The 72,089-nt window shown below is 33.2% G+C and overlaps 1 protein-coding gene and 1 long non-coding RNA gene across 2 annotated transcripts in view; both read right to left on the bottom strand.

The window, feature by feature from the left end:
* Positions 1-33,578: 33,578 nt before the first annotated feature.
* On the bottom strand, positions 33,579-48,905 carry LOC134689657 (uncharacterized). Its single transcript, XR_010101892.1, has 4 exons — positions 48,748-48,905; positions 47,478-47,616; positions 36,302-36,489; positions 33,579-33,946 (listed from the first exon to the last, which is right to left on the bottom strand). It is a non-coding gene; the product is annotated as an uncharacterized LOC134689657 (long non-coding RNA).
* Positions 48,906-67,393: 18,488 nt separating this feature from the next.
* The window catches only part of LOC134689942 (uncharacterized), a 19,253-nt gene continuing 14,557 nt past the window's right edge, over positions 67,394-72,089 (bottom strand). Inside the window, exons 4-5 of the mRNA XM_063549909.1 lie at positions 67,780-68,150; positions 67,394-67,617 (exon numbers count right to left, since the gene is read on the bottom strand). Coding sequence (XP_063405979.1) covers positions 67,394-67,617; positions 67,780-68,150 — 595 coding nt within the window. The remainder of the gene's footprint in view (positions 67,618-67,779; positions 68,151-72,089) is intronic.

Raw genomic sequence — 72,089 nt, forward strand, 5'->3', positions numbered from 1 at the left:
AATAGCAATCGGGTTGTTACTATTATAGTTCTGGAAACACTCTGCTGCCAAATTTGGTAAATGACGGAACTGGTACTATCTGGTTGGCTGGCCTTCTTTGTTCTGGTATTGAAAGCAGATTAGCGAACTGTCGACAACTTGATTCCGTTATTCAGAACTGCAGATCATACCATGATGTCGGAGTCAGTTGCTCTTTAAATTGTCCATCTGCAGGCAAGTTTTTACATGAACGTTTATGATGAGGTTAACCTATAGACATAATTTATTTCAAACAAAGACAAGACCCTTTCGATATTGATTCAAAAGAAACAAGTATCTAAGGTTTAATTCGACTTAGTAATGGATATCGCTTGATATCAATTTAAGTTTATAAATTTAATATTATTATACACAACCCTTCTGTGGGTTTATTCTTTCTATTTAAATTAATTAACGAGATAGACTTTAAACAGATATTGCAACAGTAATACAATCAATGGATGTCCATAAAGCTTCAAATTCAAATAAGTCTCTATTGTAATTTAAAATAAACAACTCATATTGTAGTCTTTTTTCGACTAGTTTCAATAAAATTATACTCCACTAAATGATATTGTTTTCTTTGTCAACTAAAATAGGTATCCTCTAACTTAAAAACCGTGATCTGTTTTCCGTCTTGTTCGTCTCGGAATAAAGCAATAAAAAGGAAATGTTTAGGTGCAAAATGTGAGTGTTTTCCCTTTTCATTTGAAAAATAACCTGTCAATATACATGATATATTTCGTAATCCAGACTAAGGACTCCCTTTGACAGGTAGATAGAGAAGTATAAACTGGTGGTCATCAAAACCTTTGATATAACCTTTACAGTCCTATAAGTGGCTTGAACAGATACTACAATTATCATGTATTTAAATTTTAAGGTATATTTAAATTAAATATAAACCTTCTGAAAATGAAATATTCAATTTTTCATTAACACTTATTTCATCACTTTCAGCGTCTTCCTTCCCACGGCCGACACTAGGCTAACCGAGAGATAGGTCGGTTAATCTATATTGAGTATGCGGCTATTTTGGCGGTTGGTGTGTTAATCGTGTTGGTTATATGTCTGTTAAGAGTAAAACGCACAATTTAAATGTTAAAATCTATTAAATATACAGATTTTAGGTACATTAAAGAATCAAATAAAAAAAAGAAAAGTGTCTGACAAAATGGTATCTATGAAACAAAATTTTCCAACTGTAAAAACAATTCATAGTCTACACAGTTTTCAATAAAACTAAAAGGCGTCGCGCAAGTATGTAGAAATTTTTGTAATAAAAGGCGAAACAAACAATTTTAGATATCATTTACAGGACACAAAATCGTACTTTGGTTCTAAAATATAAATTGACATTAGTAAATATATATATAATTGTAATATAACGTGAGTAATACCACGTTTTTGTGCACATTATGGTTATAAAGTCTGTTAATGCGTTGGACAATTGAAATTGTGCCAGTTAAGAGTTATTTAGCCACGACAATAGTTGTGCTTGCTTTATATTTTCCCTTTGAAAAAATTAAGAATTAGATGCTCTTGAGTAAAAAAAAATGACAATACGCTGCAAAAGTATTCTTCTAGTAAGGGCATTTTTTTTTACTTCCTTTGTATTTTATTAAAGGGTGTGTCACTTCAATATAGCGTGATATAGATTGCATGCTGGAATATGCATGAATCTATTATTAACGTTTTCTTCACCCTTAATGTTTGTGTCTGTTCAAAGAAGAACGTTCTCAAATCCGTCCGGAAGTGTCTTTCAAATACAACACAGGGTACATATAACGTGTTGTCGTTCTTATATGCACATGATATTTGTCACTGAACGTTTAACTCTAAATCGTCAGCATCATCCAATTGATTCTGTTCTTCTATTACTAAATCATCTGTTGTTTACAAATCAGTCTAAAGAAGTAAATGGAAAGGAGCGAATGCAGCTACATTTGGTTATCTTAAGTTTTAATTCATTTTATTCCGTTTAGTTCCTTTCTACATAAGTGCAGAGGGAAACTGCAGTTGTCCACATGTTAACTTTTAGCATTTATTACCAATATGAGTACATAGCAATCCGTTACTGTTTCAACACCCAGGGTTTTTCATGTCTTTATTCTTAAACAGTTATTATTTTTTCTATCTTTTTTAGTAATGCATCACCTCCTACTGTCCTTATCTATTATTCTATATTCTGTGTCTCCATCCAGATTTTCGTGTATACCATGAGGGCCCCGATTGGGGTGTTGTTTATTTCTGTATTCTTTAAATTGTCTGTTACTTTTCTCTACATTTTATTTATCTTACTCATTATTCTTTCTTTATTCTTTAAATTCTAGCATCCCAATATATTTCACTTACTGATGTTTAGTTACATTACGACGTTTATCTCTGATGTATATACTGCTTACCATTGTAGATACAAATTAGTGTCATTCATGACAACCTAAACAGAATCCACATGATATATGAGACCATTCTTTGATGAAATCAATATGTATAGATTATAACATGCCCTTTTCTATATTAGCCCTGGTATCATCCCGAGGGTCGATATGGGTCGAGGGATGATACCAGGGCCAATAAGAAAAAACATGTTATAATTTTAAGCTATTTATCACTTATTTAAGTTTTGCAGAAAAGAGGAAAAAAAAGTTCAATTATAACAATTTAATGAAACATGAGAGGTAAATTTTCAAAATTTTCCAAAAAGTCATATCACATTTTTAAATTTAGATTTTATCATTTACTCCATAGAAATTTATTGTCACGTTTCAAATTATTTCGGAATATGGCATTTGTTAACAAAGTATGCCTTATCGTCCTCCTCAAATGCGATGCACCGTCATTGTTCGCCATTGTCGTTAAGGACGCAATGACGTCACGTTATTTTGAATCAGGGCACAATAGACGATAGACCTTATCGCTATTTGTCCGCCATTACTGGATATCACACATGTTCCCGTAAAATGTTGACGTAATAATGGAAAAGTGATTGTTGTATGCGTCAAAAGTTCAAGCGGCCGGTTCAGCTGGGATTAGCGATAAGGTGTATATATAACCAATATACTCTTTTTTGCCCCAGGCAATTTTGAGGTTATTGCGTATCCGTAACAAATATGTGATAATATATAAATAACACATAGCTGAGAGGGTGATAGAGCAGATTGTTAACCGCGGTGAAGCCAATGTTTTTTCAAGGGTTACAGATCAGCTCAATCACTATCAGCTATGTGATATTTAATGTATTATACTGAATGTCCTATCATCATTTTCTTTAACAGATGAGTTGTATTCTAAAGTATTTTCTATGTAGTCCAGGGGCGTATCTAGAAAGAAACGATGTGCAAGGAACTGCCGCCGTGCGGAGCGAGGCGAAACATTTTTTGGACCCTTTTATGCAAACAAATGTATTTTGTTTTCGGTTTTCGGTCATAGGACGGTTAAAAGAGGAGATATATGTAGATAGGACTTATAAAAAAATTATGAATGTAAAACTATTAATAAATATTCTGAATAGAGTAATACTTAAACAACCCATTTTTGTGATACAGAATTTACTCAAAATCGTCCAAAATCTGCTTTTCGGGTCTAGGCAGAAACAAACTTCTCTATTACTTTAATTGTCAATATTCACACTGAAATCCAGATGAATATGCAATAATGCTAGTACCTGCCGTTGTTCATTGTTGGTCGTACATTTGTTTTCAACTTACGTAGTACACTGATAGATTTCCATGGTAGCACTCGCGAACTGTTATAAACCAGCGTACGTGTTCGGCATCGAGCGACCTCCCGATTGGAAATCGTCAAAATTACATGCCAGGTCAGTTTCGTATGTCTCAGACAATGTTGAGATTTGTTCGTTTGTGATATTTCTTACAACACGATGAAGCAGATATTGCGGAAAGAAGCGATTTTCTGATAATACTAGACGCGACTCCACTCTCCAGTTCCCTTATCATATGGTCTATGAACGCTAAAAATAATGAGACTTTCCAATACTGTTTTGGCGTGTTTGCAGTGTGATTGTCGACCACATCGCCTCGGCATATTTTCAACGATATCGAAAGGTTCTAATAATTATAATACCGATTGGTACATCACATTCCAAACTGATGAACCGTACACTGTAAAATATGCTCCAAAAACTACATGTCTTAGACTGAGTATTACAAATTCAAATCTTGTAAAAGATACAAGTTACTGTCCGATTTTGTCATAATCTCCAATACAACTTTTATTTTCAAACCAAATGCCATTATTTGATGATATTTCATTTATTAAGAAAGTGACAACATAAGTGTTTCCTTTAATATTTAATCTATAAATTGTTTGCCTGCCGAATCGATGTGCACGCAACTGCGTGTTAGCGTATAGGGAGCTACGCGTCTGTTAAGTCACGTACTTAACAGCGTAACGGGTATTTGAAAAATCATTAGAAGTGAAGTAAATAGACAATAGTAGTGCATTGACTTGATATATCAACGATACAAGGATTCGGACGGAAACGGGAAAAAAGCTCTGCTATCAAGAAAAAAGTTATTTTCAATTGTTGTTATTTTGTTATTGTTATTTATTTTATTTAAATTTTGGGTAAATATCCCTTTCAAAAGGCCTCCTATCTGGCTGAGAAATATACATCACAATGAACATGATGAAATAAACATCTTCTGTTGAAACCAATAGATGGTGAACGAATGCGTTTAATATCAACAATAAGCATAACACATAATGATTTATAGGTTTTAAAGTAAAAATATTAACAAGTGAAATACGTTTTTCCAACAATTGTAAAAGAAATAAGTTCGAGTCGTTCCACGCTTCGTTGTATAGAACTTTAAACATTGTCTATAAAATAACTTGATGTAGATTCAATTCATTGTCGTTTAAACTGCCAATTTTTGATAGGTCTAGCCGAGAGGTTGACATTCCAAAAAATTGTCACCCGCTCAGCCATGTGATAGAGTAAATTAACACCTCGTATTAGCCAATCAAAGTATGGCATTTTAACATGAAGTATAATAATACTTTAATATTACACTTTTTTTATATCAGTTTCCAGAATTCATTGCATAAATTGTTCATTGTTCATGTCAGTGTTTTCTTATATATTATGTTTCATTGCTCATGTGTTGTTTCCGAATATTTTAGCCACTCGTCTTGAGCCTACCCATTTGATCCGATAACACTCCATACAACAATAAAATTATACTTTTATTGCCATTCATAACTCTTAACAGACCAATTAACAGACCGGGTTTTATACATCCGACCCATTTACAGACCAGGATTTAAATAAAGATTGATTTATGTCACCAAAATACAGATTTTTGGTGTAGATTTTTCACACAATGATATCAATTTGGTTGACAAACATAATGCCTGTCTTTGTGCGATGTTCAAAATATCGCATGCAAGTTAATTCAACCAACGTGTCTTTTTGTGTACATTTTGTGTGTGTAAAGTGTGTCTAAATTTATTGATGAGTAACACGCCTTTTCATTTTATAGATCGTACATCGAAGCTTGAAAAATAATAATTACACCACTGGATTCAGTACATTGCATTGTTTTGTTAGACATGAATAATTTTTATGATAAACATATATTTAAAAAGTTATACAATGAAACATGCAGAATTTTCAATGCTTTCCTCGATAACACCTGATTAGCCAACACGATTAACAGACCAACCGCCGATATAGCCACATACTCAAGATAAATTAACCGACCAATATCTCAGTTAGCCGAGTGTCGGCCGTGCTTCCGTTCATATTAATATAATAGCTAATGGTAAAACATGGAGTTTGGTGTTAACATTTTACCCGAATACCACGGTAGTTAACAATTGAGCTCTTAAACTTCAAAACTCCGAAAATTTGATTGAACATACAAGTCAGCAAGCAATGAGAGCATTTCGCCAATTGAAATATCGTGGCCAAAAAGAATTGTATTTTAAATATCTGATATTTCTTTAACACCGTCACCTTCAAATTACTTACTAATTAAACTGTGTCACCATCAATCAAAGATTGAAACGCTTCAAGCTCCAGTCGTGAACTGTTTCATTTAAAGGAGTGTCAATTATAAAGTATTTAATGTCACTGCATTATATTGACATATGATGTAAAGCCTGACCCCATGAATTACTCAATGTAATATTTCCAGGTTAACACATCCGTACAGGGACGTCTTTTTTAATCGAATATAGGTTCACGATGGAAAAAAAATCAAAATATGTTCTGAGCATCATACAAATGTTTCGACATGTCTATCATAAATGTACAGCCAATTTGATATCACATCACTAGGCTGTATCTGTATCGTATACAGTTATCGCTTTACAGATAAGCTCACTGCCGGACTATTTGTTTTGTATTTCTGTTGACGACTGATGTATGAACCATGCGAGATTCTTTTCTGCGAACTTTTCAGTTGAATGTGTGATTTTAATATTACAATGCACTACGCGGACCTCAAAGGATTTTAAATAAAAAAAATAGTAATAGCCCACTGAACATAAAAGCTCGCATTACACATGTTTCTCATCCTTGTACAAATACAGCTGATATTTAAAGACACTAAACGGTTATTTTCTATAAATCTGTTAGTTTTGATATATAATAAATGACTTGTCATGATATTTTGAATAATTTGAAGTATTATGTCCAATTAAATCTACACACAAAAACCATTACTGTACTCAACATGCAAAAGTTACAACTGTTAAAAAAATTCTTTAATTATTAATAATTTTCAAAAATAAAACCAACTGGAGAACGTTTGGAGAAATTAAGCCTTAATTCAAGTTGAAATGTAGCAGTTCATAAAACTACTTTTTTTTATATAGAATCGCTAATAACATTTGATACATGTTTACATAATATTGAAATTGAGTAGAAAAATATGTCAAAGAAACAACAACCCAACCAAGAAATAACGGACGTCGCACTAAACTCGGCATCAAATAAATGACCTAAATTAAAAAAAAAAAAAAACATACAAGACTTACAAAGGCCAGATGTATAATTAATGTATAATTACACACACTATTATATATTGTTCTTCTAGTTAATGGTGGCTGGAGTACATGGTCTCACTGGAGCGGCTGCTTCTGTGGAATTCAACAATTTCGAACACGAGATTGCAAAAATCCAGCACCTTTATATGGAGGACGATTTTGCGAAGAGCATTCCGCAGAAAAAAAGGAATGTAGTTCTAACTGTTATTCGAGTAAGTATCAATAATTAACTCGCTTGTTTGAAACATTTTAAAAAACATTGAAGGAATGCCACTTTTTTATTTCACGTTTCTTAGAAAATCCGAGACAATGCTAACTATTTACAGTTTTATAAAAATTTGGTCGACATAATCTCTCTGCAAAATGAACCAAAATGTTGTTTTAAAAAATAGGGGTCCATGCTCTCGTTTTAAAATTTAATCAATTTAAATGACAAAAATCAGTCGAAAAATGCATTTTTTGCCGATATGTCATAGGTTGTCGTCGCGAAAATAACATTTTACGTTATTACGTCATTACCTCCCCTGAAACTGTATCGTATGCTCTTAAGCGTAAAAAGGCTAAAAAACGATTGCTGTTAAAAAAATATTTCTTTTTCATTGCTAGTATAGTAGTAGGAGCACAATTTAAGTTATACGAAACAAATCAACTGCACATTCATTATCGAATTTACTTTTTGTAAGAGGATAATTGTTTTGGCTTCTATTTAACTTCATTTCTGTTAAAAAATGTTGATTATCATTTTAAACATCTGTAACCTAAAAATAATTCGGAAGGAATATTAAACATACCCAATAAAATGGTCTGTTAAGACTGTACTTCGACATCAAACTTACCGAAGTTATTTGATGATAGACAGTTTACCACAAGGTGTTTTCAGGGTATTGCATCTCGCGTTTTTACAATTCTGTTTGGTGTCATTTAGATCTGAGTGTTTGTGTAGGGTTATACATAAATATCCTAGCTTTCCTGGATAGACAGGCCTCTTACTCACTTCGCTGGTATTTAGTCATTTTGTATTTTTTCATTATATTAACCAATTTATATAAAATTTTGAATTCACTGATCAACACACTGAACCAATTAATTTAGAACTTTTTGCTCCTCCTTTTCTACTGTTTTAGATATATTTTATATTCATTTGTTATGAAAATTAAAGTATCTAAATAATGATGTCAGTACAATGCTTTTATATATATAGTATTTGTTTTTTTAAATAAATTATAGTATAGTGATACTATGGTTATTTAATATTTACCTAACTATGTATGTATACTGACGCATACAAGCTTTAATTCCTATACGAGCTTTTTAGTATGATTAATTATAACGGAGAGATATACGATTTACTAGCTTTTAAATAATCATCATACATATGAAAGTATTAACTTTGCTTAACGTAATTATGGTTTTTTGCTGGTTTGTTTTGTTACTTTACTTTACTGTACGTTAATCATATTTAATCATTTAGTTTGTAACAACACTTATACATATACATAAATGTATAGTGAAAGAGAGAGCTTTAGTATTAAGTAATAATTATATATGTTTTATTGTACTTTGTTAACCATTATCTTGCAATGATCTTAAGTAATATTTGAAAATAAAAACCGCACATTTCTTTGTCATAGGTTTCATGATACAAGTTAACATTGTCACCTGAAATACGGCTATACAATTGATAAAGAGCAACAAAACGCATTTCATATTCGTTCAATATTCAAACTATTATCTTTTCAAGATAGACACGTGTACAAACAATTGAACTTTTATTAAAATATTTCAGTGATTCCACTTTGCTTCATGCATGTCTCCCTAATATATCTTTTAATCTTTAATGTTCTTTACACATTTTTGCATGAATGGTCGGCCTAGTTATCTAAAGTAAGGTTTACAGAACAGACCAAGAGCCAATTCACTGGAGACCTTCAGGAGGATCACAAGCACCATCTTTATCGATTTCTTTGCTAGATGTAAATAATTCTCCATCTGTACATTGAAGACCACATTAGCTTGGATATATATATGGGTTCATTAAGCTGGTTCTCGACTGACTACTACACTCATATTAATATGTATTTACATGCAGAGTATATATGGTAAGGAAAGCTAACATATATTTGACAACGTAAATTAAGTAGAAAAATAAAAATTGGTTAAAAGGATCAGTATTTTTTGTTTTAACTTTCTGTTTCATCGTCCTTATTATTCAAATTGTATACCAAAACGAATAGAAACTTAGAAATACGAAACACTTATTTAGTTAGCAAACGTCTCAATTCAGAAGATGCGTTACAAAAAACTGGACAATTCACATTTTTTCTTTAAACAGGGACTACACATACATGTACACATTTGAAACTGTATAGTGAGTTGCCAACAGATGTCATTGTAAATGGTATGCATGTTTTAGATTTTATCGAAAGAAATTTATGTGTAACTGAAAAATTATTACACCAGGGTTTTCGATATCACAAACTAGTCAAAACATTTACTAAATCTTATCATCGGTATAAAGACATCATTCGTAAATATAGCTCAACATGCAGACTTCTAATACGTTCAGATATTTCGCATCCAATTTGTTATGGAAATATTCTTTATAAAGCACAAATGTGTCAGTATTCACCTCAGAAACTTATAAAACCTTTGAATAGACTTATTAAGAAGGGATATAATTACGATACTGTTGTCAAGTCATTAAAGATTGCATATTTTGGCGTTAATATTGAGTCACTGATAAGGTCTTTGCATCGGAACTAAACACATTTATTCTAAAAACAGTTGTTGGCATGACACGGATTATGTTCTTCTCATATATGTTATGATGGTATGATACTAAACCCCTAACGGGAAGGATTGTGCCTGATGTTCATATGATGAAATCATAATCTTTCAGTCAGTTAAATTGAAGTTTGGAGCTGGCATGTCATTTAACTGCTAGTAGTCTGTTGTTATTTATTTATTATTGTCATTTTGTTTATTTTCTTTGGTTACATCTTCTGACATCAGACTCGGACTTCTCTTGAACTGGATTTTAATGTGCGTATTGTTATGCGTTTACTTTTCTACATTGGTTAGAGGTATAGGGGGAGGGTTGAGATCTCACAAACATGTTTAACCCCGCCGTATTTTTGCGCCTGTCCCAAGTCAGGAGCCTCTGGCCTTTGTTAGTCTTGTATTATTTTAATTTTAGTTTCTTGTGTACAATTTGGATATTAGAATGGCGTTCATTATCACTGAACTAGTATACATTTGTTTAAGGGCCAGCTGAAGGACGCCTCTCGGTGCGGGAATTTCTCGCTACATTGAAGACCTGTTGGTGACCTTCTGCTGTTGTTTTTTTATTTGGTTGGGTTGTTGTCTCTTTGACACATTCCTCATTTCCATTCTCAATTTTATGGATTGATGTATCAATTGTTTACATAAGTAATTCAATACAATCAAATTTAAATCATCAAGCAAAGATAATAATTAAGATCAACTACATCACTTTTCAGTGTATTTCACATTTTTCAATTAACAGTGTTCTGTACTATTTAGTTTGGTACCAACGACTAATGATTCAAAGACAAATCTAGAATGACACTCATTGTACAACTTTTGTGATCGCACAATTCTTATTGATCGATATAGACTAGTTAAGGACAGAGAAAGTTGACTTAAAAGTTCTGGGTTAAACATGTTTTTGAGATCTTCATCATGTACATATACTATTTTTATGATTAAAGAATTTGTAGTATATTAACATGATGAAGATCTCAAAAACATGTTTAACCCCGACGCATTTTTGCGCCCTTCCCAAGTCAGTAGATTCTGGCTTTTGTTTGTCTTGTATTATTTTTAATATTAGTTTCTTGTGTATATTTTAGAGTTCATGATGTCGTCCATTATCACTCAAATAGTATCTATATTTGTTAAGGGGCCAGTAGAAGGACGCCTCCGAGTGCGGAAGTTTTTCGCTGCATTGAAGACCTATTGGTGACCTTCTGCTGTTGTCTGTTCTATGGTAGGATTGTTGTCTCTTTGACACATTCTCAATTTCTCAATTTTTAAAACAGTTCTATAAAATGTTATATCAAGTTCCCATCATCTTTGACTGACAGATTTAGATATGGGCAAGTTATGATAAACACACGTCATACAGATGGAGTTGTGAATACATATCTGTATATTGATCTTTTAAGGTGAACTAAAACATTATTCTACATTATATTGTCATGCTGTTTAAAAAACACAAGAAAAAAGATGCATTAATAAAGAAACTTTTTTCAAGGTAGCACTGCTAAACTATATTGCAAAAGTTCATGAATTGAAAGATTAAATCAACTACGGTCAAGATATACAATACAAATACCAGCTGGAATTATTCCATAAAGCTACATCAAATTTTCCTTAAATATGCTTCAGGCAACATATGCATGTACGTACTGGAGTGTTTTTATGTTTTTATTGCTCCCGCCTTGGTGACGGAGAAACTAACACGGGTAACCCTTGTAAAATACCAATTGATTAAAAGCAAACATATTGAATCCATGAGTTTGTTTGGCAGTGTTTGTCGATTTTGGTTGTCTTTTTCTGTTGTATTTCAACATTTGTTTACGATACAGTGTTCTGTCTAAACTTAATGCTACAGTAAGTTTTCAATGTTGAATAATAAAGGCAACAGTAGTAACCCGATGTTCGAATATCAATTATCTATTAAAGAAAAAAACAAAGACTTGCATCAACGTAAACAAGGATTAAGACCGGTTGTACTGACATGTATGTGAAGTTAGCAGCCGGTTAGTTTTTCGATATACGATATTCAATATCCTTCCAGCTGCTAACAGTCGGTTCGATATTCAAATTTGGTTGAAAATCATAAATAAATATAATATTTGCTAACATTGAAAGCATGGTTTGCATTGCTTAAAGGAGCTAAAAAATACGTAGGGATGTTGTCTTAAACTCTCGTTGTCCTCGAATATAAACCCTCATCAATGCTTATGTAAGTTGCATATTTTTCTTTATATATTATAGATTTTTGTCAATAAAACGACATCAAATTTTATATCTTTTATTTTTGGAAACAAAAACCAAAAAAACGATAACTCTAGAAACATTTTTACATTACAAATAAAAATATATATGGAAAGCAAAAAAAAACCCAATATATAGTGAAAACCTACTTGATCCCGCATAAGTGACGGTGAGAACCCCTATTATCTCAATGTCCATAACATTCGAAGAATTCAGAGACTCTGTATATATAAAGATTGCATCAAAAGGATTTCCCAGAATAATGTCATCTTCGATATCTGCGGAAGGCGTTGATTGTCACTTTTCAGTTAAAAATGTCAAAATGTCAGGACAAAGGGTATAGGGCAAGGATGAGAGCCCAAATGTTTCTTAATCTGCATTATATTAAGCAGAAAGTTAGTTAATATGTAGATACAAACGTGACGAAAAGGAATTTGGATACACTTCCTGTCTTCTATATTTACGGAGGGCCTAAAGTGCCAGTTGGATATTCAAAATAAAGAGCGAAAACCTACCTGAGACCGCATAAGTGACGGTGTGACCCCCCTATTATCTCAATGTCCATAAAATTCGACGAAAGGAATTTAGATACACTTGCAAATTCCTTTTAGTCATGTTTGTATCTACCTATTAACGAAAAGTCTACAAAGTATTATACAGATTGAGAGATCAGGGGATTCTAAGCATTGCCCTGTGCCCTTTGTCCTAAAATTTTGACAATTTTAGCTGGAAAATGACAATATAAGCCCTCCATAGATATCGAAGATGACATTATTCTGGAAAATCCTTTATATATATTTACTTGAATTTATATTTTCAATAAATATTTCTATTTGTTTGTTTAGATGGTTATAGAGTTATATCGATTTTTGTGTTTTTGTTTTCAGAAATATGATATATAAAAGTACATCTTTGAAGTCGTTTTATTCATTGATAAAAATTCATATTACATAAAGACAAATACATGTATGTAAACTTAGAAAAGGGTTTATATTCGAGGACCACGATAATTTACGACAGCTTAAAGTTCCTACGTATCTTATCAGTCCCCTTAACTATGAAAATCATGCTTTTTAATGTTATCAAGTATTTGTTTTTTTCAAAAATGTGGAATATCGAACCAACTGCTAGCATTGACTATTGAATATCGAATAACCAACCGGCTGCTAAATTCACGACAATGTACACAATGTACATAGCTTTTGCTCTGTATTCCTCACTCGACATGCAAATACACATTATGTTTAAAACAGGGTGACTAGTATCTAGACCTATCGAACAGTAATGTTTTAAAATATATAGCTATTATGAACCAAAAAACAGAAATCTGAGCATGTGGCTTTTTATTAGATTAACATGAAATAATGATAAACTGGACTGCTGCTGTTACCATTGCAAAATACTTCATATGTATGCTTTCTCAACAAATGTACAACGCATTGTTATGTTAATTAATATGCGTTTCTGTATACATTTGTTCAACTAAGGTGATAGCAGAATAAAATGACATATAAAATGACATATAAACAAAATAATACAAATGTAAGACAGTATAACAGATCAGATGTTGAATTACGTAAGATATATATGCTCTTTTGTGATTTTTTTTCATTTAATGATGGGAGGATCGCAAATAGCAAACATGATCTGCAAATATATTTTAAATATGGTCTCAATTGTTTTACAGGAGTTACCGCATGTACCGTTCCGGAGCTAAATACCATTGTTCGATCAGTTGGTTGTAAACGTTATTGAAACAACAATACACAAAGATAATACAAAACAGCGCATGTGGCAGCAAGGCCAGATCTTCAAATACGTACTGTGATGTATTATGTCGAAAAAATATTTTTGGAATTATTGTCTTCAATATAGGTACACTTTTATTAAACACATATATTTATGATTGAACTAAACCAAACCTTGCTAACAACCTCTGTATGTTAAAAGATTGCTTCAAGTGCTGCTAATGATTTCAATGTTCGTTGTGTTTGCTATGCAACTGATTTAGACCCATATGAGATAGATTTTAATGTTTAAATGTTTATATTTTCCAGCTAAAACTGGTTCTGATGTTTAACATGTCTTTTCTTGTTTGTGCTTGAATACACACGCATTATATTAATTTTGATAGTTTTCATACTCCAATAAGCTGTTTAAATGTTATAATTACTATTTGAACGTAGAATAACGCAGATATATGTTCATATTCTATTTAACCCAATAGGCAAATTATTACAACCGGTCATTTCTTTTAAAGTATGTCGATTAAACGTACAACAAGAATAGATGTTAATGAAAATAATGCAGCCAATATTTGATAAACCGAAGTAAGATTAAGTAAACCGAACTGTTATTGACAAAGTCGTTTTTTTATGTTTTTTTAATTCATAATCAAAACATATACACATGTGTTTTTGTTATACATTGATAACCAAAGATGAATAAGGAGCTTTACAATTTGGAAAAGAAGAAGATACTGTTCAGTATGTTTCATACTATAAGAACAATGTGTTTTATGACTGTATTATGAAGAAAAGTACACGCCATACAGTGTGTGATATTACAATATCTTATTATTTTTACACATGTTCCTGTACAAAATGTTAATTGAAATGTCTGTTTTTAAATATAGAACGAATTCATTATAATTCGTTGGATACCAATTTCTAAATTTTGTGCATGGAGGTAAACCACAAGATTCAATATTTCACAAAATTCACACATTTTATAAAGACTTTTCTATAAAAATCCACAGTCTTCGAAAACTATAATGTTTCTCAATCGATAACAATCGGTACCAACAACGATAAATATTATTTTTTTAGTACAGATGTTGCAAGTCTCAAACCATGTTTAAACAGCAGTGAATTAATATATTTCTTTCAAAATAATGTCAATTATTCCAAGAGACAATTAAAAACAACTGGTTTTTTTTGTAATTTGAATCTCATTTTCTCGGAGAGTCTTAATAAAAGAGACAGTAGAAAACCGGTGTTCAAAACTCATCAATCGATTGAGAGAAAACAAATCCAAGATACAAATGAACAACAGGAACTCCGAAGTGCAACACAATTGAACGCCAACACATATAAAAACGAACTGTCTTATTCCTGACTTGGTTCAGGACATTTTAAGAAACCAAACGATAGCTAACAGGGTTCTCACGGCTATCATAAGTTGCGTAGATGCAACAGTATTACGAATTTACCCTTGAATAATGAAATATTCTATGCCATTTCAAACTATTTTTATCGGGTCGTAAATGAAATACAATACGGTATTGGCAGTGTTCTATGCAGGAGTTGTAAGTTATTTTGTTATGTTCTGCAATGACAGATGATTTACTATGACACAGTTATAATTAGTGAAGTGGAATCGATGTTATGTGATTTATTTAGAACTCAAAGGAAGTTCCTTCTATTAAGGCAGTCGATTTACAAATATTTATACCACTATGCAATATGAAAAGTTGTAAGCCTTTTAAACAAATAATCTACTATGCATTTAGATACATTTGGATACTAAGCCCGATAACTATGCATGCTACATACAGTGGAGATCAGTTCTAACCTCTCATTAAATCTGTCAGAATCTGTCAGGAGAACTGTTCTAGAACAGTACGTAGAACTGTCAGCCTGACACCTTTTAGTCAGTTCTAGGTTAGAACTGTTCTAGCTAGAACTGACTTGGTCAGTTCTAGCTAGAACTGATTTGGACAGTTCTACCTAGAACTGATCCTGACAGTTTTACCCTAGAACTGATCCTGACAGTTCTACCTAGAACTGACCAAATATTTGGTCAGTTCTACTTCTATGACAGTTCTGCGGTTAGAATTGATTACAAATTCTACGGCTAGAATTGATTTATAAGTTCTACGGCTAGAATTGATTTATAAATTCTACGGCTAGAATTGATTTATAAATCCTACTGCTAAAATTGATTTATAAATTCTACGGCTAGAATTGATTTATAATTTTTAAGAAATCTTTTACTAAATATAAAGGCTTCGACAAAATAGCGGTTAATATTATAAAGAGTTTTGCTATTTTGCCGGTTTTATTTCAAATTTTTCGTCGGCAAGAGAACATGTTTAACCCCGCCATATTCTGCATGTATGTGACTGTTCCAAGTCAGGAGCCTGTTATTCAGTGATTTTTTTTTGTTGATGAATTACATAAATTATTTGTTTTTCTTTCATTTTTTGAACATAAATTAGGCCGTTAATATGGGGGAGGGGGCATTATTGTTTCAATTGTTTTACATTTGTCATTCCGGGAGTCAGGATGGCGGATCCAGCAGTTTTAAAAGGGGGTGGGGGTTGGGGGTCCCAACCCAGGAAAAAAAGGGGGGTCCAACTATATGTCCCCATTCAAATGCATTGATCGTCCAAAAAAGGGGTCACCCCCTCTGGATCTGCCATCGATCCACTATAAACTTAAACTGACCATATTTGATTTCTTCATATAAATCTATATACTTTTAGCTGCACATAGCAGGAATCCAGTTTATTTTAAGGCAAGAATACCAATTATATTGGCAAACATTAATGATTTCAAAATTTTATTTGCAATCAATTTATAATACTAACATGTCCTCTTTTAATTTAAAATATTGAATCTTAAACAAATGTGATATCTGTTTACGAGTAGTTTTCTTACCTTGGATGGACCTGTTATACAAAAATCTTTTGACCACATCAATCTAAACTGACCTTATTTGCTCTTTCTATCTGCAAATCTATATAGCTGCACAGTAATTCAGTTATAACTTTAGGTCAAGAGGGACTGTAATATACAAGTTCGCATAAATTTAAAGTGCCAACATGTCCTCTTTTTATTCAAAGTATTGAATCTTAAACAAATATCAGTAGTTTTTATACTTCAGACTGAGTCGTGTAATAAAATCTTTTGACCCCATCAATCTAAAGTGACCTTATTTGTTTTTCTTCCTGCAAATCTATATAGCTGCACAGTAATTATTGCACAGTAATTATATATAATTCAGTTATAATTTTAGGTCAAGAGGGACTGTAATATACATGTACAAGTTACAGCAATATTGGAAAACAATGACCTCAAAATTTTGTCCCATGTGACCAAGAAAATTAACCTAAAAGGAATTTAAAATTAGTGATCGAAAAGAAAAAAAACAAACGTTGTATGGTACATTTACAGTTGAGATCCACGTGGCCCATTAAATTTTACAAATAAAGGAACTATACATCCCGCCGTTGCGTTATTGTGCTATTGTTATATTTGTATCTTTGTATTTTCAATTTGCCTATGTACTTTTAAACCTTTAATTTGTGTATTTAGTTTCCATGAGTCCTGTTGATTTAGTTAATTTTGTTTATGGTGATTATAATAAAAATACAATACTATTTGATGCGCACCGATTGTTGATACTTTAGCATATATCATATGTCGATTCATGGTGCCCTTACAATGCTGTGTCAATATCATAAAATTGTACGCAGATGTCAGGAGACTAGCTTGATTACCATAAGATTTAATCCATTTGTTTCTATGCATAACGTAAATGCATATACAAAGTCAGGAACTTGGTATTTCGCCTGACTTGTTTTGGCTTTTTTTTTTTTTGTTATTTCCTATTCTTTCATTTTGGCGATTTGTTTTTATCAATATGGAAAAAAAATATACTGTCTTCTAGATCAAGGACGATAATGTTTCTTTACATTATGACCAATTAATTTACACACTCTTTAAATCAAGACTGTCGTTGTTGGAAGGGGATGAAATACTTAATATCAAACTTAAATTTCTTATCAACAGGTGTCACACCGAATGAAAATGTCATACATCCAACAATTTGTGTTGTTGTTGTTATCATTGGTGTTGTAGTTATTATAATTGGTGCTGTAGTTACGTTACTGGTATGCTGGTGTCGGCGACGTAGCTCTCAATTAAGAACTGAAAGATGAACTGCAGAACCTCAATATCGATCAACTCCAAGAACTGAAAGATCTTTTAACGAACCTAACAATAAATCTCCTCTTAGATATAGAAGACCATTTGAAGAAACTGACAGTCGAGTAACAATAGTTTCTCACATAAATAATGATCATTATGACAGTATTGATTACGGGGAGCTTACTTCAAGTTTGTCTCGTTCAAATTAAGATTATCTCGAACCAACTCAAGAAGAATCAACTTCTAGTGCAGACCCACCACATGATTACTGCGATCTTACAAACAGAAGCGGAAATTCGAGCGTACCTGAATCAAGTGTGACAACTTATTCTTCCCCGGATATGCCTGCACCAAGTGTGGCAATGAATGTTCATCCGGACATGCCAGACTCAAGTGTAAAAAGAAATGCTCATCCATATATGCCTGAATCAGTTGCGTAACGATTTTTTTTATCAGGATATGCCTGAATTATTTGTGAACTTAGTGCACGCAAACAGGTTTTCTGATCCGCAAAGATGATTTTTTGCTAATAACTCAAAAATGTTAGAGATTGAAAGAAACTTTGAATTTTAAAAATGTTCATCATAATAAGATCTTTAAAAATAGGTCAAGGTAAGAGGTCAAGGTCCCTAGCAACGACATTAAACACCTTAGCATCCATAGTGTTTTTATTTAACTTAAAAGGCTATGAAAACTATTAACAAGAAATTGTAAAACTGGAAATGACATGTTTATCCCTAGAAATAATATAAGTCGTCAGCAATTACTTATTTTTTTTTAATTTAAAATGCTATGAATAGTTTGTATGACATTTTTAATACTGGAAGTAGTATTTTTTCTTCTTAAGAATGTTTTTTGTCCTTAACAACCACTTGTTATGAACATAAAAGTCCTTAGCAATCCTATATTTTTGAACTAAGACGGATATCATTAAAAGAAAAAAGGAAAGACCTATCAATTGTTCAGGAACATTTGACTTTTTATTTCATTATCCTTTTTTGAGCAACTTTGGTCACCTCTGTCTATGGCGATTTTAATGTGGTTCCGTCTTAAGATTTATGTGCAGTGTTTTTCTATATTGTCTGTCAGTCAATCATATCTTCTTTTTGTCATATTGGTGTACATTTCTGAAAAACAATGAGTTTATACTATCCTTTTCGAAATAGTTATTCCGGTTGTACAACTTTACTTCAAAACCAACTATTTATGTAAATTGAAAAATATAGTAACGAATATCAGGAATGTGTAAACAGTTAAAACATTTGTTGATAGAAAATAATTGAAAATGAGTGATCGAAAAGAAAAACAAACGCTGTATGGTACATTTACAGTTGAGCTTCTCGTGGCCCATTACATTTTACAAATAAAGAAACCATATATCCCGCCTTGCGTTATTTCGCTATTGTTATATTTGTATCTTTGTAATTAACCATAAGATTACTATACGATTTAATCCATTCTTGTTCTATACATAACGTAAATGTATGTACAAAGTCAGGAACTTGGTATTTCGCTTCACGTGTTTTGGCTTTTGATTTAACCAGTTGAAAAGGAACTTACCACATCGAATGTTCCTTTGTCGTAGATTTTTATTATTTCCTATTCTTTCATTTTGGCGATTTATTTTTATCGATATGGAAAAAATATACTGTCTTCTAGATCAAGGGCGATAATGTTTCTTTACATTATGACTAATTAATTTACACACTCTTAAAATCAAGACTGTCGTTGTTGGAATGGGATGCTATACTTAATATCAAACTTAAATTTAATATCAACAGGTGTCACACTGAATGAAAATGTCATACATCTAACAAAAGGTGTTGTTGCTGTTATGATAGGTGTTGTAGTTGTTATAATTGGTGCTGTAGTTACGTTACTGGTATGCTGGTGTCTGCGACGTAGCTCTCAATTAAGAACTGAAAGATGAACTGCAGAACCTCAATATCGATCAACTCCAAGAACTGAAAGATCTTTTAACGAACCTAACAATCGATCTCCTCTTAGAAATAGAAGACTATTTGAAGAAACTGACAGTCGAGTAACAATAGTTTCTCACATACATAATGATCATTATGACAGTTTGTCTCGTTCAAATTCAGATTATCTCGAACCAACTCAAGAAGAATCAACTTCTAGTGCAGACCCACCACATGATTACTGCGATCTTACAAACGGAAGTGGAAATTCGAGCGTGCCTGAATCAAGTGTGACAATTAATGCTTCCCCGGACATGCCTGACTCAAATGTGACAAGAATTGCTCATCCAGATATGCCTGAATCAGTTGTGTAACGAACATTATTTTTATCCGGATATGCCTGAATTATTTGGAACAAGGTCTATCTATCCGGATTTTCCTGTATTAGATATGTGACAAAAAAGTGTTCTATTAAATATTGTAATCTGTATATGATCACAACAGGTTTCGAGCATTATCAAATTCAGTCGAATATGACGTCGTCGATAAACATTGGCCAAGTGGAAACAGTAAACAATAATGACAACTATATGCCATTTGGTTTCGACAACCGATAATTTAGTTTTTACTTACTTCTCTGAATTTTGAATTGGATTATTTTCAAAAGTTGCAATTTAATTGTTGTCACGATATATAGACAGTTGATTAATCTGTTATGCATTCTTTCTTTTTATATGTATTAGACATTCCTTCATTTAATTGTCGTCACATATTTAAATAGCAATGATTAATTCAAAACATATTATTCTAGACGTTACCATTTAATAACTAACATATTGTATATATTTTACGAGCATTACTTTTAAAAACATTTATATAAAAAATGTATGTTCTATCCGTTTGGAATCAGATTTCTGTATTTCAGAGAAATATATATTGAAATTCAATTCGCATACAATGTATTCTCTGTGTCAATGAGACTATGGAAAATAGGGTCTTTATTTGTTTGATTTGCTGAGGTGGTCCATTTACTATTGATGTTGTATCAAGGTCAGACGAAATCAAGTTCTGTAGAAAAAAATAAATAACTAAACTTATTTAGAAAATAGAAAATGTCAAACACATTGAGATATAATTTAAAATGTGGCTGGATACTCTAACTATTTCTACCGTAACGATAATTTCATGATTTATCTTAATTACTAGAAAAAAATGTTTTGCTGTCTTAAATAATATACCAAACATAATCATGACAATAACATACCTGTTCTGTAAGGGATATCAGCCGATAACAGTCTATTCTTTAAAATATTGGACAGGTCTGAGGCCGCAGTCCGAAGACTTGTTCAATATTTTATAGAATGGACTGTTAGAGACTTATATCTAACTTGAAACACTGTTTAACACGTCGAAAAAGGAAAAATAAAAGAAAAAGCAAGCAAGGATTTAATTTCATAAAGTAGAAAATTTGATTTGTAAATAAACTTATTGACGTTAAAATATATATTTTACATGTTGACCCCTTTAAACATTAACTCAACCTAAAAAAGAAATTGGCAAAAAGAAATAACAGCTTAGGGTTACCAACAGATATTGCTTCTTGAAGAATACGAAACATGATATGGGTATCATGATTTGTTGCGTGCGCAAGGACTACTCATAGTTTTCGCTCATAGTTCCGTGAATACCTTAACGTGTGTTTTGTGTTACAAAATGTATAAAATGATTATTAAATAATATTCTTCATGCAAAAACGAAGAAAGAGATGGCGTTACTAGTGATTGTGTTGTTTCAGACAAGTTCTTATTGAACTATATCGAGTGAAACGCAGTCAATTTTATTTCAAATACATAATTATTATGAACAAACGAAGATATAAAAACAACATGCGATCAGTGATATTCTTTTGTTGGAATTTTCAAGACTGTTATTGGTTACCCAAACGTTACCACCAAGACTTACAACGAACATAATCAACTTATTGAATTAGTGCGAAAAGATACAACCCCAAAACATAAGAAAAATGGCTGTGATATAAGTATTGGTAGTTTACAAAATCAATTTGAAAGTGATTTTCTTTCCTAAAGTGACAACATTGATATATTGGAAGTTGACTTTAATAACAGGTTGTTTTCAGTTGTCATGTTTTCTTTGCCTGTATTTTTCTTTACATGACGAACAATAAGAGTGATTAATATTTTTTTTTATTTCATTGATTTAGCTATCATTTACCTGTAAGAATCAATTATGTTACCTTTAGCTGTCCAATATTTTTTTAAGAAAGAAGAGGGCTGTTCTGATAAATATTGGACAGCTAAAGGTAGCATAATGGTTTCTTACAGGTGAATGATAGTCTAATCACTGAAAAAAAAGAACAGGTAAAACAATAGAATGACGTCACAACAATGTTTTAATTTTTTATACAATATCTCAACAAATGTTAGTTTTACCAAGAGGTACGATTAATTAACATGTATTGAGATGGCAGTTCTATTTTTTTTTTCGTAACTGTTTGTTTTGACTTAATATAATTGTGGACTCTAGTATAAACTATATATGCATCCCTTTCATTTAAATAAGGATACATATAATTTAACTAGTATTTGGCTTATATCGTTGTTATTATTACGAGTGCACGCGTAACATCGAAAATAACATGATTCTGCTGACACTGACTGATTATTTGATTTCTGTTTAACGCCACTTCCAGCAATATTATTCTATTTCATGGCGACCAGTTTATATTAGTGGGAGATGTCAGAGAGAACCGTTAGCCCTCGGTAGAAAACACAAAAAAAGGTTTTAGTCGAGCGCATCTGACACGTCCAGGATTCAAACTCATAACCTGAGTGATGACAGGATTATGATACAGTTGTTCAACTACAATGACCACTCATATAAGTGTTGACAGTCCAGTGGTACTGCTCTGCATAGAAGGCACACATATAAGTGTCAATACATATTTTGTTTACAGATTTACACGATTTTCAAGAGTGTGTAGTACATGGAGTTAAAAATGTATCTTACAACAAATGGGCGCAACTGAAATGATATAAATGGTCTGAATAGGAGTCACAAGGTTTTCAGTGCCTAAGCATGCCAAAAAACCTTTCAACTTTATGACTGTTTACCAACAGAGTTGCATTTTTTTTACTTTTATGACTATTTATAATTTACCTTTTTAGTGACACCTTTAATATAGGTATTTAGTCATGCTGTCTTAAAAGTTGTTAACATGATTTGACATAATGTTATGTTTCATTATAATATATCATGCTGTAGTATTCAACTGTTCGCACGTGGTAGGTGTGTTAGACTTGAATCTTTATTGTCAATGTTGGTCAAAAGTCGGTGTTTCCCTCTTGGCACTCTAGCTTTGCCACTTATAACAGCCTTTTCTCCACGAAATTGCACACAGCTCTGCAAGTAGCGATCAATCAATCATTCAAGCAATCAGTGAGAAAAAAAACTTTTTTTGGTGAATGTATAGTCCCCACCATAGTTATATTATTAAACAGGTATAAAATAGTAGATAGACTGGCAATTAGTGACCCCTTAGGTTGCACCTTCAAAAGTGGATTGCATCTTCACCTTATATAATGAATTACACATATAATTAATTGAAATGTAACACAATGAAACGAGATTTCTGTAAAGTTGCAGCCCAAGTCGAGTGTTTCATCATGTTCATGTCTTATGAAGTTAGAAAACAAATTGACATTCGGTTATTTTCTTAGACAGATTTTGCGGAGAATACGCTTTGTATCACTGCGCATAAATTTAAATTGCTAATGATACTAGTTTTTTTTATGTAAACCTGCTCTACAATTCAAATGCTAATCTGAGAAAGTTGCAGTAGAAAGGGAATATTGTTTTGGAAACATACCAAATTATATACCTTTTTTTATGAAAGGTTAGTCAGAAACCATTGGGAAATGCATGCTACAAATAGACAACAGGATGCACACATATTGTCTTATATTACTTTAGTTAATCATGATAATATCCATCAGCGTTTCTCTTAATACCATAATACCCATACTTGTAAAGATATATAAACAAGAAGATGTGGTATGAATGCAGATTAAACAACGCTTCATTGGAGACCAAAATGAGACATAACTAGCAATTATAGAACACCGTTCGTCATATATGTATGATAAAAAGTTATCATAGAAATAAGTTTTGTTTTTGCAATGATATGAAAACATTTATAGTAATAGATAATACAAATTCAAGAATAAAAACGATATGCAAAGACATAACGCATGTGCTATATTATATATATTATGTATTATTTATATATTTGAATTGTACAATACTAGAACTATTACATTTGTATTTTTTTTATCAGAGACACAATAATATGATGAAGTGAATTATCCCATACATGAATAATAATGATATATTATACAAATCCGCATTATATCCTTGACTTTCTTACGAAATTTAGATAAATGACAAAAGGCATGAGCAAGACTTATTGTTAACTAATTGTGTAACGTTATATGTGTTTAGCAATGCGACATGTGCGAGTCTCTAATATATGTTTAGATAGTAATGATTATTAGTAAGATATGATAACTATAATTAGATATTGTTAGTTTTTGAACGTATATAAATAGTTTATATGAATATATAAGTCTGGTTATACGGTTACATGTTAGCACGATGTATTAGCATATACAATAAAGTTAACGGTACCAATTTTCTTGCACCAGATGCGCATTTCGACAATACATGTCTCTTCAGTGATGCTCGTGGCCAAAATATTTGAAATCCAAAGCTTATATAAAAGATGAAGAGCTATAATCCAAAAGGTCCAAAAAGTTTAGCCAAATCCGTGAAAGGAATCAGAGCTTTGCATGAGGGAGATACATTCCTTAATTTATAATAATTTCTTATATTTTGTAACAGTAAATTTTAATAAAACATTAAATCCGTATTTTCATGCCAGTACCGAAATACTGGCTACTGGGCTGGTGATACCCTCGGGATACCCACAATGTGCATGTGGTATACATACAAAAATACTGACATTTCATAGCATTGGTCTTATTTTTAATTAAAACATTTTTTCAAATGAAATTTTGGTATCTTATTTTGTTTTTTATTTTTTTATTAACAATTTATAATTCATATCACCCTTCGGCAAATCTGATGGAACATACTTTGATAACTTGTACCTACTTGAGTAACATAAGATAGAACAGTTCCTTTCTTCAGCGAAATGTCCTTGGCAAAATTGTCCTCCATATAAAGGCACAGGATTGGTGCAAGTTCGAGTTCGAAACTGGATACCTTTACAAACACAGGAAGTCCATGGAGTCCATATATTCCAACCACCATTAACTAGTAAGGCGAAATAAACACTCTTTTTTGATCAAATAAGTTCATGTTAGATGATCATTTCCAAAGCATTAACCCTAAATTTACGGCAATATTCTCCAAAAGCTAAGTTCAAAAACCAAATCAATGCGTAGTAGAAATAGTTTTACTAAAATAATTCAATATGTTATGCATTACAATAAAAACATTTAACTTTCAAAAAGGCCAACTAGCCATGTGACAGTTATATCAAAATATTACAAAAATAAACTAAAAAAAGATGCCACGTGTTTTAATATTGTACTCTTCACCTGTGTTTCGTCTACAAAAGATTCATCATATCAAACTTATTGTCGCACTAACCTCTTATGTCTGTTTGTGTTTCGACACATATTGGGTTAAATATAACCGGGCTATATACAACTGCCATACACGTGGGTAGGTCAGCCGTTGTTTTTTGCGTGTTGCTTTGATTGACAACACTTGATTTTGTCAGTTTGTGTAGGCTTTTTCTTTTCTTTTATATTATATAACACTTGTATTACATATGAAACACAACCCCGAACTTTGAATGTTTCGAAAACATAAAGTTGGATAAACAATTATAAATCAAATGATGTTTTTTTTAATAGTAGATACATTTTAATATTCTGCGAGAAATATGTCCTTTTGCATAGAAACAGCATTATATTAGGAACACGAAACGTTAGTTGATGTACTTTGCCGACCGATCACTGACTCATTACAAAACATCTTTTCAGGTATGTTAGAGTGGAAACTAACTGTGCAATGCCAACATATTAGATGATTGTTGATGTTAATTGAATGGAAATGGTATGGGGAGTCTTTACACATTTTGCAGCCGAAGATTGATGACTTAGATGCTACATTGTACATGTTGTATTCAAATGATAGCTGTGTTCAGTATACTTCACGCTTTTGAAAAGCATACACAAATATGTAAGTAAAATTGAGAAGATTAAGTAAACAAATATATATTTAATTAAGTGCATATAAATATTGTTTCTTATATCATTGGCATGACCATTTAGAAAACCCCCTTCCATACCCACCCAACAAAAACAAAATATTAAATTTGAAACAAATCAAACAAAATCAAAACTAAAAAAATTGACAAAACAATACGAAACAAATTAAAAGAAAAACACAAAAGAAAACAAAGAAAATAAGGGGATTCACCTTATATTCGAAATATTTAAAGTTTATCTGTATTAGTTCAAATGTATTACATAAGTAAACTATGATAACTTTAAATAAGAAAATTTTCATTTATATTCTTAATCATTAAAAATCGTTGTGGACCGACAACTCGTGAGATTATAAAATAGTTATCGTGGTTTAATCGTTATATGATTCTACGGATATATTTGAATAAGAGAGAACAATCAAATATGAAATTTTACAGTGTTAGTTTTGTCAACTTGGTCGTGATATTCTGCTTTGTTTTTCCGTTTCAGTTTGTTTTTAACTTTCAATTTCCATTTTAGATTTAGTGTCTGTCTCAGATACATCCATGCAAAGTGATTCAGAAGCAAGGTTACAAAATTATCTTAATATTCTGTTACATGGAAAGTCTTATCATATAATAATTTTAGAAAGAAAAAAAAATCGAACTTGATTCTTCACTGGATGACAGCTATTGACAGGCATGAATTATTATTCGGTAGCTACATCATGTACATAACATTACAATTCTACAATTTTGAGATTCACTGAATACTTCTCACACATGATTTGAAATAGTGTGTATTCGACGTGCAGGCTTATAAATATTACATTGAAAGTGAATACTGTATCAAAGCAAACACAAACGTGTCTGACAAATGTATTTACTATGTTTCAATTGAAAATATTAATTTATATACATATAGCATGTATTGATATTTATGTGGTATTTTTTTTAATACTCATTACTATGTACATTTTCATTGATTCAAACATAGTTTTGGCGAGACTAGTTTGCCGTTATTCACATTGATTGTTTAAATTTCATTGAACATTGATAGTAGTGATTATAAATATGCTTGTATCTTGATTACTTTAGTCATTTGTTTGTTATCATTGTGTTGTATAGTTTTGACTAAAATTCATTTTTCAATGTAAGTAAAAATCAACATGATCAACAATACATTACCACTAACTGAAATTTATAGTTCATGTATAGAACAGAGGTTCGCACGATAATGCATGCTTTATCTGTCCTTATATCAAATATAAGAACTTGTGTAGAATGTTTATGCATACTATCATGTACTCGATTAATAGTTCAAAATCCAATATACGAGTAAATTAGAAAAAAATGAGTTATGTGATATTTGAGGGCAAAATACGGTTCAAAAAATGCTTCCGCTTTCAGTTTTAAGGATGTTCGCTTGTCATGAAATTTTTGACAGATTTTTCGGAATCCTCTGGTTTAATCCATTTAAATGCCTTACACAAATTTGCCTATTGACCCCCATTTGTCTTTTTATAAATCTTTAACATATATAAGTATCAGTCATCTGTAAAGATGGTAAAAGTCTTATAATATCCTTTTTATTTTTTAATTGTTTTAGACCTTAAATAAACTCACCAGATATATCAGGACTAAATTTTGTATATATACGCCAGACGCGCGTCTCGTTTTGTCTACAACAGACTCTTTAGTGACGCTCGAGTCTTAAAAGGCCAAAAAAAATACGAAGTTGAAGCGTATTGAGGACTAAAATACCTAAAAGTTTTGCCAAATACAGCTCAGGCAATCCATGCCTGAGGTAAAAAATCCTTGGTATTTCAAATATTCCAGATTTTGTAAACAGTTAATTTATAAATATAACCATATCAATGATAATTCATGTCAGCACAAAAAGTGCTGACTATTTTTGTGCTGACTACTGGGCTGGTGATACCGTCGGGGAAATGAATCTCCATCAGCAGTGGCATCGACCCAGTAGTTGTAAATAAGTTCATCATAGATACCAGGACTAAATTTTGTATATACGACAGACGCCCGTTTCGTTTACAAAAAAACCCATCAGTGACACTCGAATCCAAAAAGATTAAACAGGCCAAATAAACTACGAAGTTGAAGAGCATTGAGGACTAAAATACCTAAAAGTTTTGCCAAATACAGCTAAGGTAATCTATGCCTGAAGTAGAAAAGCCTTAGTATTTCAAAAATTCCCAATTTTGTAAACAGTTAATTAATAAATATAACCATATCAATGATAATTCATGTCAGCACAAAAAGTGCTGACTACATGGCTGGTGATACCGTCGGGGAAATGAATCTCCACCAGCAGTTGCATCGACCTAGTGGTTGTAAATAAACTCATCATAGATTCCAGGACTAAATTTTGTATATAAGCCAGACGCGCGTTTCGTCTACAAAAGACTCATCAGGGACGCTCGAATCCAAAAAGTTATAGATACCAGGACTAAATTTTGTATATGCATTTCGTCTACAAAAGACGCATCAGTGACGCTCGAATCCAAAAAGTTAAAAAAGCCAAATAAACTACGAAGTTGAAGAGCATTGAGGACTAAAATACCTAAAAGTTTTGCCAAATACAGCTAAGGCAATCTATGCCTGAGGTGGAAAATTATCAATAATAAAGCTATGAAAAATTAAGAGAGAACAATTTCCCACCAGAATATCTTGAAAACAAGCAAGCTGACCTATATATATGTATATATAGGCATAAATTTTTGTTTTCACATGTGCATATATATATATTCATTAAATAAAATAAGTAAATAAGTAAAAAGTTAACAGTTCCATTCTATCGATATCATCCTTCCATTGGGACTCTTCAGGATAACTGATGTAGAGTCGTTAAGGAGGTTTATGACGTTCCGTCATTGTTCGTTACTAAACGTTCTCTGGATTTAATTTTGATCGGAACAGCCTCTGTGAACGGGTGCGAGTTTACAAAGAACAAATAAAACACCCAAAATACAGAAATTCGCCACTTAGTGCCCATCTTGACATTTGTGGTAAAAAGCATTTTCAAATAATGCCTATTTTTAAATGTAGACGGGATGAAGCATACAGAAAAGAGATGGAACGTTATTTCATAACAACGTTTCGATCAAAATTAAATCCAGAGAACTTTTAATAACGAACAATGACGGAACGTCAAAAACCTCCTTAACGACGTCGCCTATAGCGACACTACATCAGTTATCCTGAAGAGTCCCAATGGAAGGATGAAATCGATAGAATGGAACTGCTAACTTTTTACTTATTTTATTATTTTATTTAATGAATATATATATTTGCTTTTTTTGGTTCCTTTTACAATCCCCTATAAATATATTCCAGTATTATGAAAAGCTTGTTATTTTGAAACTTAGTAGCGAATCTCCTTAATTTGACCAATAGGCCAAAGGCCTCACCGAAACACCTAAATGAACTAGTGTTTTTTTCCATAAACGTTAATAAGCCAATAATCTTACAGTAAAAAAAAAAACACACACAATTATACATTTTAGGTCAGACAAATATGTATCGGTTATACAGTTTTTAATCATGAAAGCTGTGTTAAACACATGTCTAACATAGCTCAGTATCCCTATTGACAAAATCTACAAGAATGATGTGTTTACAAATTGTCTTGATATCTAGATAGAAATGTTAATGAAAAGTAAAACAACAAAAATGTCGAGAGTAAGGTTGCACATTGTTAATACAGCTGTTTCTTAAAGCATACTTCTTTTTTGGAGACATAGAATATACATAGATAATTAATTTTGTTTACATACTGGTTCCCAGTTATGATTTTTAGGTTTTTGGATGAGAATTCAAAATTATTCAAACAATTTTGGATGCCCATTTTGTCAACTGGGTCAATGAGGGGTGGAAAATCTTACCCATTTAACTGAAAGCTCATTTTAAATATGTTTGATTTTTAAATTAAACTATTCAAAATATTATTTTCAAATGTATCTTCAGTATCCAATCAGATTTTCAATAAGTCGTAGATGAAGTAACCTGATTTTAACATGTAAACGTGTTAATACAGTTGAAAACCAGAAAGGTAAAGAAAAATGCCTGAGAGCTGATAACAAGTCTGAAGTACAACAAAAACATAAAATACATGTATTATCATTACATTTTTCTGCCAGATATAATTTTTCAAATTTTAAAACAGACATGCTACATGTATATATATTCAGGATCATTAAATTGAAATTTGGGGAAAATTGAGGCGAAAAAAACTAATTCCAAAACATTAATAAAAATAAATGGTGAAACAATCCAAGTCACAACTCCGTGATTGGGACCCTCAAAATCAATATTGATTTTCTCCATATCTAATCGATAGAACTGTTTAATTTTCTAAAACAGCATACAATTTATATTGAAGATTATTACAGGAATGAATGACAAAAATTGAGTCTACCAATTTATGGAATTTTGTTATAATTGAAGCCCAGTCGTAGCGTTTGCGAGAAAAGCTAAAAAAAAACCACAATTCTCTCCATATTATTTTTTTTATTATAAAAATCAATATATCAATATATACGGTTTTATTTCAAGAATATATGTAGTAGGGATTAACTTTTTCATTTCAGAGCAGTGAATACTTCATATAAACACAAATACGCTTATAATTCCATTATCTTCCGCACTTGATAAAAAAATGAAAAAAATAAGACCCCTACTTCAAACGAGAATAAGCTGTTCAAATTTGTATATACTCGGAAGATATGCTTTTTGTTGTACCCATTTTGAATATCGCTATTTAATCCCACAGTGCAGACAATCAAAATCCGAATTTCTATCTTTAGATAAAAAAAATATATCGTTCCTGTTAATTTAATGTATGAGAACAAAAATGATAAGTAAACTATAAACACAAAAGTACTTAAAGTCAACATTTTTTTCCGTCAGTATTTTGCAGTACATGATAGGAAATAAATTACAAGAGCGCGCCATTTTTCAGTTGACGTCGGCCGACGCAAAATAGTCCAATAATAGGGCTACTGAGCGCCGCCGAATCACATTTTTGCCGAAAAGGCACATCCGGTTGTCCTACTGCTGTCGATGTTCAAAATGTAAGCCGCAATGCCTATATAAACAAATACAGGCTAGAGATACAAAAATATCTCAACAAAACTTACATTAGTGTAGCTATATCCTGAATGTATACTAAATATTCAATATTGCTAGAAACCGCTGAATAATTTGGGAAACTAGTGGCCCAAGGGAAAAAAAACCAAGAGAAATTGTTTACCCCATGAGGCATAAACCAAGTACTTTAACTTGTAAATGCTCTATTTTTTTTTCTGATTTTAAAAGGTATTTATAAAGAAAACAATAAATGTACTTGGATTTTTTTCAAAAATTAGATGTTAGCAGTCATTTCTATAACATGTTAGGTGTATGTATACATCAGTCTGGTATCTGCATATATTCAACTATAGTAAATACGACTTTATACTAACACTTATAGCTCATATATTAGATAGATTATGTCAGAAATATGGTTAGAGATGGTGCTGTTGTGACAAGAATTCTAATCTGACCATTTGAGGCAAAAATTGTGAGCTTTCACTGAAAAATAGTCATTCAGCTGTTGTTTACTCTATGGTCGGGTTGTTGTCGCTTTGAAACATTCCCTATTTCCTTTCTTAATTGTATACAGTAAAATGTGGACTGGAGATGCAGGCAGATACTATTGAAAACTGAATTATATTGGATATGTTTATCCCATATGCATTTCAAGTTAATATAATGCTAGGTTTTAAAATCAAAATCGTCTGGTTTGTTATAAATAATGGTACATAGATGACTTCTGTTGACTATGAATCTGAAAATGAGACAGAAGAAGCCGTTCCTATATTTTCCTTAATGTACAGTCCCAGTGGATATATAACATGTATAATGGGAATCCGATCATTAAATATTGAATTGAAAGTCAAGAAAGCATCATCAACCCTGGTCAGTACTCAAAGCAATTAACCACCAGCAAGTGCCTTCTAAAATTGATTGAGCTATCACAGATTGTATCAGAAATTATTTTATTTACGGTAGCAGAAACAGTTGAATAGTATATACTAAAAAACGCCAATTAGAGAGAATGTTAAATTAAAAAGAAAATACTAGTTCTACACTGATGAAAGAAATGGTTCCTGTCTTTGAACGTCTATTGATATATTCCTGTTGCGAAATATTTGACACAAAACATGTATATCAGCTAAGAAACGTTATTAGAAGATATATGTCAATATACAGATTTACATGCAAATTGTCTATTGTACATTTAAAGCAAAGCACATAATGTTATCCTTAAATAAGTAAATACGTATAAACCATGCTTATTCACAGTTTAAGAAAATAATTGATTGCAAAAAACAGTACTTAATAATGTTAATGTTGGATAAAAAGAAGATATATCTGGTATCTTTTTTTTTCTGAAATTCGTTTGGTCTTATGAATAATAACCCATCATGTTGTACAACAAAAAATTACATATGATGCAATGGAAGCTGGTGATTTCTATTAATATAAAGAAACAAGTGCACTACATCATGTACATGTATTTGCAATATGAAAATAAATTTGAGGCATCGTGACACTTGCATTATTTTTTTTTTAATTTTGAATAACTAACCCAGAGGCATTTGAAACGACATATTGCTTTATTTGTTATTAAAAGCAGGCATATTTGTATTTTGAAACAATGTGAACTAAATATCAGTAATCTATCTTTATTATGTATCTAAACGTTCAGCGGTTATGTTCTTGAAAAATAGTTGAGCCGAAGATTGCAAGTACTGTATATTACAACATTTGTGTCGATAATTTTTGTTGAGGGAATTATGATCTACAGAAATATATGTTTTAGGATAGATGCATCAAGCAAATTTCATTGAACTCTTAATTGAATATATAACACGAATCACTCCCCCTCTCCCTCCCAACAAAAATAGAAATATATATTGACATCAAAACATACATAAAAATGATAGGACAGATATATTTGTCACGGTCAAAATACAAAAATGTTTAGTCCTTAATGTACAAATGAAAGATAAGTGTACCAATTAACCACATATCATGGAAATCGTACTTAAATATGTGACGACACTATCTATGATTAAGTGCATAACAACTATAACAACATATAGTACTCATAATTATGGAACTTTCTTATTTACAAATACTTAACACCACATAAGCTATTTGGCAACGTTTGACAATATTTACAGTTCAAAAGTAAGAGGAGTACATCAAAGCTAGTTTCGCAGGTGTCACTGTTAATTGGACGTAAGAAGTCACTGTTTTGATATGCCAACTAGGACAATTGTTATCGGCAACTTCATATTCGTCGTGGATTGCAAACTGTTTTGATCATGTACATGTATCAAGCGGAGGATCGCTGATAACATATGTTGGTTCTCCCGTAGAAGCATTTAGCTCCAATTAATCTGAACGTGTATTAATCATATTTATTGTATTTAAAGCATCCTGATCTATATAGGCATATTCATGTTCCTGATCTATGTTAAACACAGGCATTTCTCGATGTTCAGGTTCTTCAAAGTATCTTCCCGGTCTTGAAGGACAGTATCGACGTCGACCCAAGACGATAAGTATCACGACAACAGCAACAATTATAACAACAACAACACCAACTATAACAAAAACAACAACATCAATACCATTAGTTGGACTTCGTATGTTCTCATTCGGTGTGACACCTGCGGATTAAAAAAAAATTTTTTTTTGTTGAACTGCCTTGAATTAGTTAAACCTACACCCCTCTTTCAGAAATGTTACCCTTGATTTTGAGGACCAGCATCTTCGCTAGCCAGAGGTTACGACCCACTTCTCTCCTCTCCTCCCTTGGCAAATTGAGAAAGAATTTTGGAGACACAAGGTAATGATTTGCATAGACTGCAGTCGAAACTCGCTGCAACCAATCAAAAACGCTTGTAACATGATCACGTGTAAATGTAAAAAGTGTATGTAAACAAGTGCCACGTGCTTATTGTGCAACAGGTCCTTACATCCCTATACATACGACTATATTAAGCGACAATTTGAATGTTTTTAATAAATTTAAAGAAGTTCCTGGGTATGTTTCTTGCACAAATGCACGAATTTCAACGTATATTTTCGTTTCCTGCTTTACTCATTGTGTAGAATCTAGACGCTACCGGATTTTTACCTCCAATTTAAAGATTTCATATACTACCGTTGGTCAATAATAATGTATTCGAAATGGGCGTGACTTGATTCGGCCGATAGATGGCGCAACATTGTTATCACAAATGTTGGCTTAATCTGCCAATGGTGGAGAGGAGAAAAGTAGATCGTAACCCTTGACTAGCGAAGATGAAGTGGATTAGTTGGTGAAAATGTTTTATCTTCACAATTGCACACTTATTTTCTGCATCGTCCTGGTTGTGCCAGACAGAATATTAATTTGTCCATGGTGTCTAAATAATTTATGTTGTCTATGGCTGAAAAAAATAAAATCCCAAAATTCCCAATCCTCAAAAAGTATTTATATCGAATTAATACTGACTAAAAGACAATGCATTAATCATGCATATTATTTGTTCTGTGTTCTTAAAGCTTTGTCACCAGCACCGATTCTTTTTATAGAAAAGAAAAACAATCAAATACATTTGTTTGTGATGAGAATGTCATCCATCAACAGTTTGCCCATTTTTTTTTACATTATTATAGAAAAAAGAACGGATAAAATCGTCTTTTAATACCGGACATTCTCAATAATTTAAAATTAATACAGCCGGGCATATCACGATACATGTTTGTATATACATTCATATTAAGAATATCGTATTGTTTTTTAAATCGACCATCAATTCCCTGAACACATGTGGATTTCTATTCATAATCTTATATAGCACATACTTCCTGAATTTTGTTTATTATTTTGTTATGCTTCAATCCTAAAAAAATGTATTTAAGTTACCATATTTCTTTTATTGTAAGGTGACATTTGTTTTTAAATTAAGCATTTAATTTGCATTGACTGCGGTCACTTTATTCTCATCATGTAATTCTTCCCATACCAAAGTGAATTTGCTACATTCAGTGTCCTTAGACATCATACAATGTAACATATTTCCGAGTTAATAGTTTTATACACGTTCCAAACATTTACTGTTGATAAACAGATGTGTGTGTATGTAAACTATCGTGGTGTGTTAAGCCATTCAGAATCAACAAAAGCCTCCAGATTTGTTTATCAAACTATTCACTTATAACCTCAATCTGTATAAGTATAGCTAACCTGGCCAAAAGGCCAAAATGTAACCAAACTTAGGGTGTCTAATTTCCAAGGTGTTATTGATGACCTCCTCGCCTTTTGTATTTACAAGTCAAAATGACCAAAGATGCAAGATGTGTTTGATATCTTGAAATCGAAATAAATAGAGTCAGGTATTGTTACTATTAAAATCTACCAGCTGTTCATTTATATTGAAACATATGACCTCTTTAAGGCGTAATAACCCTTTGATGTCATGTTTCATAAATTGTTTTCATTTTATCATTTCAGTTCTCAAGAAAATTTATCTGACTAACATGATCTACAAATAGATATAAAGTTCAGAAATCTCTATACACATGTTCCCTGAAAATGTATAGAAGTTACTATTTGGAATATGACATCACATTAAATCAACCGTGGTTCTGTTCATTGCTGTAAATGACCCGATGACTGTATTGCTAGGCAACAAACAAGTTGTATAAACAATGATTTTAACAAGTAAAATCAATTATAAAGTGCAATTAGGTATAAAAACGTCGGTCGATATTTTTTAAATCTAAACATCTGAAAACAAATAAGAAAGCTAATGATTCATGAATAAATGGTTTGCCCCCGTATATACAATATAAGTAAGTTTTTGGTTTTAAATATAAAGAAAACCAAGACGTTTTAAAATGCCATTCCATTTATTCTGGACATTGTTGGATATTTTATTTGTTATTATACGACCATTGGTAAATCAAATGCATAATTCGTACACGTTCTAGTCATCTTACAATTGTGTGAACGTTTGATTTGACCAAATGTATACCTGCATCTTCTGTTGAACAGTTGAGAAAGCAATTGATGCCAACATCATGATAATGACGACATTTGGATGTGTCTGTATTGAAGTTACAATTCAGTAATTTACTTTCAGAGCCAGAGCATTTCACATCATTCAACCATATCGGCCCGACACCATCCCGTATTAGCGATCTGGGTTGCATGATTCCAGAACTGTAAACAAATGAACGATACATTGGATTAGATATTTTCTACTTTGCGGTCAGAGAAAATGTTATATCGGCAAATTTGAATATTCAGTTGATTACAGAATAATAGTTCAACACCTGTTCGTCATTAGTATCTGTTTTTTAAACACCAATGGTCATTTAAAACTGTATAACTCTCACATGCTTGAATGTACAACAGCAAAATACGTCACGATCTTTTCCAGTTATTAAGTTTACACAGGGAAAAAATTATTGCAACACCAAATTGAAATTAAAACTAAACAAAACACTCTTTATTTTTTTGTGATATAATTTGTTGAAATAGAACTTTTTAAACATTATTTAAATATCACCTGAGTTTAGTCAATAAATATCGACTCGATAAGTTTTTATCTGCACATGCAAATACTGTACTCGTAAGCAATAAAACAGATGCTTTTATCCTCATTGTTTTCAACACTTTAAATAACCAAGTTTATAAAATTATGTGATTGACATCTTGTAATTGGTCATCCACAACTCATAACTGCAGCAAGAAGATACTCAGCATGAGAGAAGCAAGTATGTCGCTGTGACTATTGCACGTATTGTTGGTCATCACCATTTCATTATAAGTCGTTTTGAGAATAAAATCAGGCTAATAATGATGTAAAAGACCTTCCGAGATCAAGAAGACCCCTCTTAACATCTGCTAGGGAAAATCAAGCATAATGAAGGTTGGTCAGAAGGAAACCCATTGCAAACAATAAGATCATAAAAAGAGAGTGATGACCATACATGAGCCTTTAAACAAGAACTGTTCGAGATCGGCTCATCGCTACATGTTATCGTGCGATAAGACCATTTTGGTAACCTTTGCATAAGAAAAGACACACAGTTGTCCGTGTCCAATATAGTGCAGAGCCCACAATGTTGGAAACTAGCATGGTGGAGAATCCATTGTTCCAATGGAATTCGGTTTATCTTCCTTGGCCCGATCGTAGCCCGCAATTGAACCATATCGAGTATATATGGGACACTTTGGGGTATAAAGTGCATGAAAGGACACCCTAGTTCAAACACGTCATGAAATAAACAATACCCTTCGTCAGGAATGGTTGCTGCTACCTTAGCAACACATTTATCGACTTACGGCAGGAATCAGAAGACGTTAAGTTGCGGATATTCGTTTGAATGGAGGTTGCGCACAAAATACTAATTCTTTGGCGTATAACGATCAACCATGATGTGAACAATCATCTAAAGATTAATTTTGAAATGTCTAAATTGTAAAGTTCGACTACAGTAAAAGTTGTAAAATGCATTTTTTTTTGTACAAAACCCACTTCATTTTGTTATAAAAAATCTGGTTAGATAATAGTTATCAAAGGTACCAGGATTATAATTTAGTACGCCAGACGCGCTTTTCGTCCACACAAGACTCATCAGTGACGCTCATATCGAAATAGTTATAAACCAAACACATACAAAGTTGAAGAGCACTGAGGATCCAAAATTCCAAAAAGTTGTGCCAAATACACCTAAGGTAATCTATGCCTGGGATAAGAAAATCCTTAGTTTTTCGAAAAATTCAAAGTTTTGTAAACAGGAAATTTATAAAAATGACCACATAATTGATATTCATGTCAACACCGAAGTGCTGACTACTGGGCTGGTGATACCCTCGGGGACGAAACGTCCACCAGCAGAGGCATCGACCCAGTGGTGTAAATAGTTATCAAAGGTACCAGGATTATAATTTAGTACGCCAGACGCGCGTTTCGTCCACACAAGACTCATCAGTGACGCTCATATCGAAATAGTTATAAACCAAACAAATACAAAGTTGAAGAGCACTGAGGATCCAACATTCCAAAAAGTTGTGCCAAATACGCCTAAGGTAATCTATGCCTGGGATAAGAAAACTTTAGTTTTTCGAAAAATTCAAAGTTTTGTAAACAGGAAATTTATAAAAATGACCACATAATTGATATTCATGTCAACACCGAAGTGCTGACTACTGGGCTGGTGATACCCTCGGGGACGAAACGTCCACCAGCAGAGGCATCGACCCAGTGGTGTAAATAGTTATCAAAGGTACCAGGATTATAATTTAGTACGCCAGACGCGCGTTTCGTCCACCTAAGACTCATCAGTGACGCTCATATCGAAATAGTTATAAACCAAACAGATACAAAGTTGAAGAGCACTGAGGATCCAAAATTCCAAAAAGTTGTGCCAAATACACCTAAGGTAATTTATGCCTGGGATAAGAAAATCCTTAGTTTTTCGAAAAATTCAAAGTTTTGTAAACAGGAAATTTATGAAAATGACCACATAATTGATATTCATGTCAACACCGAAGTGCTGACTACTGGGCTGGTGATACCCTCGGGGACGAAACGTCCACCAGCAGAGGCATCGACCCAGTGGTGTAAATAGTTATCAAAGGTACTAGGATTATAATTTAGTACGGCAGACGCGCGTTTCGTCCACACAAGACTCATCAGTGACGCTCATATCGAAATAGTTATAAACCAAACAAATACAAAGTTGAAGAGCACTGAGGATCCAACATTCCAAAAAGTTGTGCCAAATACGCCTAAGGTAATCTATGCCTGGGATAAGAAAATCCTTAGTTTTTCGAAAAATTCAAAGTTTTGTAAACAGGAAATTTATAAAAATGACCACATAATTGATATTCATGTCAACACCGAAGTGCTGACTACTGGGCTGGTGATACCCTCGGGGACGAAACGTCCACCAGCAGAGGCATCGACCCAGTGGTGTCAAAAGTTATCAAAGGTACGAGGATTATAATTTAGTACGCCAGACGCGCGTTTCGTCCACACAAGACTCATCAGTGACGCTCATATCGAAATAGTTATAAACCAAACAAATACAAAGTTGAAGAGCACTGAGGATCCAAAATTCCAAAAAGTTGTGCCAAATACACCTAAGGTAATCTATGCCTGGGATAAGAAAATCCTTAGTTTTTCGAAAAATTCAAAGTTTTGCAAACAGGAAATTTATAAAAATGACCACATAATTGATATTCATGTCAACACCGAAGTGCTGACTACTGGGCTGGTGATACCCTCGGGGACGAAACGTCCACCAGCAGAGGCATCGACCCAGTGGTGTAAATAGTTATCAAAGGTACCAGGATTATAATTTAGTACGCCAGACGCGCGTTTCGTCCACACAAGACTCATCAGTGACGCTCATATCGAAATAGTTATAAACCAAACAAATACAAAGTTGAAGAGCACTGAGGATCCAAAATTCCAAAAAGTTGTGCCAAATACACCTAAGGTAATCTATGCCTGGGATAAGAAAATCCTTAGTTTTTCGAAAAATTCAAAGTTTTGCAAACAGGAAATTTATAAAAATGACCACATAATTGATATTCATGTCAACACCGAAGTGCTGACTACTGGGCTGGTGATACCCTCGGGGACGAAACGTCCACCAGCAGAGGCATCGACCCAGTGGTGTAAATAGTTATCAAAGGTACCAGGATTATAATTTAGTACGCCAGACGCGCGTTTCGTCCACACAAGACTCATCAGTGACGCTCATATCGAAATAGTTATAAACCAAACAAATACAAAGTTGAAGAGCACTGAGGATCCAAAATTCCAAAAAGTTGTGCCAAATACACCTAAGGTAATCTTTGCCTGGGATAAGACAATCCTTAGTTTTTCGAAAAATTCAAAGTTTTGTAAACAGGAAATTTATAAAAATGACCACATAATTGATATTCATGTCAACACCGAAGTGCTGACTACTGGGCTGGTGATACCCTCGGGGACGAAACGTCCACCAGCAGAGGCATCGACCCAGTGGTGTAAATAGTTATCAAAGGTACCAGGATTATAATTTAGTACGCCAGACGCGCGTTTCGTCCACACAAGACTCATCAGTGACGCTCATATCGAAATAGTTATAAACCAAACAAATACAAAGTTGAAGAGCACTGAGGATCCAACATTCCAAAAAGTTGTGCCAAATACACCTAAGGTAATCTATGCCTGGGATAAGAAAATCCTTAGTTTTTCGAAAAATTCAAAGTTTTGTAAACAGGAAATTTATAAAAATGACCACACAATTGATATTCATGTCAACACCGAAGTGCTGACTACTGGGCTGGTGATACCCTCAAGGACGAAACGTCCACCAGCAGAGGCATCGACCCAGTGGTGTAAATAGTTATCAAAGGTACCAGGATTATAATTTAGTATGCCAGACGCGCGTTTCGTCCACACAAGACTCATCAATGACGCTCATATCGAAATAGTTATAAACCAAACAAATACAAAGTTGAAGAGCACTGAGGATCCAACATTCCAAAAAGTTGTGCCAAATACGCCTAAGGTAATCTATGCCTGGGATAAGAAAATCCTTAGTTTTTCGAAAAATTCAAAGTTTTGTAAACAGGAAATTTATAAAAATGACCACATAATTGATATGCATGTCAACACCGAAGTGCTGACTACTGGGCTGGTGATACCCTCGGGGACGAAACGTCCGACAGCAGAGGCATCGACCCAGTGGTGTCAAAAGTTATCAAAGGTACCAGGATTATAATTTAGTACGCCAGACGCGCTTTTCGTCCACACAAGACTCATCAGTGACGCTCATATCGAAATAGTTATAAACCAAACAAATACAAAGTTGAAGAGCACTGAGGATCCAAAATTCCAAAAAGTTGTGCCAAATACACCTAAGGTAATCTATGCCTGGGATAAGAAAATCCTTAGTTTTTCGAAAAATTCAAAGTTTTGCAAACAGGAAATTTATAAAAATGACCACATAATTGATATTCATGTCAACACCGAAGTGCTGACTACTGGGCTGGTGATACCCTCGGGGACGAAACGTCCACCAGCAGAGGCATCGACCCAGTGGTGTAAATAGTTATCAAAGGTACCAGGATTATAATTTAGTACGCCAGACGCGCGTTTCGTCCACACAAGACTCATCAGTGACGCTCATATCGAAATAGTTATAAACCAAACAAATACAAAGTTGAAGAGCACTGAGGATCCAAAATTCCAAAAAGTTGTGCCAAATACACCTAAGGTAATCTATGCCTGGGATAAGAAAATCCTTAGTTTTTCGAAAAATTCAAAGTTTTGCAAACAGGAAATTTATAAAAATGACCACATAATTGATATTCATGTCAACACCGAAGTGCTGACTACTGGGCTGGTGATACCCTCGGGGACGAAACGTCCACCAGCAGAGGCATCGACCCAGTGGTGTAAATAGTTATCAAAGGTACCAGGATTATAATTTAGTACGCCAGACGCGCGTTTCGTCCACACAAGACTCATCAGTGACGCTCATATCGAAATAGTTATAAACCAAACAAATACAAAGTTGAAGAGCACTGAGGATCCAAAATTCCAAAAAGTTGTGCCAAATACACCTAAGGTAATCTTTGCCTGGGATAAGACAATCCTTAGTTTTTCGAAAAATTCAAAGTTTTGTAAACAGGAAATTTATAAAAATGACCACATAATTGATATTCATGTCAACACCGAAGTGCTGACTACTGGGCTGGTGATACCCTCGGGGACGAAACGTCCACCAGCAGAGGCATCGACCCAGTGGTGTAAATAGTTATCAAAGGTACCAGGATTATAATTTAGTACGCCAGACGCGCGTTTCGTCCACACAAGACTCATCAGTGACGCTCATATCGAAATAGTTATAAACCAAACAAATACAAAGTTGAAGAGCACTGAGGATCCAACATTCCAAAAAGTTGTGCCAAATACACCTAAGGTAATCTATGCCTGGGATAAGAAAATCCTTAGTTTTTCGAAAAATTCAAAGTTTTGTAAACAGGAAATTTATAAAAATGACCACACAATTGATATTCATGTCAACACCGAAGTGCTGACTACTGGGCTGGTGATACCCTCAAGGACGAAACGTCCACCAGCAGAGGCATCGACCCAGTGGTGTAAATAGTTATCAAAGGTACCAGGATTATAATTTAGTATGCCAGACGCGCGTTTCGTCCACACAAGACTCATCAATGACGCTCATATCGAAATAGTTATAAACCAAACAAATACAAAGTTGAAGAGCACTGAGGATCCAACATTCCAAAAAGTTGTGCCAAATACGCCTAAGGTAATCTATGCCTGGGATAAGAAAATCCTTAGTTTTTCGAAAAATTCAAAGTTTTGTAAACAGGAAATTTATAAAAATGACCACATAATTGATATGCATGTCAACACCGAAGTGCTGACTACTGGGCTGGTGATACCCTCGGGGACGAAACGTCCGACAGCAGAGGCATCGACCCAGTGGTGTCAAAAGTTATCAAAGGTACCAGGATTATAATTTAGTACGCCAGACGCGCTTTTCGTCCACACAAGACTCATCAGTGACGCTCATATCGAAATAGTTATAAACCAAACAAATACAAAGTTGAAGAGCACTGAGGATCCAAAATTCCAAAAAGTTGTGCCAAATACACCTAAGGTAATCTATGCCTGGGATAAGAAAATCCTTAGTTTTTCGAAAAATTCAAAGTTTTGTAAACAGGAAATTTATAAAAATGACCACATAATTGATATTCATGTCAACACCGAAGTGCTGACTACTGGGCTGGTGATACCCTCGGGGACGAAACGTCCACCAGCAGAGGCATCGACCCAGTGGTGTAAATAGTTATCAAAGGTACCAGGATTATAATTTAGTACGCCAGACGCGCGTTTCGTCCACACAAGACTCATCAGTGACGCTCATATCGAAATAGTTATAAACCAAACAAATACAAAGTTGAAGAGCACTGAGGATCCAAAATTCCAAAAAGTTGTGCCAAATACACCTAAGGTAATCTATGCCTGGGATTAGAAAATCCTTAGTTTTTCGAAAAATTCAAAGTTTTGTAAACAGGAAATTTATAAAAATGACCACATAATTGATATTCATGTCAACACCGAAGTGCTGACTACTGGGCTGGTGATACCCTCGGGGACGAAACGTCCACCAGCAGAGGCATCGACCCAGTGGTGTAAATAGTTATCAAAGGTACCAGGATTATAATTTAGTACGCCAGACGCGCGTTTCGTCCACACAAGACTCATCAGTGACGCTCATATCGAAATAGTTATAAACCAAACAAATACAAAGTTGAAGAGCACTGAGGATCCAACATTCCAAAAAGTTGTGCCAAATACACCTAAGGTAATCTATGCCTGGGATAAGAAAATCCTTAGTTTTTCGAAAAATTCAAAGTTTTGTAAACAGGAAATTTATAAAAATGACCACACAATTGATATTCATGTCAACACCGAAGTGCTGACTACTGGGCTGGTGATACCCTCAAGGACGAAACGTCCACCAGCAGAGGCATCGACCCAGTGGTGTAAATAGTTATCAAAGGTACCAGGATTATAATTTAGTATGCCAGACGCGCGTTTCGTCCACACAAGACTCATCAATGACGCTCATATCGAAATAGTTATAAACCAAACAAATACAAAGTTGAAGAGCACTGAGGATCCAACATTCCAAAAAGTTGTGCCAAATACGCCTAAGGTAATCTATGCCTGGGATAAGAAAATCCTTAGTTTTTCGAAAAATTCAAAGTTTTGTAAACAGGAAATTTATAAAAATGACCACATAATTGATATGCATGTCAACACCGAAGTGCTGACTACTGGGCTGGTGATACCCTCGGGGACGAAACGTCCGACAGCAGAGGCATCGACCCAGTGGTGTCAAAAGTTATCAAAGGTACCAGGATTATAATTTAGTACGCCAGACGCGCTTTTCGTCCACACAAGACTCATCAGTGACGCTCATATCGAAATAGTTATAAACCAAACAAATACAAAGTTGAAGAGCACTGAGGATCCAAAATTCCAAAAAGTTGTGCCAAATACACCTAAGGTAATCTATGCCTGGGATAAGAAAATCCTTAGTTTTTCGAAAAATTCAAAGTTTTGCAAACAGGAAATTTATAAAAATGACCACATAATTGATATTCATGTCAACACCGAAGTGCTGACTACTGGGCTGGTGATACCCTCGGGGACGAAACGTCCACCAGCAGAGGCATCGACCCAGTGGTGTAAATAGTTATCAAAGGTACCAGGATTATAATTTAGTACGCCAGACGCGCGTTTCGTCCACACAAGACTCATCAGTGACGCTCATATCGAAATAGTTATAAACCAAACAAATACAAAGTTGAAGAGCACTGAGGATCCAAAATTCCAAAAAGTTGTGCCAAATACACCTAAGGTAATCTATGCCTGGGATAAGAAAATCCTTAGTTTTTCGAAAAATTCAAAGTTTTGCAAACAGGAAATTTATAAAAATGACCACATAATTGATATTCATGTCAACACCGAAGTGCTGACTACTGGGCTGGTGATACCCTCGGGGACGAAACGTCCACCAGCAGAGGCATCGACCCAGTGGTGTAAATAGTTATCAAAGGTACCAGGATTATAATTTAGTACGCCAGACGCGCGTTTCGTCCACACAAGACTCATCAGTGACGCTCATATCGAAATAGTTATAAACCAAACAAATACAAAGTTGAAGAGCACTGAGGATCCAAAATTCCAAAAAGTTGTGCCAAATACACCTAAGGTAATCTTTGCCTGGGATAAGACAATCCTTAGTTTTTCGAAAAATTCAAAGTTTTGTAAACAGGAAATTTATAAAAATGACCACATAATTGATATTCATGTCAACACCGAAGTGCTGACTACTGGGCTGGTGATACCCTCGGGGACGAAACGTCCACCAGCAGAGGCATCGACCCAGTGGTGTAAATAGTTATCAAAGGTACCAGGATTATAATTTAGTACGCCAGACGCGCGTTTCGTCCACACAAGACTCATCAGTGACGCTCATATCGAAATAGTTATAAACCAAACAAATACAAAGTTGAAGAGCACTGAGGATCCAACATTCCAAAAAGTTGTGCCAAATACACCTAAGGTAATCTATGCCTGGGATAAGAAAATCCTTAGTTTTTCGAAAAATTCAAAGTTTTGTAAACAGGAAATTTATAAAAATGACCACACAATTGATATTCATGTCAACACCGAAGTGCTGACTACTGGGCTGGTGATACCCTCAAGGACGAAACGTCCACCAGCAGAGGCATCGACCCAGTGGTGTAAATAGTTATCAAAGGTACCAGGATTATAATTTAGTATGCCAGACGCGCGTTTCGTCCACACAAGACTCATCAATGACGCTCATATCGAAATAGTTATAAACCAAACAAATACAAAGTTGAAGAGCACTGAGGATCCAACATTCCAAAAAGTTGTGCCAAATACGCCTAAGGTAATCTATGCCTGGGATAAGAAAATCCTTAGTTTTTCGAAAAATTCAAAGTTTTGTAAACAGGAAATTTATAAAAATGACCACATAATTGATATGCATGTCAACACCGAAGTGCTGACTACTGGGCTGGTGATACCCTCGGGGACGAAACGTCCGACAGCAGAGGCATCGACCCAGTGGTGTCAAAAGTTATCAAAGGTACCAGGATTATAATTTAGTACGCCAGACGCGCTTTTCGTCCACACAAGACTCATCAGTGACGCTCATATCGAAATAGTTATAAACCAAACAAATACAAAGTTGAAGAGCACTGAGGATCCAAAATTCCAAAAAGTTGTGCCAAATACACCTAAGGTAATCTATGCCTGGGATAAGAAAATCCTTAGTTTTTCGAAAAATTCAAAGTTTTGTAAACAGGAAATTTATAAAAATGACCACATAATTGATATTCATGTCAACACCGAAGTGCTGACTACTGGGCTGGTGATACCCTCGGGGACGAAACGTCCACCAGCAGAGGCATCGACCCAGTGGTGTAAATAGTTATCAAAGGTACCAGGATTATAATTTAGTACGCCAGACGCGCGTTTCGTCCACACAAGACTCATCAGTGACGCTCATATCGAAATAGTTATAAACCAAACAAATACAAAGTTGAAGAGCACTGAGGATCCAAAATTCCAAAAAGTTGTGCCAAATACACCTAAGGTAATCTATGCCTGGGATTAGAAAATCCTTAGTTTTTCGAAAAATTCAAAGTTTTGTAAACAGGAAATTTATAAAAATGACCACATAATTGATATTCATGTCAACACCGAAGTGCTCTGACTACTGGGCTGGTGATACCCTCGGGGACGAAACATCCACCAGCAGAGGCATCGACCCAGTGGTGTAAATAGTTATCAAAGGTACCAGGATTATAATTTAGTACGCCAGACGCGCGTTTCGTCCACACAAGACTCATCAGTGACGCTCATATCGAAATAGTTATAAACCAAACAAATACAAAGTTGAAGAGCACTTAGGATCCAACATTCCAAAATGTTGTGCCAAATACGCTTAAGGTAATCTAAGCCTGGGATTTTCTTTTTCATACATTTTTTGTTCGTTTTAATGTCAATGTTATCATTAAGTACGTTTCAATATTATTTTACAAATATTTTATAGTATACCATCCAAAATAAGAGGCTGATTTTTCAAGTTTTAAAAAAACAAGGTGTTGCAATACTTTTTTCCATGTATATATATGTACAGTACAATAGCAATTGAGAGCGATCAAGTACTACAATTATTTTCAGTTCTGGTTAAGGGAATTAAGAAAAACGCCTAGCATTTTTAACAACAGTAAATCTTCTTTTATCTTGGCTTCTAGGAAGTGCTTTACAACTTTTCTCTCAGTGAATGTTAACTAGTTCCTAAACTACTATCATAGAACTTACCATTATCTTTAAAATTCCATACATGAAAACAGTAGACATTACCTTTTTTGAAGTGTTAATGAATCTTTGGATGTTTTAATAAAATTACGTGCGTTTAATGATCCTTTTGATGCTGTTGACAGTTTTGACTTTGTAAGTGTTTAATTGGACGGGTCTACATGGATTAGGTACACATTGTATTAAAGAAACTAATTCGAAAGAAATTGTGCATTTGATATCTCTCCCTTAACGTAATACACACCAATATCCGAGCTGTCTACATGCTACTTCTGCATCAATGTCCTCAAAGTGATTATCACAAACTGTTCCCCATTCACCTTTATAATTAATTTCCAGTCGTCCTTGCTGCAGAGCGTAACCTCCAGCAATACGCAAACGACCTGTAGAGAAAGGTAATAAATAGTTATAAATGTATTTTTTGTAAGAGGTGGTCAAAGTGTGTGTATATAATAGAGATTTCTTGTTTTTCTTTTTTGACATAATTTTTTGTTAGCTTTCAGAATAGTTTCTTTTGTGTTGCGTAGTCTTCAGTTTTTGATGTTATGTCTTCTGTACTATTATTTTTCTGTTTGTCTTTTTTTATTTTTAGCCATGGTGTTCTCAGTTTATTTTCAATATATGAGTTTGACTGTCCCTCTGGTATCTTTTGTCTCTTTTTTCTATAATAGTCGCACTCAATTCCATATTATACTTACATTGATGTGTAAAAAAAAAAAAAAAAAAAAGATACATAAAAGGTTATATTGTATAAAATGGGTACACAAGTCAACACTGTGTTATGATCTTACGCACTACAAAAAAAAGTTACGTTCATAAAAAACAAGTTTTGCAATATTAAGATTTTATTTGTAAACTATTTGTAAAACAAGTAGTTGTCGTTTGTTTATGTAATTTTTTTACGTTTTTCTCGTTTCTCGTTTTTTTTTATATAGATTAGACTGTTGGTTTTTCCGTTTGAATGGTTTTACAATTATTATAGTAATTTTGGGGCCCTTTATAACTTGTTTTTCGGTGTGAGCCAAGGCTCCGTGTTGAAGGCCGTACATTATCCTATAATGGTTTACTTTTTTTAATTGTTATTTGGATTGAGAGTTGTCTCATTGGCATTCACACCACATCTTCCTATATCTATGAAATTAAAAGTCACTGTTACACACAAAAAACAACACACACAAACAGTGTTGATTATTTAGACATAGTGAAAACAAACAATAAACATATTGCTACATGTTTAAGAACACGAACCAACAAACAAAAAACATTGACCTATTTGTAGCAGAGATATGCGTCAGTTTACCTAATCAACACATATTGTGTCCTTCATTGAAGGCATACTAATTCCATTTCTTCTTGCACATTCAACCAAAATCGAGGAAAAAATGCAAGGAAAATTCAATATTTATACATGACACACAGTTTGTTGATGTGTTTTGTGCCTTAATGAATTACTTAACCAAAGAGTATTTTTTATCTGTTTACATTGATTAACCAATTTGATCTGACCTTCATACCTTCATCTTATGTTGAACAGCTGAGAAAACAATGGACACCAACATCATGCCAGTAGTGCTCACATTGAAATGTTACATTATTGAAATTACAATCCAGTAATTTGCTTTCTGAACCAGAGCAATTTACATCATTCATCCAAATGGCACCTTTACCATGATCTATAAGATTTGCGGGCTGCATGATTCCAGAACTATGCATAAATGAAAGACATACATATTCATATGCTATGCATTAGGTTCCATTCAGGAATATATGCTCTAAACTCTTAATTTTCTGTAGAATGCAGAAGAAAGCTTTTTACACATGTTGATATGAAGAACTTGTTGTCAAGATATAAAAAAAATGTCCACGCTATAACCAAATTATTCTTGTATGCTTGATATATTTGATATATTATAAATTGACTTTAACCTTTCCATTTAGTGTGAATGTGTCTTGGAATGTAGGTGTTTACTAAATTATTTGTTTTTAAATTTTGTGATACAGAAACAAAACTAGCATACATTTTGTAACAGTCCAAAAGTACGTAAATACGGAGCCCCGCTAGGGACATGCAAAGAAAAAAAATATATTGTGCGCACAAAATAATATATTGTGCGCACAACTTAAATATATTGTGCGCACAAAATAATATATTGAGCGCACAAAATAATATATTGTGCGCACAACATAAATATGTCGTGCGCACAACTTAAATATGTTGTGCACACAACTTAAATATATTGTACGCACAACTTAGATATATTGTGCGCACAATATAATATACTGTGCGCACTAAAATAATATGGTGCGCTCCCAAAATTCGGAAAACAGTTTTCACTTGACCATGACCTCATTTTACGTGTAAATTGTTCGTGGTTTAGACAAAATTTCTGATACCAAATTCAATAGTTCTTCTATATTTGGTTGTATTGAACGATTTTAATGGCTTAATGTTCACCTCACAGGTGTCATTTGACTTTGACATACTCCATTTTTAGGGTTTAAGTGGTCCGGCAAAGTAAAATGTTTGTGTTTTGGTGTATTTCTCGGATACTTTAAGCATTTAGTTAGATATATGTTTGGGGTATGGAATGTTTGTTTGGTGAAATTGTCTATCTTGCAATTATATTAATCTGACCTTGATTTTATATTCATGGTTCATTGGTCCATGTTATTTGATTCTTGTTTGGTATTTTTTTCAGATACTATAAGGAATAAATTAACAATATTTTTTTATGGAATGATTGTTATGTATATATATTTGGCTGGTCGGTATCATCTGACCTTGACTTTGTTTTCGTGGTTTATTGGATAATGTTAAATATCTCAGAATTGGTCTGTTTTTCAGATACGATGATAAAGGTATAGTTAAACTTTATTTAATGTTCAAAATAATTATAAGGCGCGCAAATCATATAAGGTGTGTTTCTCAGATACATTTGGTTCTTCAATACAGCAAGAAAAAATCCCGCACCCAAATGCGTGCTTCAGCTGGCCTATAAACAAAAATGTGGACTAGTTCAGTGATAATGGACGTCATACTAAACTTAACAGTTGTTTCTCGTTTCTCGTTTTTTATATAGATAAGACCGTTGGTTTTCCCGTTTGAAAGGTTTTACACTTGTAATTTTGGGGACCCTTTATAGCTTTCTGTTCGTTGTGAGCCTAAGCTATGTGTTGAATACCGTAACTTGACCTATAATGGTTTACGTTTATAAATTGTGACTTAAAGATGGAGAGTTGTCTCATTTGCACTCATACCACCTCTTCCTTTGTCTATCCAAAGTATATACAAGAAACTAAAATTAAAAATCCTACAAATACCAACAAAGGCCAGTGGCTCCTGACATTGGGCAGGCACACAAATGCAACGGAGTTAAACATGTTTTGTGTGATCTCAACCCTCCTTCTATACCTCTAGCCAATGCAGATTAAAAAAAACACCTACGCAGCAATACTGACAGTAAAGAAGCCCACGTCCGTTGTCAGAATAGGTAACAAATGAATCTTAACAAAATGACAATGATACACTATAAAACAAGGACTACTAGCAGTTACTGATATGCCAGCTCCACACCTCAATTAAACTGATTGAAAGATTATGTTTTAATCATATGAATATCAAGCACAATCCTTCCCGTTAGGGGTTTAGTATCATACCATCATAAAAATATATGAGAAGAATATAACCCGTATTTGTATGAGCTATGGTGTATATGTATATAATGTAGTTGTATCTTTCAATCGATCGCGATCAATCGGGCCACAAGGTTTTGAATAAATGATACCCCAAAACAGACCATATTTGGAAAAAATGAATCATACTTGTTTCGATTGTTTTCAAAATATTTCACTGAGGAATTTCATTGACTATTCCTAAATTGTTTCGGAACATTTCAATTTCATAATGAGTACGAACAACATACTGTAAAATTTTATAATGAAATCGATCAAAAAAAGATACTATAAGTGACCTCTTGTCCTCTTCTATTAATCAGAATGAAACTATAAAACTTTTGTATACAACACTTAAAAATTTAAATCATAATAAGCATACTGTTCTATGTCGGAGCTTGTTATTCAGTAATTGTTGTTTATTGGTGTGGTTCATATCTGTTTATCGTTTTGTTATAGTCATTTGGGCCGTATAGTTTGCTGTTTGGTGTGAGCCAACGCTCCGTGATAAGGACCGTAATATAACCAATGATTGTTAACTTACAGTCTTTTAATAAATTATGACTTGGGTGAAGAGCTAACTCATTGGCACTCATATTGATTCTTCTGCTTTATATGTACCCAGTTTTATCTTTATTTGATCACAACTTCATGGTGAATTTTACGGAGCCCTGCTAGGGACATGCAAAGAAAAAAAAATATATTGTGCGCACAACTTAAATAAATTGTGCGCACAAAATAATATATTGTGCGCACACAATAATATATTGTGCGCACACAATAAAATATTGTGCGCACAATATATTATTTTGTGCGTACAACTTAAATATATTGAGCGCACAAAATAATATAGTGTGCGCACAAAATAATATATTGTGCGCACAATTTAAATATAATTATTATGCGCACAACTTAAATATATTGTGCGCACAACTTAAATATATTGTGCGCACAACTTAAATATATTGTGCGCACTACTTAAATATATTGTGCGAACAAATTAAATAAATCGTGCGCACGAAATCGTTTGACCATACACATGGTACGGGTCTTCAATGTCGCCTTTTTGAAGTGACAGAATGGAGAAATGCATAAGGTTTCTTTTGAAATGGGGCTAGAATACATGGAAATATTCATCACTGCATTTGTATCAACTCCTGACAGGAATACTAAAGAAGTTACGTCTATTTCGTCTGACACTTGGTTTACCAACAAATGCGTTGAAAGCCTCCACTTTATTTCAGAGTTTATTGGAACGGTTTGAAACAGACTTGGCAAAAGAGCGAGGAAACTATCGAACTTATGTAGACTTTGATACTATGGTTTTACCTGTTTTCTTGTAACAAATATTATAAAAGTACTTTTTGCACTGATGCATTATACTTTATGTCTAATAATCTCAAGATTTTGTTTATGTTGATTGACTCTGAGTCTCAAGACTGCATGACGTGTAACTCAATTCACGACTTTGATTTTATTACCCTGTTTGACGATAGAGATGGTCGTTATATTTAAAAGTCTTTACGTCCGTTCATCCGTCCGTCTCTGTTTATTGTAAATGTTTTGGTTATAGTTTATGATGACGTTTTAGTGTCAACGACTTCAATGAAGTATGTGGTTTCTTAAAAGGTATCATTGTAAAAGCGTAGAGTAAGTCAAATCCACTGAAAACTGAATACACGTACACGTTATTTATTTATTTTTTTATTTTTTTTATTAAAGATGACTATGTTTGATCATGATTAAGTACGGTTCTCACCCAAGATGTACTGTTCGTTATTGAAATATGACGGTGTGTTCAGTCTAAGAAATTCTACGGAGCCCTGCTAGGGACATGCAAAGAAAAACAAATATATTGTGCGCACAACTTAAAAAAATTGTGCGCACAAAATAATATAGTGTGCGCACAAAATAATATATTGTGCGCACAATTTAAATATATTGTGCGCACAACTTAAATATATTGTGCGCACAACTTAAATATATTGTGCGCACAACTTAAATATATTGTGCGCACAACTAAAATATATTGTGCGCACAAATAATATAGTGTGCGTTAAATTCTTTGACATGGTACGGGTCTTCAATGTCTTCTTTTTAAAGTGACAGAATGGAGAAATGCATAAGGTTTTCTTTTGAAATGGGACTAGATTACATGGAAATATTCATCACTGCATTTGTATCAACTCCTGACAGGAATACTGAAAAAGTTACGTTTATTTCGTCTGACACTTTGTTTAACAACAAATGCGTTGGAAGCCTCCACGTTATATCAGAGTTTATTTGAACGGTTTGAAACAGACTTGGCAAAAGAGCGAGGACACTATCGAACTTATGTAGACTTTGATACTATGGTTTTATCTGTTTTCGTGTAACAAATATAAGAAAAGTACTTTTTGCACTTATGCATTATACTTTATGTCTAATATTCTCAAGACTTTGTTTATGTTGATTGACACAAGACTGACATGTTACTCAATTCACGACTTTGATTTTGTTACCCTGTTCGACGATAGAGATGGTCATTATTTTTAAAAGTCTTTACGTCCGTCCATCCGTCCGTCTCTGTTTATTGTAAACGTTTTGCTTATAGTTTATGATGAAGTTTTATAGTCACCAACTTCAATGCATTATGTGGTTTCTAAAAAGGTATCATTGTAAAAGTTTTTTTTTCATGTGCCTGTCCAATGTCAGGAGCCTCTGGCCTTTGTTGGTCTTGTATGATTTTTAACCGGATTTTTGTGACAAAAATGTCGGTTATTGATTTGGGGATGCTCGGCGAGCGGGCGGGCGGGTGGGCGGGCGGTCGGCAATCAAATGGTGTCCGTCCATTAACGCATGAACCGTTCAACCAAAGCGTTTAAAACTTTAATATGTTGTTACTGACAACTAAATGAACGTCAAGTTAAATAACGGCGATTTTGACTTTTACCGTTCAGGAGTTATGGTTCTTGAAAGATTGAAAAATGGCGTTTCCAGTCGTGTCCATGCATTTTCTCATGAACCATTCAACCAAAGCTTTTCAAGTTTTAATATGTTGTTACTGATGACAAAATAGAGGTCACGTTCAATAATGACGATTTTGACTTTTACAGTTCAGGAGTTATGGTTCTTGAAAGATCGTAAAATGGTGTTTCCATTCACATTGTTGCATTTACTCACGAACCATTCAATCTAAGCTTTTAAAATTTTAATATGTTGATACTGATGACAAAATAGAGGTCAAATTTGATATTGCCGATTTTCACTTTCACCAATCATCAGTAATGGTTCTTGTGATATTGCCAGGACACAAATAAATGCTAATAAATCCGATTTGCTGTCGTTGTGACAGCCTCTTGTTAATTTTAGTTTCTTGTATATACTTTGGATAGAAAAAGGAAGAGGTGGTATGAGTACAAATGAGACAAGTCTTCATCCAAGTCACAATTTATAAAAGTAAACCATTATAGGTCAAATTACGGTATTCCAACACATATCTTAGGCTCACAACGAACAGCAAGCAAAGGGTCCCCAAAATTACTAGTGTAGAACCTTTTAAACAGGAAAACCAACGCTCTAGTCTATATAAAAAACGAGAAACGAAAACAACTGTGAAGTTTAGTATGACGTCCATTATCACTGAACTAGTCCATATTTATTTGTTGATAGGCCAGCTGAAGCACGCATTTGCTGAATTGAAGAACAAAATGTATCTGAGAAACACACCTTATGTGACATGCGAATTTTATCGTCAAAAAATTGAATTTTGTCTACAAAAAATGTTGTCATTACAAAATTGAAGCTCTCTTGAAACAAGTCTGAATCACATAGTTTTGATACACAAAAATGATTTTGTTGTGACAGAATTGTATTTTGTATACACAAAATTGATTTTGATTACAAAAAGTACAAGTCCCATTCGGCGCCCCGTCATGCGCGCCTTATAGTTGTTTTGTACATTAAATACAGTTAAATATGGCAAGCCGTTTTACTATTTATTCTAACTTCAAGATATCTAATAAACTTTATGACATATTTCATATAGTTAATAAGATATATTATATAGCTTATTATATACATTATAAAGTATATAAGATATCTTATAAAGTAAATAAGATATCTTATAAACTTTATGAGATATCTTATAAAGTATATAAGATATTTCATATAGATTATGAGATATCTCATATAGTTTATAAGATATCGTATATAGTTTATAAGACATCGTATACAGTTTATAAGATATCTTATATAGTTTATAATATATCTCATATATTTTTCTTTATAAGATATCTTATAAATTATATGAGATATCTTACAAACTATATAAGATATCTTATAAAGTATATAATATATATTCTAAAGTTTATAAGATATTTTCTAAAGTTTATAAGATATCTTTTAAAGTTTATAAGATATAAAAGCTTATAAAAACTGGATTATATAAGATATGTTATATATTATATAAGATATCTTATATATCATATGAGATATCTGATATATTGTATAAAACATCTTTAAGCTAGAATAAATAGTAAAACGGCTTGTCATAGTTAAGCTATACCTTTATCATCGTATCTGAAAAATAGACCAATTCTTAGATATATAAAATTAACCAATAAACCATGAAAACAAAGTCAAGGTCAGATGATACCGACCGGCCAAATATGTATACATTACAATCATTCAATAAAACAAATATAGTTAATTTATTCCTTATAGTATCTGAAAAACAGACCAAACAAGAATCAAATAACATGGACCAATTTAAAATCAAGGTCAGATTAATAGAATTGCAAGATAGACAATTTTATCATACAAACATTCCATATCCCAAATATGTATCTAACTAAATGCTTATAGTATCCGAGGCATACACCAAAACACAATCATTTTACTCTACCGTACCACTTCACCCTGAAAATGATGTCAAGGTCAGATGACACCTGTAAATTGGACATTTAGACATTAAAATCGATCCATACAACCAAATATAGAAAAACTATTGCATTTGGTACCTGAGACTTCGTCTTAACCACGAACACTTAACACAAACACGTAAAATGAGTTCATGGTCAAGTGAAAACTGTTTTCCTAATTTTGGGAGCACACCATATTATTTTGGTACTGTGCGCACAATATATTTAAGTTGTGCGCACAATATATTTAAGTTGTGCGCACAATATATTTATTTTGTGCGCTCAATATATTATTTTGTGCGCACAATATATTTAAGTTGTGCGCACAATATATTTAAATTGTGCGCACAATATATTATTTTGTGCGCACAATATATTTTTTTTCTTTGCATGTCCCTAGGAGGGCTCCGTATAAAACAGTTTTCACTTGACCATGACCTCATTTTACGTGTTCGTGTTATGTGTTCGTGGTTTAGACAAAATCGAAGATACCAAATGCAATAGTTTTTTTCTATATTTGGTTGTATTGAACGATTTTAATGTCTAAATGTCCACTTCACAGGTGTCATCTGACCTTGACATCATTTTCAGAGTTAAGTGGTCCGGCACAGTAAAATGTTTGTGTTTTGGTGTATTTCTCGGATACTTTAAGCATTTAGTTAGATATATTTTTGGAGTATGGAATGTTTGTATGGTGAAATTGTATATCTTGCAATTATATTAATATGACCTTGATTGTATATTCATGGTTCATTGGTCCATGTTATTTGATTCTTGTTTGGTATGATTTTCAGATACTATAAACGGGAATAAATTAACAATATTTGTTTTATAGAATGATTGTAATGTATATATATATGGCTGGTCGGTATCGTCATATCTCAGAATTGGTCTATTTGTTTTTAAAAGGTATACATGGTACAGTTAAACTGGATTTAATGTACACAATAATTATAAGGCGCGCAAATCATATAACGGTTGTTTCTCAGATATATTTGGTTCTTCAATACAACAAGAAAAAATCCCGCACCCAAATGCGTGCTTCAGCTGGCCTATAAACAAAAATATGGACTAGATCAGTGGAAATGGACGTCATACTTAACTTTACAGTTGTTTCTCATTTCTCGTTTTGTATATAGATTAGACCGTTGGTTTTCCCGTTTGAAAGGTTTTACACTAGTAATTTTAGGGACCCTTAATAGCTTACTGTTTGTTGTGAGCCTAAGATACTTGTGAAGACCGTACCTTGACCTATAATGGTTTACTTTTATAAATTGTGACTTAGATGGAGGGTTGTCTCTTCTGCACTCATACCATCTCTTCCTTTATCTATCCAAAGTGTATACAAAAAACTAAAATTAAAAATCCAACAAGATCAATAAAGGCCAGAGGCTCCTGACCTTGGACAGGCACAAAAATGCGGCTGAGTTAAACATGTTTTGTGAGATCTCAACCCTCCTTTTATACCTCTTGCCAATGCAGATTAAAAAAAAACACACAGCAATACCGACAGTAAATAAGCACGTATCCGTTGTCAGAATAGGTAACAAATGAACACTAAACTGATTGAAAGATTATGTTTTAATCATATGAATATCAAGCAAAATCCTTACCGTTTGGGGTTGAGTATCATGCCATCATAAACATATATGAGAAGAATATAACCCGTATTTGTATGAGCTATGTTGTATATGCATGTATATAGTTGTATCTTTGGCAATCGCATCAAGGGTCACAAAGTTTTGAATAAATGATACCCCAAAAACAGACCATATTTAGAAAAAAATGAATCATAATTGTTTCGTTTATTTTCAAAACATTCCACTGAGGAATTTCATTGGCTATTCCTAAATTGTTTCGTAACATTTGAGTTTCAAAATGAATACGAACAACATACTGTAAAATTTTATAATGAAATCGATCAAAAATAGATACTATAAGTGACCTCTTATCCTCTCTTCTATTAAAGACCATTAAACAAAATGAAACTATAACTTGACCTGAAACATTTGTATTCAACGCTTAAAAATTTAAATCATACTAAGCATACTGTTCAATGTCGGGAGCTTGTTATTCAGTGATTATCGTTTATTGGTGTGGTTCATATCTGTTTATCGTTTTGTTATAGTCATTTTGGGCCGTATAGTTTGCGGTTTGGTATGAGCCAACTCTCCATGATGAAGACCGTATTATAACCAATAATTGTTAACTTTTAATAAATTATGACTTGGATGGAGAGCTGTCTCATTGGCACTCATATTGCATCTTCTGCTTTATATATGTACCCAGTTTTATCTTTATTTGATCACAACTTCATGCTGAATTTCGTAGACTGAACACACCGTCACATTTTTATGTTTCTATTTGTTTTTAATTAAAGAATAAAATAAAATAACAACAAATCTCTTTTTTTATAGAATGAAATGTATGTGAAAAACAAGCAGAAAGTGGAATGCAGCAGTCCTGGGTACCTTGCAGAATTTGACAAATTTGTAGAAAATGAATCATAAAAGAAAGTGAGACAACTGAAATTACAGTAAGTTTAAAACTAAAACACATTGATATTGTTAAATTATATTCAAGATGATTTTTATGACTTATTTACTCTATCATCCGTTGTTAGTGATTTATATGTTGCCTGCGTCAGTGTCTTCATCGATGGAGTCACAAAAACTTTTGTCACACTTAAATGACACAGACATTAACAACTATAGGTAGCCATACGGCCTGCAACAATGAGCAAAGCCCATAACGCATAGGCAACTATAAAAGGCCTTGATAAGACCATGTAAAACAATTCAAACGATAAAACTAATGTCCATTTTTATGTAAAAAAATTAACGAGAAACAAATAAATGTAACACATAAGCAAACGACAACCACTGAATTACAGGCTCCTGACTCGGGACAGGCACATACATAAATAATGTGGCGGGGTTAAACATGTTAGCGGGATCCCAACCCTCCCCTAACCTGGGACATTGGTATAACAGTACAACATAAGAACGAACTATAAAATTCAGTTGAAAAAGGCTTTAATCATCAGATGGAAACTCACATCTAATGTTATTTTTAATCCTCCTTGCACTTTTGCGGGGACATAGAAATACTGGGTGTCCAGTTTTGTTAGTGCTCCCAAAGGAGGAATTCCTGTGAGTTTTTTGTATATAACTTATACTAGTACTAAAGGTTAATATCAGCAATATCTCCGACAAGTTCTAAAATCATTTATTTCTAAAAGAGTTGCCTGCTTGGAAATATTAATATTATGGAACATTACCTTGTTAACACTCTCATAGATATACATTCATTAAATTTGTATATTAGCTATACCTCGATCAAATTTTAAATTCAGCACTAAATGTTATAACACTTAGTTTTTTTAAATATTTATAATCAGTGCAAGACTTTTTATTAAATTTGATATAAACATATTCTTTGTAGGAATTTTCCCAGACAGATTTTACAGATGATGAATCTCAGGGTAGTGTTTGGCGGCCTGACAGCCAAGAGTCTGTGCCTGAAAATGACTTAAAAAAGAAAAGCCCTTGATTATTTTTTGACTGTTTGTGGTCTAGATCCAATCAGCCAGCTACAATGTAATTGGGAGGAAGCGTCTGAGCGCACTATACAGCAACTTCAATCTTTCAAGAAGTTTTGAATGTTATTGCTCCTGGACAAGTGTCTTCTTTATCAAATGCTGTGCTACAAAGATTGTCTTCACAATCAGATGACAATAATATGCTTGAAGTTTTATCTGCTGCATATAACCAAGCCACAGATTGGGAAACACAAAGACAGATTTTATCTCTGTTTGGGGGAAATTACTCCTTGAAAGCAATTAAGGAATGTATTCCTGACTTGTCAAAATACAAGTACACCACAGCCAGAAAACATTCTTCAATGATTGGTACTGGACAATCTGTTAGTAAAACATCATATAGTCGAGAGGGTTTGACAGATGAGCAGATAAGCCATTTCATGGACTTCATTATGAGTCCATCCATAATGACAGATGCACCATATGGAGAGACACATCTCAAGATTTCATCTGGGGAAGTGTTAATTGTGCCAAAAATAATATTGAACAGTGTAAGAACCCGTGTTATTGAACAATATGAATCCTATTGTAAAGACACACATTTTGATGCCACAGCAAGTTCAAGATCCTATTTGAGAATAATGGAGGCAGTTGAACCAAACATATGAAAGTGCATGAAGGGGTTGGACAACTATGCTGCTGATGGAGCCAAAGCATTTGAAGATCTAAAAAAAGTTGCAGAATAACTTGGAAAACTGGGGAAGGGAGCACTATGGCAAGAGTCTATCCAGAAATCCTTAACCTTGGGGAAGCAGTACCTCAAAATAGAATACAAGGTAATTAACTTATTATTTCAAAGAAATGTCATGGTGTGTATCAATATAAAAACAAAATGAGAATATTATGCACATCTAAATTTTCCATTAATAAAAATGAATTTCTGAATTCCATAAAAAAAAAAATCTCCAATATTTGAGGACATTGTAGACCAGCAACTCTTAAACACAACTATGCTAACAATACCGAGTAGCTACACATTCAAGAAACTCTTTCTTAACTTCCAGATTTTCCTCTCAGTTGCAACACAAATGAAGATAATTATAACATGATTTTTTTTATTCTTTTCAGTTGCATATTTCCAAAGAATCTGAAACTGCAGACCATTGTTGTAACTTTGCCTTATCAGATCAATCAAAAGAATATACTGCTTCTAGTCAACATGATCACAACCAAGTGTGTAAGAAAGGTGATGACTTAACATAAACCCTGGTTAAAATAGAGAAATCATCAAATGAAGTATTATATGAGTCAGCTGATCAAGAAGATGACACCATATACATGGTTGAACAGGTAAAAAATCCCATTGTACAGATGGGTGCGGTCCTAACCTTGACAAAAGTTAACTTAGAGTTAACTTGTTGACTGCTTTCTAAGTTAACTTGATAATTTTTAAGCAGTCAAGCAAGTTAACTTCGTCGTTGGTGGACCAGACCTACGGTCTGCTTTTTTAGGACTGCTGCAGACCTATCGACAAGTCTGCTCCAGACCAGACCTGTGGACAAGTCTGCTTTTGACCAGTCATGAGGACAGGTCTGCCCAGACCAGACCTGTGGACAAGTCTGCTTTTGACCAGTCCTGAGGACAGGTCTGCCTCAGACCAGACCTGTGGACAGGTCTGCTCCTGACCAGACCTGAGGACAGGTCTGCCTTTGACCAGACCTGTGGACAAGTCTGTTATTGACCAGACCTGAGGACAGGTCTGCTTATGACAGATTATTCATATCAGACTTGAGCTTTCAATAAAATATGTAAACAATTCAACATTCGCATTGTTTTTCCACAGATATCATTTATTATTTACTCGCTAGACTCTACTAGATATTATACAAATGCTCTCTTTTATTTGATATACATGTATTCTTATATAAATAAAAAAAAATGGCTATACGATCACACAGAGGTTTTTGTATTAGAAGGCGGATAGAAAGGTTATCCAACGCATCGGAACACTATTCTTATATCACGGGATATCGGCAACATTGTCTACGTTACTTCGTTCCCCGTTGTTTACCTGTCCCTTCCTAAATTTTACTTTATGCATAAATTTATACTTGCATGGATATTTCATTGATATTCAACTTGTTTGCATTGGATTTAATATTCTATTTCCCGCAGAATATTGTAACAGAAATTGTACAGTGTCCGTAAGCATACGGTGTGGTAAAACTATGAACAATCTCGTCAAATTCGTCAGATTTATCGAGAGATTTGTCATTGCCGATATTTATATGGGACGTCCTAACATTATACTCAATGCGCACTTTAATGAAATAGTTGCCACTTGACGTTTAACTATAAACAAAATCAATCAACCGACATAATAGATTCCAAGAAGAGAACCTCGTATACTTTTTTTTTTATTAAATCATTGTAAATAGTACAAATGCAGACATGTCAGTGTTGGTACTTTGATGATGTGGCATAATAGTTTTGTTTTACACGTACACCGTCATGAACTCCTATATATATGATGTGACTGTTATTATGAATAAAGAGATGAAATTCTGACATTCTCAATTTATTCAGAATATTTTTTGCATTAATAGTTTTCTAATATTATTGATTACGTGTACATTTACGGTATTACTAAAATGTGAACAGGAGCGCCAGGAAAAGACATTAAGGCACTCGGTACAATGGTATGCGGGTATATAGATTTGCAAATAAAAGTGCACATATGATCAGTTTTGGTCAAATAGTTTTGTTTTCCAAGTCAGCATGAGGTATTAAAACTACTGAAATTTTGTTACGTATCAATATTTTGAATAAAAGGAGGACACACTGGTATCCTAAATTTATGCGAACAAAAATTTGTTGTTATTAAATTGCAATATTGCTGTCCATTGTCATGATTATATTAAACATTGATTCCTGACATAAAAAATATGGCTGATTAATACTATGCGGGTATGTGGTGTATATAGATTTACAAATTAAAGTGCACATATGGTCAGTTTTGGTAATGCAGTCAAATAATTTTGTTGTACAAGTCAGCTGGAGGTATCAAAACTACTGAAATTTTGTTACGTATCAATATTTTGAATAAAATTAGGACATGCTGGTATCCTAAATTTATGCATACAAAAATTTGTTGTTATTCTATTGCAATATTGCTGTCCATTGTCATGATTGTATTATACATTAAATCCTGACATAAAAAAAAAGACTGATTTACTGTCCGGGTATAAAGATTTTCAAATTAAAGTGCACGTATGGTATGAGTTTTGGTGGATCAGTCAAATAATTTTGTTGTACAAGTCAGCAGGAGGTGTCAAAACTACTGAAATTTTGTTACGTATCAATATTTTGAATAAAATGAGGACATGCTGGTATCCTAAATTTATGCGAACAAAAATTCGTTGTTTTTAAATTGCAATATTGCTGTCCATTGTCATGATTGTATAATACATTGAATCCTGACATAAAAAACATGGCTGATTTACTATGCGGGTATATAGATTAGGATATTTGCTGATATCTCCTAATTACCCATAAAGCCCCTTACCGTTGAAGCTGAAGTGGACTTAGGGATTTCACTCTGTCTGTCTGATAAATCAGTTTTTCACATTTTTAGCTCACCTGGCCTGAAGGGCCAAGTGAGCTTTTTTCATCACTTGGCGTCTGTCGTCCGTCTTCGTTAACTTTTACAAAAATTTTCTCCTCTGAAACTAATGGGCCAAATAAAACCAAAATTGCCACAATCATCATTGGGGTATTTATTTTAAAAAATTGTGTCCGGTGATCCGGCCATTGAACCAAGATGGCCACCATGGCTAAAAATAGAACATAGGGGTAAAACGCAGTTTTTGGTTTATAACTCAAAAACCAAGGCATTTAGAGCAAATCTGACGTGAGTTTAATTGATTATCAGTTCAAGATCTATCCTGCCCTGAAATTTTCAGATGAATTGGACAACTGGTTGCTAGGTTCCTGCCCCTGAATTGGTAATTTTAAGGAAATTTTGCTGTTTTTTGTTATTATCTTGAATATTATTATAGATAGAGATAAACTGTAAACAGCAATAATTTACAGCAAAGTAAGATCTAAAAATAAGTCAACATGACCAAAATTTTCGATTGACTCCCTAAGGAGTTATTGCCCTTTATAGTCAATTTTTAACAATTTTCATAAAATTGTAAATTTTGACTAACATTTTTCATTGAATCCAAATATTATAGATAGCGATAATTGTACACAGGAAGAATGTTCAGTAAAGTAAGATCTACAAAAACATCACCATCACTATAAACACAATTTTTGTCATGAATCCATCTGTGTCCTTTGTTGAATATTCACATAGACCAAGGTGAGCGACACCGGCTCTTTAGAGCCTCTTGTTTTATGTCATTCTTGAATATATTGATTTTATAGTTGGTGTATGGTTTAACCATGACAAATTACAGATACAGTTCAAATTCTGTTGTGGTTTGATAATTTTTGCAAAGTTATGGTTCTTGGACTTAGGAAATTAGGAAACTAAAAAACGTAATCAGTCTTTGACACTTTTTTTCATTATGTTGAAAGATTTTGATTTTATATTTGGTATATAATATAGTTTAAATATGACAACTGATACATCAAGTTCCTATTTTGTTTTGATAGAATAAATTGTCAATCCTTAGGAACTAGTTATTGCCATGTTATAGTCTTAGAATGGTGGATACTATTCATGCTGGTTTGTGTCCACACTTGTTCATTAATAACATTTGGCAGAGTATTCATATGTATATCTATACTATATATATCATAATGAAAAAAAATATGAATGAGGGTAAATGTTTATTACACAAGTGTCCATCTTAATAAAATTGAGAATGGAAATGGGGAATGTGTCAAAGAGACAACAACCCGACCATAGAAAAAAACAAGAGCAGAAGGTCACCAAAAGGTCTTCAATGTAGCGAGAAATCTTAATACCAGGATAAGATAAAACTGGTATGAAATGATGCTGCGATATCATTGTTTTTCTTCATCTAAAAGTCAAATTCCAAAAAAAAAAGAACTGAGTAACTGTATTAAATGAAAACATACTGTATTTCACGTCAAGTAAAGGGAAATACTGAATTCACATAGTGCAAGAGATCAAACAAATTAGGTTATCTGTCATGAACATTTTTTTTTTGTAATATATATACCTTAATATCCCCATGAAACACAGGGAATTACAAAATGGTACATTTATTACAAAAAGAAAGAAAGTAATAATGTCAATCACTAGAAATATAAATGAATCTAATTTCAATTTAGCTACAAGCAAGCATTTTTCTTACACCTATGTGTGAACCATCAAATAGTGTTCTTATTTTACAATAAAAGAGAATTATAAATAATAAACTCCTTTTGAAATTACAGCTCTAAACTGAACTTTAACTTATATAAATAATGCACCATTTCACATATTTACTTATATTCATGTACCTGTATAATATTTTATATTTCAGAGTATAAAGGCGGTCCAAGAGTGGAAGAAACACCTCCTGAGATCATATAACCAGGACACAGCAAGATGTGAGATTCTGCATAAATTATCAAAAGATGAAATTTTGGTAGAGAGAGACTGGGCTATGAAATTCCTGCCCATGCGCTATAGAGAGTCTCAGTCTAAATGGTCTGGCAAAAGAGGGTTAAATTGGCATGTTAGTGTAGGATCATATCATACTTCTGATACTGATGACCTAAAAATGCAAACCATTATCCATGTCTTTGATAATGCTTCCCAAGATGCAAGAACATCAAATGCTGTACTAAGAAACACTCTCCAATAATTTCAACAAATGAATCCTTCCCTCAAAAAGGCTTACATAAGGTCAGACAATGGTTTTTTGGCAGTCAGTGAAATAGCACTTATCAATGAAGAAGAAAACATTAAGGTTGTGCAAATGGATTTTGCTGATCCTCAGGGAGGAAAATCTATCTGTGACAGGAGGGCTGCACACATAAAATCAGCAATTAGAAAATATGTGAATGAAGGACATGATGTGTGCACTGCAGCTGAATTTAAGAAAGCACTTCAGATATGCAGTTTAAGAAATGTAGCTGTGGTTATTGCACTACCTCCAGAGAGCTGTAACAAGAAAGAGATCAAATTTCAAATGAATAATATTACAACCCTGAACAACTTTGCCTACCAACAAACAGGTATAAGGGTGTTCAGACAGTATGGCATAGGGGAAGGAAAGTTTCTTACCAATTCATCACTAAAGCTGCAGTTATTGAGTTGCAGTAATATTACAGTCGTAGAAGCTTTTGCTGGCCACCTTAGTTCAATTCCATCCAGAACAGCCAGGCACGATGTTATAGTTCAAGAATGCAGAAATGAAGCATCAAATATTGCAGTAGATCAGTCAGATGTTGATATTGAGGAAGTTATTGATGATAATGGGAGCAACCTGTTTACCTGTTCAGAACCAAATTGTCTATCAACGTTTAGCAAGTATGGTAATTTGGTCAGACATTTGGATGTTGGTTCTCATAGAATAAAACCAATGGTTTCATCTTTAATTAATAAGTCTAAGATACAATATGCTAGTAAAATTAAAAAGAAAGTGGTTGTTTTACCTAGCTGTTGCCACGAAACTACAGAACGTGAAAATTCCAGCAAATTGTGTGAAGGATGGGTCTAAAACAAAGACGAACTGTAAACAAATTCACGACCACACAAATTTCTTTCTTGAAGGAAAAATTTTCAAAGGGAGAAAGAACTGGACACAAGTGTGACCCAGAAGAAGTTTCCCTAGAAATGAGAAGTGCTAAAAGCAGCCTTGGAAAAAGATTGTTTTCCAAAGATGAATTTTTATCAGCTACTCAGATTGCTTCATATTTTAGTAGACTTGTTTTAAAGAAGAGAAAAACAGCATGTAATTCTTATGATGAAGAAGATATGGAAGCTGGAATAGCTGCAGAGACATTGGAAGAGTTACAAGTGTTGGCCAGGAACTAACTTTACCACTAACTTTGTTATATTATTCAATTTGTAGTCTATGCTCAATTATGGTATTTCTGTTTAATTGTCTTTCTTAAACTTTTTTGGGTTCCAATTGGTATATAGAAAATAGCCTGTTTATAAATATTTCTGTATTATTATAAGATAAAAAAGATGATATTTATTGTTATGTCCCTCTCTGTCTTTCCATCATTATTATTTTGGTGCCTTTAACTTTTGGGGGAAAAAATCATTCAATAAACAAAACATGATTTACAGAACAGGATACAACCCTCTGGCGCACTGTGAAAAGTCGTAAGGTTGTAAGTCACTGGCGTAGATGGAATAGGCTCGTAAACTTGATCTGCTGCAATTCAAATCTTGCTTATAGTGTAAATATAAACCTCATCCAAGCATCCAAGGGATGTAATGGATGAGGATTATTCTCTGAATAAGCCGTAAGGCTTCGAGGGTTTAATTGGGAAGTTGTGTCAACAAAGTAGCCACGTGCCTTTCTATTTAAAGAACTATTTAAAATAAAAAAAACATCCGGGTGACCAACCCAGGTAGTATATAAGGACGAGCGCGCTCCCGCCTCATGCTTATTAAAAGTAAAGATTTGTTGAATAAGGGAGGGTCAACATTTCTAGGGAGGGAAATTAAATTCAGAGAATAATCCTCATCCATTACATCCCTTGGATGCTTGGATGAGGTTTATATTCTCTATCATATAGCATCCAGGCTATCTCGTGTTTAATTGGGAATCTTTAAAGCCCAACAAATCGTATTACAAAAGGCCTTGAATAAAACATAATACCATCAATAACCTTCAATAAAGTAATCATCCCAAATTACATTATCCCACCAGAAAACAATAAATGTATTAAAGTTCAAATATATACTGCACTGCTCTATCATAGCACTAAATAAAGTCTCTTTCTCATCAATCGGAATAGTCCATCCCACGAACTCATCACATATAAATCAATGTTCATCCAACGAACTCATCACATAAATCAATGTTCATCCAACGTCAATACTCTGTTCACTGCAAATATAAAATATTAATCCATGGTTGACAAAACTTCATTAGAAAATGAACACTGCAGATCTCTATTGTAAAACTTGTAGAATGTGTTTGCATTAGTCCAATTTGCGGTTGTTAATATATCCTTCAAAGAAACACCAGATGAAAATGCACATGAAGTAGACGCCCCTCTGTAGGAATGGGCTGAGAATATACCAGTATTTATTCCTAAAAGTTTCAAAACTTCCTTAAGCCATCTGGCTATAGAAGAAGTAGAAACTTCTTTATAAGTTTTAAAATAAATTAATAATCTTTCAGTTTTTCTTATCTTTGAGGTTGTTTTTAAGTAAAATACAAGTGTATTAATAACACACAAAGCCTTATCACTAAATGTATCTATCCTGATTTTTTGTAATTTCTTACCAGGTTTTGATGTTTTCGTTAATTCATCAATGGTGAAGACAACGTAGTCACCAAAATCGGTCAATAAGCTCAATTTTAGACAATTGAGAGTTTGAACTCTCTGAGCTGTAGATAAAGCAAGAAGTGCCACTAGTTTTAATGTTAGATTTTTTAAAGACAGTTCTTCTAATGGCCAGAATGTTTTCAAAAATCTCAGAACAATGCTTACATCCCATGTGAATGTGTATTTAGGCTTTGGTGGATTATTGACATATATACCTTTCATGAATCGAGAAATAACTGTACTACATGATATCATTTCATTGTCACATAAAGACAAAGTCTGACTTATGGCAGATTTATGAGTATTGATTACACTGTAAGATTTGCCACTGTAAACAAGATCAGATAAGTAACCTAAAATTTGACTTTCAGATGGGCAACAGGGATTGATTTTCCATTTATTACACCAAATAATCCACTTGTTCCAAACCAGATCATATTGCTTTGATGTTGAATTTCTGCAAGATTTACATATGAGTTTAATAACGTGTTCTGAAAGCCCCTTCTTTTTGAGGTGATTCCTGATACAGTACAGACGACTAGAAAGAGATTATTGTTATTTGATGTAATTGGTTGTTGTGAACTAGTCGTAATAAATTTTGAATGTTTGGCAACATTTTGGGTACAGAAATAAATAAATCTAGTAAATGAGGGAACCATGGTTGTGTTGCCCACATTGGTACAATAAGAATAGCTGTTCTCACCTGATCGTCTTGGATTTTCTGTCGCACCCGGATTATCATGCTGAAAGGTGGAAAATGTATGGATTAAAATCTGACCAACTAATACTGAAAGCATCCGATGCCACTGCATCTGGATCTGGAGACCAAGACACATAACTTAAAACTTGTTTATTAAGTCTTGTAGCAAATAGATCAATGTCTGGTTCATAATATAAATGACATTTTTTTGCAAAAACTTTTTCATGGAGCTTCCACTCTGTGGAATCACTGAAATGTCTAGACATATAATCAGCTGTGATATTAAGCTTACCAAGAACATGAACTGCTGTGATATATATATTTCTCTCCTCACACCAGAGCCATATTAACTTTGATATGTTAAACAAGGACAGAATTGAACCACCTTGAATTGATTATTTATGTATGCAACAGCTGAACTATTATCACTTTTAATACACAAATGAGTGTCATGTAGATCTTTGCATAAACTCAAAAGAGCAAAATTAACTGCTTTGATTTCTAAAATATTGATATGCAGACAAGACTCTTGTTGTATCCATCTACCTCCTGTTTCAACACCTTCAAAAGTGGCACCCCAACCAGATTTTGAAGCATCTGTTTCTAAATAACAACTGACTTTAGATGGTCTTATGTCTTTTCCATTTTTTATGTTTATATTGTTCTGCCACCATTTAATTTCTGTTTGTGCTTCATGAGACAATGACATTTTTGAATCAAAATTATCATTATTTTTAAAAGAGCATCAACTTTATCTCTATTCAAAAATCTAAAAAACAAAGCACTCAGTCTCACTGCATTTCTGGCAGATGTAAATAGACCAATTAGATGAGCAAAATTTCTGATTGTAAGCTTACCGCATGAAGTAGCTGTTACAACACATAAGCAAGCCTTCAGTACTTTTTCAATTTTTTCATCAGGTAAATATACTTTAAATTCCACTGAGTCAATTAAGTGACCTAAATAAATCACCCTAGTTGATGGAATTAAATTGGATTTTTCATAATTTATATAAAAACCTAAATCAGACATCATGCTTGTAATTTATATTATATATTATATATGCATGGTAAATTTGGTAACATTTAAAAAGACTCATTTCCACTTTAGCAAAGTAAATCTACTTGTATACTTTAAAAACAGAAATAGTCGTAGGATGCCAAACAGTTGTGCATTTTCATATGAGAATGAGCAATTGTCAGGAGTGAGGAGAGATATATTGAGATCAACCTCAAGCATTTTAAGTACATGTACTGTATAGAAATATTACAGGCCGTAAAAGAGCCCTATGAACTTATAATGTTACAAATAAACTTTGGTGCATGACCAAAAGTATGGTCTGATTTTATGCACTTATACTGCTCAATTAGAAACAATCTTGTTTTAATATTTATTATGTTGGGAGCAGAATGTGGTCAATACTAGGAGCCACATGCACCATCATAGCATATCAGTCAAATCTATATGTTGGTTCAGGAATGCAGTTCATAATGAAGGATCTTTTGGGTAGTTAATTATTTTATATGCATGGTATCTAGAAATAACAAGTTGATATGATATTTACTGAAAATGATTGTATGAGACAGAAATCTCATAAGCTGATAAGAGCAGTACCAAATTTAAAGACAAATTAAGTCATAGTGAAGAAATCGGTGGTAGAAAGTATCATAGCCATATGCAAACCAAGCTTAATTATAATTAAAAACAATAATTGGGCATATGTATTGAGTTATCAGGTTTAGTTTTAACGAATTATAAGCTAGCGAGTGTGTCTCCCGAATAAGATCTTTTTGTCTTTGTTGTTGTTGTATATATTGTATATTTATGTTTATGTGGTTAATATATTGTATTATACATTCATGTCTTCTCTGTACCTATGTAGTTGGTGATGAGAATAAAGATATATATATATAACACATTTCATTGCTCAACAACAACAAATGGCCGGATTAGACAACAAGTTTTTTTCTAATATTTAAGAAATGTTGTTTTGAAAAAGTTATTACAAAGACCAAAACAACATCAGCAGCTATTCCCAATGAAGACCCAAGCACAGGCATATTTATAGTAAATCAAATTGTATGGATTCTTTTTTTAAATGTTTTTTTTAGATGGACAAGTTTTATTTTCCATATATATAGGATATCATCATATAGACGGTGAGAAGGCATAATAAGTCACAATTTGTAAAAGTCTATCACAAAAAAATGTACTACAATAATGTTTTCATTATATGTATGAGAGTTTAAATGTGTGGGTTCATAACTTCATTTGTAGGTTTTACTAGAACAATGCCTGGCACCCAAAACATTTCTTTAGTAAGTAATGAAGGAGGTTATTTCTTTTTTTGAAACAATGTGAGTGCAATATTGCATGAGACCTCTAATGATGGCTCACCCTTCTTCAACATAACCATTTGTAAGAAGATTAGAATTTCATTATGAAATTACTCAAGAACATGGAAAAGGATTTAATTAATTGTCAAAATGCACTAATTCTATTTGCTTTGCCTGCATATATGAATTAGAGAATGGCACCCAACAACCAGTGACAGTGTTCCTTTGTAGTACGTACTGATGATTTGGAGAACACTGAAAAGTTAGTGGGAATACTGAAGCAAAACTTAGCAATCAAGAAGCATTTGTTCCCTTAGAAATGACTGCATTCATATACTTCGTTAGTATATTGAAAGCATACTAGACAATCTGATAAATTGTTAGCTCATAGACCTGCAGAACATAATAAAATATTTATTTGGAAACCCTATATACAGGAAGGAGATACACCATTCAAAGTAGCAAAGGCTGTTGAGTATATTTTTTTATGTTGTAATTCAGATTCTAAGCTTAATGTTACCATTATCATTCCAAGAAAATATTCTAATTTATTCTCTCTCTAGAAGTTAGAACTTCAGGATATCATAGTTTTCCAAACTTAAGCCAATTAATAGTTATGCACGATTCAGATTGTATGTCAAAATCAATGTTAGATCAATTAAGTCTCATGTCCAAAGACATGTGTCATTAGGTGTTGTCAGGTCAATGTGTCTAACACTTAAAAAAAAGCTAATGTATAACAAACACGACAACAGATTATTGAGATTCAAATGGAAAAAAATATTTGAGTTTTTTTTTTTAATGCTATTAAATACCTTAATTAAGTCTGATCCATGACTATTCAAATTGTTAAAATAATCAGAATAAACATCCACCATAAAAGAAACAGAGAATTGTAAATTGTTAACATAATCAGAAAAAAAAGATCAAGAAGTTGAAAAAAATCAGAATAATTGTTTAAAAAGTTTAAACATGACATCCAGCTATATCCCAACAATGACCCCCTTGCCATGTGATTGGCTGGTAGTTATATTATATGCCACACTGATTGTATTACTGACCACATTTAATACAGATCATGAAAATGCATGTAAAAATACTTTTTTTTTAATCACACCCTTTTAAAATTTCGGGCCGTATTTGACATCAATCCGGAATTGTTTTTTTTTATTTATATACAATTTGCAATATGACCGACGATCAATAGGGGGGGACAGAAACTTAGTAACAT

Source organism: Mytilus trossulus, chromosome 11 (genome assembly GCF_036588685.1).
Source record: "Mytilus trossulus isolate FHL-02 chromosome 11, PNRI_Mtr1.1.1.hap1, whole genome shotgun sequence".
Taxonomy (NCBI): Eukaryota; Metazoa; Mollusca; class Bivalvia; order Mytilida; family Mytilidae; genus Mytilus; species Mytilus trossulus.